This window comes from Branchiostoma belcheri, unplaced genomic scaffold (assembly GCF_001625305.1).
Source record: "Branchiostoma belcheri isolate BF01 breed outbred unplaced genomic scaffold, Haploidv18h27 scaffold20, whole genome shotgun sequence".
Classification (NCBI taxonomy): domain Eukaryota; kingdom Metazoa; phylum Chordata; class Leptocardii; order Amphioxiformes; family Branchiostomatidae; genus Branchiostoma; species Branchiostoma belcheri.
The window spans coordinates 1131415-1200910 of NW_017803491.1; the positions used below are offsets into that span (position 1 = coordinate 1131415).

The following is a 69496-nucleotide window of genomic DNA, read 5'->3' on the forward strand; positions in this document are numbered from 1 at the left end:
GGGGTCCGCGCGGACTACCAAAAAGAAATCAGATATAATTTTTTTTATAAATGGTAGAAACGGAGTTTTCTGCACTGTATTGAGAGACAACTTTGTGGGTGACAATTACCTAAAATTTCAGAAAAAAATCTTTAGAAACAAAAAAGATATTACAGAATATATAGTGCTGGGGTCCGCGCGGACCCCAGGTGTACTGTTTAGGGTTAAACAACATTATATCTCAAGGCATAGTTCATACGTAATAAGTTTTAGTGATTATGTATAGTGGTTTACAGTCATCTTTATTTCGTGACAATTCTACAAATGAGCTTTGTTATATACATATAAAAGTTAACTAAGGACAGCACTTTGAGTGAACGTGCTATTCAGCAGGACGCAAGGCAAAGGTACAATTAACAGCGTGCGCCTGGCAAGGTTTTCCTTTTAAAGTATCAATCCGTTAAACAGACTCAGTTGAGTTGAGGTTCGCTCTTGGTGGTAAGTCTCGTGGGACTTAATTATCTAGCAGAATTATCCTTAAGACGTAAGGCGGTACACAACATGTGCGTTCTGCGATACAGCTGCAGTCTGTCACTATGATAGATACAAATGTAGTAAGACAACAAGGAGCATCATCGGGCGACGTCACAGACTCTAACCATCGTTCCAGTCTCATCAAAAGCCTATTTCACGCCACGAGGCGCCTGAGACATTTCACATCAAACTCTGTCATTACGGTTAATCTCCACCTATTCGTATGTATCAGCTGCCTACTGTTTGATCGAATTAAGATACAGGTCCTCGCGAGGCGAGGGGATTTGTCTTACAGGACAGGAATATCTTTCAAGCGGGTGGCGGATGGCTGCTATGAATAAAATATAAGAAAAGTCTGTCGATTAAAACTGAATCTGACGAAGCGTTTACACGAGGCTGCATTCGTCTGTGTCAGCAATTGTGGTTCAGACAGCGTCATATAAATGTAACTGTAGATAGAAGAATGATGATTTAATAGAGAGAGCTGGGTGAATTACCTGCAAATTAACACTCTTGGAAACATAAACGTTTGTTAATATGTTTACTTATAATGTTGCAATTTTAAAGTAGGAGGGATTTAGACTCCTGTGTTAAATTGAGTAGTAATTAACAGAGCAGACCATATGCGAAGGTAAATATTATACATATTATACATATATGATACACAAACAATATCTTGCTTGTCATGGCTTATGATTATAAACTACCATAGGAGACATCAACACTAACTAGTATGTACAACTGTAACAAAACAATACTTAACCAGTGACAGAAAATTTCGGGATATCACATTGCGTAGACCACCGTGAAAGTCCAGCCATGCATAAATTCTAAAGGCAAGAAGATATTTGAAATGTGTTGGGGACAAAACTTAAATTCAGGATGAAAAATTGTTTCGGATAGTCCAGTACTCTAAAAACATAAAACCTTATATTGGAGGCCTGTCAGGCTAGCTACTTACCAGGACACTGAAGCTCTAAGAAAAGATCCTATATATAAATCACCCTAGTGGGCTTTGGCAACAGTTGGAGTTTTGCCGAGTTTCCAATTGTAAAACTTCAAGGCGCCTTAGGTACGTAATAAATCAAGACATGACTTGCGTTTTTTGTGAACCATACTCGATAATTCATACGAACACATTCCACTATATTTTATGTTATGTAACCAGATGACAAAACAGTTTTGGAGTTGAAATATTGATTTTCCGATAGTGTGACAGGTCGAAACATGCTTCTCCGGCACGTTGATACCTTACGCCCCCCTGTCACACATAGCCAACGATGGCCTCTATGCAAACCATACTTGGGAGTAAGTCGTAAGCAAGGTTATTCACCTGTGGCCGCGAGTTGGTCGGTCTTGTGTGGTACAATCCATCTGTGTTTCTACGAAAATAATGTTGTCTTAGAATCTTGTCAATATCTACATTGAAGTCACTTGAAGTCGCCATCAAGTACCAGAGTTATCAACCAATGATTGAGTTGTTCTAAAATTCATTCTGTCCTATAACTATCACAGAGTGGAACTCGCTGTCATCAAGTACAGTAGGGGCATTAACGCTAGTTAGAGTTAGATGTTCAAGGGTTAGGTGTAACAAGTCGTTCGGTGTAATCCAGTCAGCTGCCGCCGCGCCACGTGCCTTCGAAGCTGGTGTGTTACGCCTTAGGGCGGTTATACCGGCTATACAGATACAGGTACTTAATATGTCGCAGCCTGTTTTAAGACAGCAATACTGCACGACGACCTGAAAAAAATTTGACCGCGAAGTAAGCATTCTGCTCATCAGGTCAAAACATTCATTGATTTTCTCCTAGTTATCCACCAGGACGCTAGAAGTGGTTCTTAGAGATCTCCGAGATATTTGCATCCCGAGTCGTTGATAGCTAATGGTCAGTGAGATCTTGGAGATTTATTTACGACTCTGACCCCAATTTTAGCTGCCCACTCGTTGGATCTAGCGGCGATCGATGGCAATTTTACGGACCCTTTAGAACTTTCGCGCCATGAGGTAATTCAAGAGAAGTGGGACTCCTGGCTAGCTGGCTAAAGGTGTTGGAGATGTACAGCAGTGGACGAGAGGTCAGTAGCAACGAGTTGAATTTTATGTAATTCATTTATCACACAGTCTGCTATGTTCTACACTTCATCACGGGTATGAATGGCAGCCTCTATGGTCATTTCTGCCTCCTTAAAAAGAGGAAAAATCTAAAGATGACATTTTTATACCTGTAGTGATAAAATGTTGTAGAGATGATAGCTTGTCTTATTTTAACCGTCTACCAATCAGAAAAAATTCAGGGCAGAAACACATCACCAATCAGAGAACGTTCTGCCAGAGTCTCGCCCTCCCACCAATCAGAGAACTACATCCCATAAACTCTCATCTGCCAATCAGAGACCTCCGAAACTATCCACCCATTGTCAGACCCTCACCTCCACCAATCATACAACTTCTTATAGGTTACTCACCCTCTTCTACCAATCGGAGAACTCCACTTTCCCAGTGCCTACTTGCGCGAAAGAGGCCCGCTGTGTGGACCCAAAAGTGTCACTAGTGAGTCCCAGGAGTTTTCTCGTCGTGGTTTGACCCAAAAACGTGAGCGACCTCTCATCCCTCAGTCATTTCTCTCGTCTTTAGTAATCGACAATCAGTAATGCGTTCGAGCGTTGGGGGTGAAAATGGAATGAGAATTGATTCAGTTTTGTACGGTGATCTGTCAATGTGATGGATGAATCCAAAGGGCTTTAAATACACGGAAATTGGCGAACAACACAGATCAACAGGACGTAATTTCCTTATTGAGACACAGAAAACTACATTTATGGTCACTACATGATAAAAGTAATTAACATGTTGAGAAGGCAACAAAATTACCCCTAGCTAAGTGTTAATTACCTCCATGTATGAAGATCTTGCGCCAAAAAACAGCGACTGGGTATGATTTTGGAAATGATCCAATTGCTTGAGTAACTTTTTTTGGCGTATCTTATTACCTGGGTGTTTAACCTTCACTGACGTACGGAGATCTTGCTTTCAGAGTGTCTGTTTGTGTATCCTGATGTTTCCGTAGCTATTTCCGCATGCATGCAAGTCGAACACAGTAACAGGAAGTGAGGTCAAAGGTGCAAGAAAATATTATCTCGGTTTTCACCTTTTCAGCTTCACTACTCTCTGGTGCTAATAGAAAATGAAGTACGGAGAAAATGTATGCCCATTGACGGTATTCTGGGCAGACACCTATAATTGCCAATGAAAGTATACCACAAGAGCTAAAAATCTGCCTCATCTTTTGCGAAGAACAACGGTTAATCTATGACTAACTTATTGTCCCAAGAATTCATTAATTGTATTACATTTTCAAAATCATATCATATGTACTAATATGAAATTATAATGATATTTCTATACTGAGCAGCTGCATGTTGTATGTCATTTTAACTAAGAAATAAATCAGTATTGATTATCACACAATCCGATTACATTTGAGAAGATATTTCTTTTCTGCTAAACATCATTAACAGACATTAGAACAGGCCTGTCCTTGGTGCTGAATACAATTGAAACACATTAGAACAGAATAACTTTCGTGCTGAACACAATCCAAACGCATTAGAACAGGCCTGTCCTTGGTGCTTGGCCTGTCCTTGGTGCTAAACACAATTCAAACACATTAGAACAGGCGTAACTTTCGTGCTGAATACAATCCAAACACATGAGAACAGATATGTCACTGTTCCTTTACACCCTCACCACACATGGCAAGCTCTGCCAAGATAGTGTCAATATCTATTGGTACTGTCGACCTCGATACACTACCCAATGCCAATGAACGTCTTGACTCTACTGAATAATAGATAACCGACTGATCAAATTGAAATATCACTTCCTCGGCATCAATACAAAAGCCCAACTGTTACATGATGGGAGACCCAATTATATTTGGAATTGCGATATTCTATTACCAAAACATTACTCATTGAGTATTAAGCTGTCACAGCAAGCGTATTGCCATTGACCTGTCGACATAAGCTTCGACGTTTTCACTCATGCTGAAAAAAAGCGTCAGTGTCTTGTCAAATCTGCCAGGTCGTGAGGATCACTAGACAATATTAAAAGATCTTTTGCACTTCACGTCTACTAGTTGCAGCTTACTGTCTTCTTTAGTTTGATTTGATGTATTATTATTGCAAACATTACAATACTCGTGGGCCACAGGCAGCTGGAGCTGGTGTTGCGGCCCACACACAAGACACTTAGTATAAGCACACAATTACAAACAAGTCACACATTTAGACCCGAACAATGTAAGTACATAAAAATTACAATCTAGAATCAGCATAGATTAGAATGTATCAACCTAATATAGTTTATGAAGGTGATGCCAAAATGGCGTACGCAAATTAGAATTCCATCTGAAGATATGATCCGTGGTTACATATGTTAGAATGCGTGGTCAGTGGAGCGGTAAGCTGCCGGCAACCATGACGTTCCTGTCTGTCATTGTTTTACCTTCACCTACCCTATCACGACTTCCCTCTGACAAGTAATTAATGTAATTATGTTAACACTAAGCCATAGTAATTCCGGCTTAACATGCAACGTGAGAGGAAATCTCTTTTAGTGTGAAATACGAACTCTTACAGACGCAGCATCTATTAAAGTGGAGCCTAGTCATGTATCTTGATGACAGCAATAACGGTTATCTAGTAGACCTAACGATCACTCTTCTTCAGCATACCATTATGCTCTATTATTTTGTCATGTGAATGTTATTATAAAATAAACTGTAGACTACATAATTATTTATTGTACAGGCTAATAAAATAATTCTTTTTTTGTGCTAATGCAAGAAAACAATCCCTACAACAGTCCCTACAATAGGTTTATGTATGGTTGCTGCTACCGCGGAGTAAAGAATGGATATGTTGTAGAACGCTTACCTTCCAAGCTTCTATCCAGGAATATATATCCAGTGTCAATTTGGCCAACGTCGACTGTCATCTAAACCAGAAAACGCGGGTCAAATAGTCAATGTTTAGGAGGCAATGCCCATCGCCAAAGGTGGAACCCGGTTAGATCCGCTTATGGTCGCTTCTCCTCGGCAGGTCTTTGATCTGATGGACCCCAGACGAGGAGCTCTGGATATTGTACACTGCCTGCAGCGAGATTAATGACCGAGAAGACCCGAAACCGCCCGGGATTCAGCGGCTTGGTCTCCCCCGCGGTGCCGCCAACTACGGTCTGCTAACCTCCTGCTCGGCACGTCAGCAGATTCTCTTCTTCCATTTATCACATCTTACTCCCAAAGCATCTGTATGCAAATTTACCCACACGGCTCGATATTAAACTACTTTTTTCAACATTGGACCAATGTGATATCAGGTGCAATTTGGTCCAACATTACATCCAGTAAAGAAATGAAAACAACAATATCGGCGGGTGATCCTACGCGTAAGTAAAATGAGACTCTTTTGCTCAGTGATTCGTGGACAATCGTGGCACGGCACCCAACACCCCGTATCAGGGTGTTTTACGAACAGCGTGCTCGGAATAAAATGCAATCTAGTAGCTATTAAGTGTCCGTGGATAAATGAATTTGACATTGGTAAAAATAGAAATTACTCGTAATATTGATTACTATTTATAAGCAATGATATTATGAGTCATTATTTCATCTAAGTAGTTTAGGCTACAATTTCTTATATCACGATCGAAATGTGTAATGCATTATCTATGTCTGTATCATTTTGAAAAAGCACCGACCACGTTATGCTAAAGTTATAGTCGGAGTTATGGGCCATTTCTAAAGTACATCAAATAACCCAAGAGGCACTAAAACACACCACGCAATATTTACTGATAATGCCAAATCTCCTGGCTCCACATAGGTAAAGGCCCAACGAACCACTACGTCGTAATATGGCAATAAAGATGTACTCTGTAGTGACCTAATGCTGAAAGCCTACGGTATCCAAAGGGAATTGCAAAGGCGTGTCTCTGCCATATTTCATTATTTCCTTAATGTATTCTAAATTATACCTCTAATGTCATCCAAACCGGGTGAACCAGAACATCATTCTATTAGTCTAACCACTGATATCTATGCTCATGTCATCTACCATAAATACAATAAATGCCTGAATACAAAACCGGCATTTCAGGATTGGGATGAAGTAACAACAGTTATCCTATTATAGACACAGAGGCTGGAACGCCTATCAGATTACTATTGAAGATACAGAATTACCATTGGTGCAATCGATTCAGAATGTCACCTGGCTTGCACCCACAACAGAAATCTATAGAAATTGCATCTCAAGCTGCTAATCGTTAAGAGATGTTTACATCATCTGTTTTACATGATCTGCATTAGACTATACACTAGGTCTTTTATAAAGCATCTAACAAGCTCTTGATGCTTATTATATGATATTTTTGCTATTCGCATAACAACAATGTGTCTTATTGATTGATATCTCTCTAATTCGCTAGTATCCATTCGTTAGTGTCCACCACCCATAAGAAAGTCCACTTCAGGCCTTAGTTGATGTTGATGTCAATGTTACTAGAATGGTAACCTCACACGTATCCACAATGCTTGGAGAAAAAGCTTTAGTAAAAAAGGTTACCACGACTTATGCCATTTACTAAATGAACTGCCTACATGAAACATTATGAAAGAACCCACCGCACTCATCGAAAAGCGTAGGGGTCCTCCCCGGTGTGAGTGGTTCAGACCTTACTGTTTGGTCTCGGGGTTGACATCTTGAAGAGGTGATAGTCACCTGTTATGTCAATCCTTCCACAAATGTGGTAAATCGTCATAAAATAAAATAAAAAATCATTCCGAGCCTGTCAGGTCTAGACCTAAAAAAAAATAAAAATACTGAGCAATATCTCTCATGTCTACATCTTAAAACGTATTGGTAACAGTATTTCCTGAGCAACACATAACCACTAGTCTTATCTCCTATTCCGGCATCGCGAATCAGATATTACGAATGCAATTTTATGTTTCATTATACAAACGCGGTGGCAGTATCATTAGTTAAACTGCATTATCAACCATAACATCAATGATGGAAAACTGCATTTCCTCAGGACCAATTTCTTGGCTGGTACAGTTACAGTATTTACTGCAATGTGCACGACAAATTGCAGATGAGAACATCACACTGATCCTTGTTGACGTCCCGTAATTCTCTATCGATCGCTATGATGAAAGTTCTTGACACCAGGTCATCGACTGCTTCTTTGGGGATGACAAAGATTTCATATTTTACAAATAGGAGAATAAGGACTGTGGATTTGGCTTACCGGAAACGATCATACGCAGTGTTGTTATTAATGGTGGGAAGTCAGGTCAAGTTTAATCCAAATTTGCTATAAAGAAAGCATCTAGGTCGAGGGAAAAATATCGAAAATTTGCTAATAAGACAAATTTTATGCAAGTAGAGATAACGAAATGTTAGGAACATTGTTTTTTAAGGTTTTATCAGAGCCATTTGTAAACCCTTCTAGTAGCAGAATACGGTCGGGATTTGCTTATTACATTTTATATTATTACCTTCGCCAAGAAGGTTATGTTTTCAGCGGCGTTCGTGTATGTGTGTGTGTGTGTGTGTGTCTGTCTGTCTGTCTGTCAACACGATAACTTGAAAAGGTCTTGATGGATTGTCTTGATACTTGGTAGGTGAGTAGGTCTTGATGAGACCTCAAAATGATTAGATTTTGGGCCACCTGGCGGCTTGTCATGGTACTGCAGCAGAACTTCCGGTTTTGATATCTCAAGATCCAGACATGCTAGGGTGACGAAATTTAGATGGTAGATAGCTCTTGTGCTGGGGATAAAGTGACATGAGTTTGAGCCCCCTAGTTGCTTGCTTTAGAACTGCAGGGGGGTTTAATGGACAAATGTTTAAAGGGGGATAACTCAAGAACCGATGGATGGATCATCGTGATTTTTGGTGTGTAGGTAGCTTGAGTGATGCTTGACATAATGATATTACAATTATGCAAATATGGATGTAATTTGCATAATTAATGAGAAAATTCTATTTATCAGCTGCATTCCATAATAGGAAGTTCAAGCTTGTGACATATGTTATTAAGAATGAGAGAAACACAGGCAGATATCGATTATGCGAATGAAGACTTAATTTGCATAATTAATGAGAAAATATTATAATTGCATAGTGGTAACTGCCTGGAATTTTATACTTGGGGTGTTTGAAAGTTAAGTTAAGGTGAACATAATTAAACATAACTTATTCAAATAAGCACCTCATTTGCATAATTTATGAGAAAATTTCATCATGGCATTCTTTGTTAAGATAAGACTGTCTTTTGGTGGAGAATATGATCAACAGATATAATTCATGCAAATGAGGATCTTATTTGCATAATTAGGGGGATTAATATATAATTTTTTAATCATAAAAGCTAACATCATTTGGCGAAGGTATGAGATCGTGGAACTCTAGTTATTATTACATTTTGTTTCCTGTTACATGCTGTTTTCATTTATGATGGTCTGCCGTAATAATTATCAATTAGAACTAAAAATTTCATTAGGAAGAAGAGTAAGCAATATACAAAATAGAGGTCATATTTCAAGCACATTTAGTGTCATGTCCTCTTGCGTGTTGGCTGAAGACATTTGCAGATTGCTAGTTGACTTGGAATAGATCAAAGCCACGGTGTATCCCTGCTTTGTCATTACTATTCTATGTGTAAAATATGTACACTATTCCAGGTTGCAAGAGTAGTTACTTTTCACCAGAAGTATAACTAAACTGAACCGAAAGATAGTATTGACTTTAATGTATAGAGCCACAGACATGCTATTTATCGATTTCAAACTTTGTGGCAAGTACTTTCTTTAAAGTATGTCTTCTCACTTTCTTAAGGTTTCAAATTTCTAGAGACACGGTAGAAAGATGTCGCATGGTGGAGTCATGGATTCTCGTCATTCCATTGTGTTTCATTTTAACAAAGGAAGCTTAGTCACTCAGCCCTTAGTTGGAAACCTCCTTAGACATACTGACTTTCGTGATACAGAAAGCTGCACATGTGTGATAAGCGTTCTTTAAAAGTTAATCTTCATCCGTTTTTCAAAGCTATACACCAGATGTAGCATGAATCCCCTTGAATTATCATTCTATGGAGCTTATGTATAATATCTTATGAAAAAAGTGACTGAGTATGATGAATGATGGTAGCAATAGTTATCGTTGCCTTGGGTTGATGTTGGGAGAGTCCATTTGTGGACAGGGGTACGTTTGGGGTGATCCATCTTTGCAAAAGGTTGAAACCGTACAATTTTGCATGACGAGAGAGATTGAGTGAATATGCTGCATTTACTATCAAATGGCATTTCTAGCTGCATTCTAAACTATATAAGTGAATTTGCTGCACATGTTACCCTCTGGGTATGATGTTATCCTATGACAAATTCCAGCAGTGGTTTAAGAAGCAATCATACTATAGGAGTGGTATTTCTCAGCGGTGGCAGCTGCCATGTTTGCCGGCAGTCGGCATCCATAAGGCGGCCCGTGTGCATTAATCCTCGGTAATATCACCAGATCCTTTCTGAATACTGGATAAAATGGCAATATAAAACGTTTGGTTCTAATCTTACGTACACAGCGCGGGTTTCACCATATACATTATGTAGGCCATTCCCCTCGTTTCCACGTACCATAATCTTTCTAAAGGTGGTTGTGGGTTTGTAATAAAAACACGTTTTGTTTAGGTAGACGGTACAGTTTGTAATGGATTTACCCAATTCTGATATATACAATTTCATAAATTTTGAAAATAGAATTCTATTAACTAACGTTAGGACTTAAAATGATGTAAACTGTACCTTTGTTATATGTTTACCTTTAAGTTACCTCTTCCCTTATGACCTCAATGAAAAGCGTCCTGCGGCCGATTTGAGCTTCTTATAAATAAAAATTGTTCAAACAAACATCTATCTATTTCTCCTCGGGTAACAAAAGTAAGGCGTTCCCCTTTGTCCCTTCAGGCCTAGAAATGAATTGATTTTCGTAAAGAGCAAAGTGCCTTTCCAGATCATCTGCAATCGTTGAGCTGATAATACAATTATCTTTTGATTAGCACTCACCAGACTGGGGAACTGGGCCATGATCAGAAGCCCTGTTCACACGGAACCACCGTAACCGCGATTCGGGTAAATCGCATTTGCTCACATCTGGGACACGTGCCACACGTTCCTTTGAAACCGATTTTTTTAGTATGCCTCAAATTTACCAATCCCATTTTCCAATCAATGATTGCTAACAGTACAGTACAAGTTTGAAAATACGCCAAACTTGAGATTGCTGCGTTATTGTCGGACTGATTACTATCGTAACGACTTGAGTTTGTAAACAGGGCTTTTTGTCATTTTCAAATTTACTCTACATCATCAAATCAGTAGAGCCATGCATAAAAAGGTTATTTGCTTAACAGCTTTCAGTATTACTCTACCGAAATGATCCCAGAAATTGAGCCGTAACACTATGCATACAGATGGAATGAGAAAGACATAACAGACGCACTGGTCTAATTTCAGACAGGAAATCGTTTGCAGCCATGCAAGCAATGTACAAAACTTGTGTAACCGTTTTCCCCTAGGCTGCAAAATTTTGGAACTACCTCCCAAACACATGTTTCCTTGCCGAATTAAATCCTCAAGCTTTCAAAACAAACATTCACCGCCATCTTTTGGCATAGTCATATGTCTTTACCTTTAGCTCAGTGCCTAGATGTGGTCATTTAGCTTTGCACTGAGCGACACCGTTAAAAAACGTCTCTGCATAGCTATAGTGTAACAGGTTGAGTCGTGCAATCTCTAGCCGATAATTTATCGTAAGTATTACCTAGAGTGTAGAAAGGTGTAGATAGATGCAGTCTACCAGGGTTATACACCTCACGCCCACAAGGCCACCGGACGTCACCACCCAATTACATGTAACGCCGCACGAGCTGAGTGGATAATTCCGCAAATTGCCCCCGAGAGGGAAAGTAATGGAACGGAATGATTCTGTTTTTCCAGGACTGAGCCTCTAATTGGGGGGAAGATCGCAGATTGATTGCAATGGACACTTCTGCAGGACTGACCCTATCGACGGTAAAGGTTTGCTGGCACGGACTGGTCGGTGGGGTACGATAAAGCAGCCGAGGGAAAATTCACAATCAACTCCGTCGAGCTAGCGTCTGGTACATCTTTACCCAGTATCTGTATCAGTATAGCCGGTGTACCCACCCATCGGCGTAACACACCAGCTTCACAGGCACGCGGCGGCAGCTGGCTATCACACCAAACGACTTGTTACACCTAATCTTTGCACATTTAATTGCAGTTGTTGTTTGATGACGCCCTAACTGTGCTTGATGGCGACGAGTTCCACTCTACTTCTTAGAAAAAACGAGTTTTTGGACACGTCAATTCTCAGTAGAACCATATATGCCTAATCGGACAGCTTACCACATACTAAATTATAGTTTATTTCTTTGGAATATAGTCAATTGCCATAATTTAGTAGGATGCCCTTTCTATATGACCACCATGATAATGTTTTCTTGTCATCCCGTAGATAAAGATAAATAAGTCTAAAGAAAATAGAATCACAGGAGGGAATATGGGGTGCAATCCGAGACTGACAGCAAAGTCGAGTTGGAGGACAAAATTGTTTCCCAGCAAGCTTGGCAAGGAACTGACAGTGGTATATGCACAGGATCAACTGGTGAAAAACTCACAATAATGGATAAAACTTGAAATTCTCAAAAACTTTTAACGGAGGTGTGAAAACTTCAATGTAGTTCCATTAGGTTGGTAAGACACTGAGTAAAGAGACTCTTTTTACACAACCAAGTCAATATCTTCTTCATGAATGTTATTTACTGCCTCCAAGCGCAATCTTGACACCGTCTCCAATTACAAAGCTTTTGAAGTGCCCCCATCGATGTGAACTTCTTTGCAAAACATTTTGTCACGTAAAACACCGTGACAGATTGTCATATCGGATGACAGATTGTTTCTATCTGGCACGACCCTTCTGTGTCTCATAACGGGTACCAGGGGATCTTAAAATCCGATACAATCGAAAATATTCCATGAATTATTGAGATTGTAGACAGGATTCGATCCTTCGAAGAAAATCCAATATGGCTCTCACGTCGGTGGGGATGAAAGCAGCTTATTAGTATTGGAGATTTCAGGCGTTTATCGGGTCAAACAAACGCGACTGTTAACAACTCCTAAAGTACGTGTATACTTAAAGCGATAGTATGTAAGATTTTCAGTATTTTAAACATCGTTGTTTTACACATTTTCTTGCGCTACAAGCATACCTGGGTTCATAGTGACACTTGGGGAATAAATGATCAACGTCGGCACGTCGCAAAAGCGTATTGGAAGCTGCCGAAAATACCCAAACGAAAAACACTGTTTGTTCACATTCTTTTTAGGAGCCTCCTAAAAATACAGCGGGTCAGATGCAACTTATTCTCACGCTGCGCTGAGTCGCCGGAAAGGTGAAATAGTAACGCTAATATGTTGAAAGTTATTGAAAATCTAGATGAGAAAATTTTAATTATCTATATTAACAGTTGAGGTCAGAGGTAAAGATTACACAAAATTAAGTTGTACATGTAGCTAAAAGAATGATTTGCTATCTAGTTTTAAAAAGGAGCTCGTTTTGTCAGCGAGAGGGTAAGAGGAACACGTGGAAGGTTTGAACCGGTGTGTAGAAGAAATATAAGTATGAGGAGCATCTGAAAGGTATCGGTTACGTAAGTACGTAAGGACCAGTACGTTAAGACCATATGAATGCGTCGATGAAAAAATACGAGACCTTCGCTCATTAACTAGAGCGCAGCAAGAGTCTAATCACGTTCCCAGGCAGCTAGATCGATAAATAAACGGCAAAGTCATCGTCAGAGTCCAAGTCAATTTTCACTCTTTGATTCATCGTCGGTCTTGATCCAAGATCTTCTCATAAACCACCGAGTAACGGCTTTCATAAAAACGACTGAGAGATCTTGGCAGTACTTTCAGTGCCTCTGGTAACCCCCTAATACAACCTCTCAACGTCAATGCCGCATTTTCAAGTTTTACTGTGTAAAATTATGGAGCGTGAATGTATTATAAAAATGGAAAAGTAACATTTGCAAAGCAAATGCATAATGTTTACCTTCGCATATGCTCTGTTAATGCTTACTCAAACACATTCACATATATGGTGACAGGAGTCTAAATCCCACCTACTATAATATTGCAACATTATGCAACCCAACACCAGTTACCATGGTGACAGACGGTCTGGTTCATTTCATTGACAAGGTCAGAGGTCACTATTTGGAGAAGAAGAAGAAACTGCGCAAAAACAATATGTTTTCCCTCGGTAAACATAATAAGATTTAACTAAGGGATATCAATGGTTTGGCTCTTCTTCATATTTGGCTGTCTTCTTATCTCGTGTATGAATGAATATATACACACATCTTCTGTGTCGATACTTCCGCATGATTATTCGGCTCATTGGAGGTGGTGGTACAGTTGCATATCGATAAAACACCTCCTGTGTACCACGACCCACACACCACCTGCGATTTCATGGTTCCCCTGGCCGCCATATAACTACTAATGACCAAAAACAGTTGACTTTTTCATCGTTTCGCCCTACTATGGAGGGCTGTAAAACTGCAGAAGAATAATGTAGGCAGCCATAGCTGTTCTCTATACGATACTTTTGGGTCCCATGATGAATAACTGGTTATAACTGGCTTGTGTAGAAAGAGCTGAATACCTCGGTGACTACATATACTATGTGCCTTTTAGGAACTTCCAGTAATTTAGGCTTGCCTCCAGCGTCAAAAGTATCGACTGCCTGTCACGTACCCATTCCCCGGTCGATATGTAACCTTCCATGAACCCATTATTTTTGGGGCGATGCCTTACGAATACCAACAGTTCCTGATCGAATCAAGTGTTTGGAATGCACGGACTGTCATTGGTTAACTAACGAACCCGTGCAGGGACGGGGCAATGTGTTGTGGGGACCGACTGACCTTAATCCTTTAATCCAATTTACTGCGGCGGCGACTGGTCCCGATCTTTGCCCGGGCGGTCACGTCGTACTCTGCAGAGTTTGACGGAGGTCGTAGCCGGGGAATCGATTGTAACTTTCCCTTTGCGTCATCATCGTTCCAATGAATTATATCTAAGTAAAGGGTTTGACATTTCTCTGGAGCTCTGTCAAAAGGACTACTTTCAACGACATTCCTAGTGCTTAATCTCCTAGTGACAAACCATTTAAAACTTATTTTACGTAATTGTAACTATGATATGTAACTACATAACTGAATTTGAGGGTTGGAAGGCAATACACTGCTACGAGTTGGACCAGCCTCCTGTGCAGGCCTCCCGGTGGGTGGGAGTTTTATTACTGCGTTTTGTATAATTTTTAACGCGTTCTTTTGCCGGCCATCCTACAACCAGCCGCCCAGAGAAGGTTTGTACCCGTACCATCCACCAGGAGGCCTGCACAGGAGGCTAGCGTTGGACTGCCATTGTGTGGGGCTCCTTTGTCAAAACCAGGACGACATTACATGCCTGAAACCCTTCCGAATAATCTCCAATGAAGTCATACTGCAGACGACAGATGACACCGCTACTGCCTGTGTCCATCAGGTCAAAACTGCAACCGCTAATTGCGACCTCAGTCATCTACATCTGGTGCAAATTAGATTGACCCTAATGGCCCGTTCGGCTATCAGATCAGGGGACCTGTAACCCGCCCTCCTTGTTGGTCAGGGGACCCATCCGTTATATGGACGCTGCTCGCCATTACGGGAGGGACCTGGTGATGTTTTTGACAACGCAGCTTGGTAACAAACCCATCTAAGTAAGGTGTGCTAAGTTGGCTAAACTTATATATTTACATCATACATGGGTCCTATTCGAATTATAACGTTCATTTACAGTCATACAAATTCGATTTTGGTTTTTCGTTGCTCAACTGTACTCATCTAGTGAAAACTGAGTGAGCGTAACACGCGTCTTGTGACAAAAAAGGCCCCGTTTTACCCGACGTGACGATCGACCCCGTAAAATGGCTGAACGCTTTGCTATCGTTTTTTACCGTAGCCTTTTGCTGCATTTGCCGCCAGATGAAACACTAACCTAGTAAGCACTCTGTAGATTTAGCAAACCAAAAGCAAAGAAAAAAAATCGGAGATCACTATCCTTGTCAGTGATGTGAAAGGCAACACCATACATTCGCACTACTGGAAATATAAAAGGGTAAAAATCCCCTGCGGCAAGAATCAAGATAAGCGGCTTTTAGCGCATTAGTGAAGTCACCTCCGACACCTCTGTGCTCAGATCCCCGGCGGTACAGCTTTCATCCTGTGGCATATTTATCGGAGCTTATCGGATATATCCGGGGAACAAACGGAGTAGATGTAACCCATTCGTCATCGCAGCGGGCTAAAACTTTTGACGCCTTAGACGTTTGCTGAAAAGATTGCAACTCTATCCATGCAGGTTTGAATAAAGTTATAACTACCTTTCATCATGTAGATTTTAGTTATTTTATACTACGTTTCACTGTTCTTTCATGTTTGTAATCTGCAATTAGCCCCCCGGGCATGAATTTGCAATAAACTTCTGTTAATAAAGTTATAAATTCGTTGGCTTGTACGCTGAAAAAGCATATTATTAATGTTGAAAGCCCCATTGTAAGTATTAAAGACTTTACACAACTTAAATCTGGTGTATGATATTCAAAGGGCTGCGTGTAGCCGACATCACATTGGATTTTAAAGAGTAGATGGGAATTAACTAGTATAAGCCACCTTTCCAAATTCTATTCACGGGAATGCCTCCCTCATAAAGTCCCATCAAGAATGATTCAAGCTTATTCCTGGATCCAATAGTATATGCAATGGCTGGACATCTTCAAAGGCACAGATCCTTGTTCTTCTGTTATGAGCTTGGCATACATGGATCCAACCAATCAGCGTTGTAAACAATCTACGTCATAGTCACGCGACTGTAAACAACTTGAGTCAACCAGAGGGATTTACATGGTACAAACTTTAAGATCTACATTTATTCCAATACAAAAAAAAATTGTTCATCAACCTGTGGACTTTCCAACCTCAGTCTTCCTGGGCATTCAAAGGAAACACTGGGTCAAAGGTGCCAGGAAGTTTGCTTCCACCTACACTATGGTAAGTGGTGTACTTTGGCTGCCACTTTCCGATGAACTTATGCGTGTGTGTGAAGTAATTGATGTTCAAACACTATCTCCATTAACACATACAGATTCTGACTGCCAAGATCTCATTTGGGCTAAAGTGCTGGCTGAGTAGTTTGTACCGATGATATTGGCCACGCAACCTTTTAGTACCGGCGCAAAACATATTGAGCTGCCCGTTTACCGCACTCAATATGTCAGTCATAGGGATTACGTGAGATGGTTTCTGGCGCAGGGATTACAGTTTGAAAGCGCAGGGTATGAGTAAAGGTAAGGCGTCTTATACAAGTGCATTTGACACTTTCGTTCGGCAGCTTTGTAGACAAATCCAGTTATTAAGAACCCCCTTCAAAAAGGGACATTCGACATCCAGGCCAGTGTGTTATACGCGGAATGGTACTTATATGGAGAGAGTTAGCACCGGCATCATCCAGCTGAATTACGGTACAATAACTGTTAATGCGTAGATGCAGTGAACAATATAATGTAAAACTAATATATTAATTTACATGTTTGGTGGTGCTCAAAACAATTATTACATATAACGTTACATGTTTCCTAAACATTAACTCGAGCTCATTAAAACTTTAGATCCATGGCCAGCACAATAAAGTTCTCTCACCTAGAGCTTCCGACCAGTTACTCTGGTCTTCCTCAGTAGACTGACCCAGTGAGGTTTGTCACGTGGCTTCTTTGAAGTGTGACATAAACACTTCAACAATTAACTCGTATGAGGTCCCCGAAACTAATTCAATAGACCCAATTTTCCTCACACATGAGATGCGTAGTTTCACTCACTAACCAAAATATCAATTTTGATACATCTTCAACACAGTGAAGTCGATTTTTGTCGCATAATTTTCAGCGATGATATAACAGCGAACTCGTATTTTCCAAGAAGTATCGTAGAGTGGAACTCGTTGCCGCCAAGCACAGTTGGGGCATCATCACTAGAAAGCTTTAAACAACTTCTGCAATCAAATGTGCGAAGATTGAGTGTAACAAGTCGTTCGGTGTGATATAGCTTGCTGTCGCCACAGGGCGGTGTGTTACGCCAAAGGGCGGTTTTACCGGCTATACCGATACAGCATCAACATAGACAAGAAACTTAGTGTTTTCCGTCACACGAAAGTTCTTGTGACACATCGATCCACGGCTGTCCCAAGAGTGTCCTCAATTCGCTGTCGTAAACCCAACGTGACATGAATATGACAGGGCTCTCACAAAACAGGCTGTCCAGTTTTAAACCGGGACGGAAGAAAATATCCATTTTACAACATAACGATCACTACAGGTGTCCAGCCCGCTGATGAACGATTTTGACCTCTGAGGCTAATCTCCGTCTTATTGCTGAGTTTTTATTATCCAGCAACAATGTTGCTCAGGCCTTTAGGCATCTTGAAAAATTCATTGTATCTTCAAAGACCCTTCTGCTAGGCCGAGTCACTGAGGGTGATACAAATCTGCAAATCTTCTTCAACCTTTGTGCATCTTAAAACGCAATGCGGTTCTGAATTTATATTGCTTCATTTCAATTCCGTAGACATTAAAACCTTTTTGTGGTCTCCGTATATATCTTTTCCTGCTCAATTCAATCTAATGGCAACTGAGATCCATCTATTTGCCTTTTACTCAGTTGCAAATATGCGTTTGATTAGGTAATAAGGAGCATGCAATAAAGCTATAAAAAGAGGTTACCGATTTGGCCATAAACATTTTAACAGCTGGGACTCTGACCACAGTCAAGTCCCAGTCCCTTTATGAGTTCAATACAATGGCGTTGTGACCTCCAATAAAAATTGCAAAAGTCACCAGGCGAATACCAAGGGAGTGGGGGGCAAATTGCCAAATAGACGTATTGCACATCCTGCGCAATTAGATACGGATCAGTCTGTACTTCATCATCTGCTTGTCATTACTGAAGAAATCTATATGAAGGCATCGAATTGGTTCAAGTGACCCCCCCCCCTCCACCGAAGTATATAGTTACACATACATATTAGACACATTTTCCTTTGCGTAATGGTTGCCACAATAGAACGGTCTTTCTACATTACCTTGTAGATACGGATCAGTCGGTAGTTCATCATCTATTTGTCATTAGTGAAGAAATTGTATGAAGGCATCGAAGTGGTTCAAATGACCCCCCCCTCCTCCCCGAAGTACATATAGACACGCACAGACACATTTTCCTTTGCGTAATGGTAGCCACAATGGTAGATGGTCTTGGTTTAGTACTGTTTAGAAGATTCCAAGTATATACACACTCCTTTCAGCATGGTTTCGTTACCTTCAGTGCAGAACATTAGTTACAATGTTCGCAACGACCAAGAAAGTGGCATTAAGACCAAGACGGAAATAGGCAAGTACTGGCGACTTAGATAAGATATAACAAGGTCTAACGCCCTCCACAACAATGTGAACAGTCGTTAGAAGTATGGAGATGTATATTTACCTCAGAACATGTTGGCACATTGGGTTACATTATGAAGAGACAAGCCGAGGGAAGGCCGTACCTACCGATGTAAGACGTCTACCGTCTGTGGGGTACCGGCTCCTGCCGCTCCAGCCTGCCGCTGCCACTACTGGCCGGGATCGCTGATCACCAATAAATATATCCTCCCGGCACATTTAGCTCCAGCGAGATAGGGCAGACCGAAGAGTCTTTCATCACAACCCGCTCGATCGATAGCGCGGCTCTGGGGAGAGTTTTCCCCGCGACGTGACAGACAGCAGCCAAGAACTGTTCCCCGATGGCCTCGACTATCACTCTGCGGCAAATGACGCTCTTCCTCTGCAGCACGGCGTCTTCAAACGGCACCGATGGTAAGTAATTATCGGGCGGGCGCGCGGGAGATTTGGCCGACACAGGCCGTATCAAGCCGCATCACCTCTCCTCCTGCCGCCGATGGCCTCTCCAGAGTTGCTGCAAAGAGAAATGGTCGTCATAACGTGTTTCAGAAGCGGGAGAAGATCGATTGAAGGGTGTTTTTTTACGGCCGACGTAACGGCCTGAAACGTTGTAAGGGAGAGATATCGGAACGCAAAAGACCTGCAGCAGGAAATGCTGTAATATCACCTTTAATATAAACATTAGGTATCTTGGCTATTCGTCATGAATCGATATATGTGCCACCGCTCTAGGGTAGTTGATGTCTTTGAACTCGAATTTGCATGAAAGCTAAAGCTAAGTTCTGAGTTTGGCGTACTGGACTCTTTTCAGAGAGAGATAGAGAGCTCGAGAAAGAGAGACAAACAGATAGACAGGAAGAGGGGAAAAGATACATGTAGGTTATAATTACCACCTCCTCTCCCATAAAATATGTTTCTGGCATGCAGCTGCTTTAGCCGATAGCCGGGGAAAAATTACTTTTTTTCCTTTACTTATAATTTTCAGCTTATTTTGTTACCATGAACTTGTAATTAGCCGTTGGGCATGAATTTGCAATAAACTTTAGATATTAGAAATGTAAGCTCTTTATAACAACAGCAACAATAAAAAAACTTTTCAACAATGGATTCACTGAAGTTTTATTGCTCGCTTTCCAATCTGTGGCCAGTTATTCAGACGTTAAACGTAATTGTCGGCGCATAATGGACCATAGCCAACTTCCCGGAGCCCGTATTGCGTTTTCTCCACACGTAAGAGAAGATTTATACCCGGCTCTGACATTGTTTCTCCGCGCTCGCTCCCGCTCAAATGACAACCATTAACTCCCTGCCCCCGACTGTCACAACCTCCCAAATACTGACTTTGACATTCAACTTCGGTACCAGGAAAAACACTGCTGGTTCACGCATGTGAAGAGCGTAGGTGCCCTGAATGTGCCATTTTAGGCCTAGAATGCTATTACATTACTGCCACAAATTCAAGAAATAGAGATGCACTCTATGTTGTCTGTTTCGGCATCTCAACATTACATGTGATGAGTATAGGTGTCCTGAACGTGCCCTTTTAAATATAGAAATCTATTATAAATTACTTTATTTGCAAAATCATGCCAGAAGACTAATTGCTTTTACAGAGTCAAAGATACTATACGGTACAATACAGTAATACGGAACAGACAAACACTGTCTGGAAAATAATTATACTTCTACTACTACGCTAGCTATTATGAGGTTTAACTTCTTCTTTGAAGGCAGTGGATAATGAATAGTCCCACGTTCTGCATAATGAGTGCGTTTTGTGATCTTAGTAGGAACACAGTCTTTTGGTGATCTTTAACTTATATTGCTGCTACCAATTCAAGAAATAGAGATGCACTCTATGTCGTCTGTTCCAATATCTCGACATTACAAGTATGACCTCACGGATGCTCCACCCCACGCCCTAAATCCTTTAAAACACCTTTTTATGCAATGCATTTTCCGCTAGCCCGTTTCATTTTCCAGTCAAAGTCAAGGCCGTGCACTTGGTAATCTGAAGGATATGGTGATTTATGGGGTACCTGTGCTGCCCAAAGCCATTTCATTTACCAACAGTCATGCTGATGTTGCTACGGTATTAGCATAAAAAGCCCCTTAAGCGTGTGCATGTTACCTAAACACGTAACATCGTTGTATGAACAAAAGACCATTACAAGATTATTTCCTTGTCTGGCCCGATGTGTACAAGAGACGGGGGACGGTACAGACTACCAACTATCTTTTACCAGATGTCACACATCTGTAAAGTGACAAACTGAGCAACCGGGTCTTAATTCGGTTATCTCAAAAGCAGACCGAGAGATCGGTGAAAATAAGTGTGTGCTGCAATTTTGTGTTGGAATAAAGTTTAACCGCTGTTCATAATGTTATGCACAAACACAGATGAAATTCTGAATTTCACGTTCTGAAATTTCACGTACTGAAATTCACGCGAAAAAAAAACTAAAAAGTGCCCAACAACTCTGTATCCCACAGGCTAAAACCAGCCGCTATAAAAACAGTCCCATTTCATACTTTAGTCACCTTTTGAATAAATACGCATGTTAAAATCTCCCCATTGATTATTACATCAATTATTAAAGCCTACGTGTAGTATTAAGAACTGTTCTGTATTCTTTACTTTCTTTTAATGTAATTGTGTACATGTTTGAATTAGTTAGCATGTTTAATAATAATGTTAAGATGCCTACAATGTGCAATTCAACGTCTGTGCGGAACAGCATATGACGCTGCCATGTATTTTAGTGTGAAAATGAAGTCAATAAACACCCATATAACAAGATGAACATTCATGTTAACTAATGCCCCGTTATTTCGTAAACACTTAAACTAAATCAGTCTAGGAAGTAACGAAACCCCCACTGGAATTATTAGCGTTAAATATATGACATAGCCGTGCAATCAATTGGTAACCTTGTAGCTAATTTCCTTCCGTTGACAATCTGTCTCCTCTTTAATTCATTACCGCTACGCGTACAGTACCGGTATCATCATGATAGCAACCCTCCCGTTATGTATGTATGGGAACAAGGGCAAAGACGTATTATTGAAATCTGAACCTTGCATTTGTTGGATTGGTATTAACTAATGTTTTAAAATATGTGTTTTGACGTGTAAAATTCGATCTTTTTTCTGTATACCAATTTGTAGCGTATAGGTCAGTCTGGGTGCGACTGTTAATCCCCTTTAGTCTATATGTGGACGATTGCGGAAGCTTCCAACATAAAACGTCAATATTACAATCGAACGATAATTCTATCAAACCAGAGAAGCCACATCAAGCAAAGGAAAAATGCACCCAAAAAATACGGCACTCACCAGAAACTCCTCTGATGACAGTACTTGAAGACGTCTTGTCTCCACCTCCTTGTGTTCCTCTCTGAAAATTCCTTCCAAGTGTCTGCACGCGAAAAGGAATCCCCCTTGCAGGCCCGTGCGCCGTTGAGCTATGGTGTCCTTAGGACTCACTCTTAAGCGCACACACTCGAGTACACTCCACTGAACTCTGTTCGCGTAATGTTGAAACATACATTTCGCCGCGAATATAGTAGTACCAATGCTGATACAGCGATGCCTAGGGCTTTATAAGGAGGGTAAAACGCACTGCAGAATTTCCCTAAAAGAAAAGAATCGATCTGCAGGAACAGATTTATTACCACCAATATACATCGACCCACGCTCTGGTTATAAACATGCCTCGCGAAAAAGACTACCGAAATGAATTAAACCGACCTAAATTAGCGTTACGTCCAAAATAGATGCCAGGCTATGGATTTCCCAACTGGCATCCTGCTAACAGGCAACTTGCATCTGTAGTAACTCTGTAGAGCTTGCCATACATTGTATCTGATAAAATTGTTGTGCAATAAAGTTTGATTTTGTACTGTTGGCTCTGAGCCAGCTTCTGCGACCCAGTTTCCTGTGTCCGACCTTCTGACGAACAATACCTCCGTACACGGAGGTAATTATACTATTTATAGAAAACACCCGTAGTAAAGCAATGACAACCTCAACAAAGACGGGGGCCGATACAGACTACCTTTGAACAGTTGATGACGTCACACTTCCGTTCAGGTCACGTGGCAAAGACTTAGGGTAATTTCAAGACGATCAAAGGCTTGTTGGTAAGCGCTTTAATTTGTGTAAGGAAAATATCGTATAAAATCTTTATATTGTCAATAACACCCACTGATAAACCTTACATTCGAGAAAAGTAATGACAAAACAGATTCCAAAACAGTTTTAGCTAATGCAGCCCTTATCCTCGCAACATAGGTGACATTACATAGTATTTTCTTAAGAAAGTATTTAACAGGAATTTTTAAAATCTGAAATGCAAAAACTACAGATTCTTCGCCAAAAGTATTTGCTTCATATCATGTAAATTCAAAAGACAACAACCTGATTCAATGGTCCTTATTCAGTGTGTCGCCTCTATACCATTTAATTAGACTAAATTATACTCATGTCTACAAAATCACACAAAACACAATGCTAATTTGCTGACGTTTCCTTCAAACGTGTTTTGAATAATTGGACTTCGTCCAGACTTGATATTCCACAAACCTGAGAGATAAGAAAAAAATTGCCATTTTGTGAAAATTGCAACATTCTAACAACTGTCACACAAAAAAAAGTGATATTACTCAGTGGTCTATTCAGATAAAAATATGTGTAGCTATTGTTCACCCAAAACAATCAATCTAAGGAAATATCAAGATACAAATTTGAAGATACCAGAAAAGATGGACCTCATAATTCTGTCTGGTGCCCTAAAACCGGCCATCCACTTCAAATAAGATGACTTGGAAGAGATCCACTAATAGTGCAGCATCTCAAAGCAATAATTAAGAGCTCTGCTGGAAAAGAAAAAAAGAGGCAGACCCAAAACCACTTGGAGAAGAACTGTGACAGATGACCTAGTCTACATGGGATTATCCTGGGGATCAGTACAGTAGGTGGCTGAGGCCCGAGGGCAGACCCAGATGGAAAGAAAAATTCACAAGATGAAGAGAATCAGTATCTAAGTAGTTATCAACAATAATGCACACTTCAGACATATAAAGAATTTGTTATGAGATTTTAGGAGACATTACACAATTATCTTGTTACTTAGGAAACCGTTTGTAAACTGTCTTTTGTCTTGTACACCACTTATATGTTCATACTTTACAACTGTACTACTTCCTTGAAAATGCAATAAAAAAAAAATTCCCCGTGAAAAAAAAATCTGGCAGATGAAACCATTTAAACTTTGCTTAGAAAAAAAAAAGAATTTGTTAGGACTAAAAAACCAGTAACATTGTATACTTTCTATATAGGGGTTACAATTAAGGTGGCCAACAGAATTATGAGAGTTGATGTATGTATTTTATGTAAAAAAAAACAGGAATGAGAACTGGAACTAGAAAACATCATTCATGCTTCATGAGGCAGAACTTTGGATCTAACTGTGGTTTGAAGTCAGGCATCAGCTTGGAAGCATGAGTACCATAGACATCCAGGACTCTTCGGTTCATCATTCCAAATCTAAAAAGAAAAACCAAGGATTAAGTATAGTCACAGCTCCATGAAATATTGATACATGTTAAGTTCTTTTTTTATTCATTATTGCTTATGTCTTGGTGATTCTTTGCATATCCCATTGTCACTTCCTCCTAGTCTGCAGATTTTGACCATCTTGACTTCCAACTTGACCTTCTTGTCAGTCTGGGTTACCACTTTCCCATGATCACTTCCAGTGACTCTACTTCAATCAAATAACAATGGACACTAGGAAACAAAAAGAAATACAAAAAACAATACAGTGCAGTCTGAATACTAATATTAATCTACGAAATAAAAATTAATAGCGAGGAAAAGTACCAACCGTTGTCTGGTGAGCCTCTGTAAGAAGGTCCAATAGGACGGCTTGACATTGTGTGGTTCCATCACTGCCTGTATGCAAAAAAAAAAAGGATTATCATACAGACACACATAAAGTTTAAAAGTAGTACAGTAATCATACACTGGAAATGTATATTCAGTGTCATGAACTAGTAATGAAGAGGTATTCGCAAAAAAAAAAGATTAAGTTTGATAAAACTTACGGCATGCAGAACCACTGCTGTGGACACAGCAAACAGAAGAGAGTCTGCATGGGTGATACAGGGGAGATGGCCTGCTTCTATTCCCTTCATGTACAGCAGCTATAAACATGGTAAACAACAACAAATAAACAAACAGAAGAGAGTCTGCATGGCCATGGGTGATACAGGGGAGATGGCCTGCTTCAATTCCCTTTATGTAAAGAAGCTATGGAAAAAGGAACAACATCTTAAAATTAACAGTCACTTCACAATCGGTTTCTCTGACTTTCTCCTCAGACTACAAAGTCCCTACAGCATCTATAATTGCTTATGATAATAATGAGCACTTTTGAGTCCTGGAAGACTAAAATGTTTGCATTTCCAACAAATAGTTCACTGGAAGCTACATATCTTATTGACAATGTTAGTGATTGGTACAATTGGAATAATGAATAAAGATGTCTTGGCATAGATGCATGGAAGCATTTACAAAAACAGTGGCATAAATTGTTCTGTGTGTTCAATGTGCATTGGCCTTACCTCTCCAAGTTTCAGGGTGAGGTACAGAGCAATGGTCCAACTTGGGTAGAAGAACATACATAGTCCTGCAAGGAAACCTGTCAGCAAAAGAAAGCAACATTTATTACAGGGTCCATAATTGTTTTGTGCAAACAGCTCCTGTTTTAAGATTAGTGTACTAGTACCTTGCAATGTACAGCAAACTTTCAAAAGTACATGCACGTAGGTAACAATTCAAAACTCAAAATACATCTATCTAACCAAGGTAATCATTTCACACATCTTATTCACACCTTTATACTAGTACACATAACTCCCCATACCTGCAGGTAGTGCATGAAGGTCTGAATCTTGATCCCTGAGCCAGCGTAGGAAACAGCTGACAAACTGTGGGGAAACAACATTTACAGTTATGATGTAAGAACAAAGATTGGTTCATGATAATGATCATGATAATGATCATTCTTGCATACTTATTTTCACCTGAGCAAAGTGAGGAAAGTCATGTAAAGTTCCTTTCCCGAGGGCACAAGCTACATGTAAGGTTGGTGTGACTTGGCAGGATTCGAACTCGGCACCTCTTGGTTCTGAGCTAAATGTTCTGCCGTTACGCCACACGACCCCACTGAGGGAACTTAAGATTTCACACCTCTGCGAAGTATTTAGAGTTGTTGTAACAGTTGTATTCCTTGCGTTGAATTTGTTACTGAATCTGCATGTATTATACCACTGTCACTTCCTCTCAGTCTGCTGGGAGACCATTTTGACCTCTAATTCTACCTCACTTCCTCCCACCTTGCAGGAAGACCAATTTGACCTCCAATTGGACCTTGCTGTCAGTCTACAGTTACACCATTTCTCTCTTAGCTTTCTGCAATTTTGTTCTAAAAAGTACATACAAACTTACACCTCTGTATATGTAAGTAAAAGCTCTTACCTTGAAGATACCAACAAAACCACCTAAGAAGGCACCAAGGTTGATGTTGTTCTTGTTGAAGATACAGGACAGTAGGCGGCTGGGTGACTTGATGATGGTTTGGAGTGATGACAGTACTCTGAGGACAGCCTGGGCAGCATAGCCAATACCAAACATCCTGCCAAACCCCTACAGAGACATGCAGACGACCAAGATAAGACATCAGCATGAAAAGAAGAACTTTTCTTTTCTGACAAAGGATAATCTCAACTATATGACCCCAAATACTGTGTATCTCTAAAATATTAGGACGAATGAGAAAAATCCATTTGTCTAAGAATAGTAGTGGTGCACCTTAATTAAAAATTCAGGAGCAGAGAACAATTTTGAGGTGCAAAACATAAGATTAAGTAGAACTTACTGCAGAACTTGAATCTGAAATTATTTAGCTTACTTTGAACTTTTTAATTTTAAAGCTTCTAAACATGTATTTTCTCTTTATTGTTTTACCTGTTCATAAAATCAAGTATTGCAACTTGCTTTTCAGGTGACACTAAGGTTAAAACAATGTTTGTACTGACTTAAACATACTATTTCGGAGGCCTGTATTTCGATAATGATGTTTAGAATAACAATAGTTCATTATGGCTGCAGTTTACCCTGTGTCAAAATGTTGAGGTTTTAAGTATGCTTCCCTGAAACACAGTCATCTTAACTGAAGAAGTAAAATTCATCATCACTGACTTAAAAGTTGACCGACTGTGTGAGTAAACAGTTATACTAACCTTTAGACAGTACATGGCACAGCTGTGTTTGTGCATACACAGGGCATGTCTCTGGACCAGTGCAGCTTTTAACAGTCTCATTATCCTTCAGGGAAATACAATTACATGAAAATGTCATCTAAAAATGTCAACAATACAGTTAAGCTATCTTTAATTTAGTGTAAGAAGTGGTGTATATTTTTTTTAATTTTATTGTAACAGGTTGTCTAGAAAAGACTAGTATAATATAACATGAATGTTTAAAGTTTAAACTTTTGTTCCAACATAAACAATTGTTCTCAACTAGAGATTTTGACCATCTTCTGCAATAGAAGAAGGTCCAACACTCCAAGATCAGGGTGACTGGTCAAAAGATCTAGGTAAAAACAATCCTTTCTGTTGGAACTTTAAGTTTTAACTTAAAACATGTCATTACCAGCACAGATGAATTTTTGTGATAGGACAATATTACTTATCATAAATACGGTTGAACAGTTCACAAAACCTACAAAAAAACAAAACAAAAAGTATGAGAACCTTGAAACTGAGAGGTTTTGTTTCCAGGCACTGTGTTGTGCAGACTGTACTGCAGGTCTGTTAGCCTCACTCTCCAGGCTCCTGGCATCACCTGGTTTGCCTGCCTCCTCAGTACCCAGCAGGAACCTAATGACAACATGTTTCCAGTCTATCATGATGTCCATATACACAAGTTGTCTGACATTGTCAGAATATACTGTAAATTCAGCTAGAGTATTTATTTTCATCTATTTAGAAGAAAAAATGAAGTTGTGTTTTAAGTCCTGCTTGAGACAATTCTGTACTATGATATTAAAACATTGGAGACGTCTACTTTTCATGTGGTGTCATGATTTTGTAGGTAACAGCATTTTGAATCCTTAAATTAGATAAGATTTAAGAGAATTACAAACCTGACGCCTTGTAAGAAAACACCGCTAAGCCCACCAAAACATCTGTAGAAACAAGGATATAAACAATCAGGAAAACTTGCAAATGGATTTAAATCTGTAAGGTCCTTGCAAAGCTCAGTGAGGCCCTCTTTTCTCTGTTTCATAAACTGCAGTTAAATTGAACTGAGACTTACAATGGATTGGTACATTGACATGTTATAGTAACTGCAGTTACTGATAGCTTCAACAGGGGGCACTGCTGCTTAAACAATCTTGAAGTTTATAGACGTAATAAAGAATCTTGTTCTAATTGAATGACTTAGTGATTTAAAGTTTTAAAGGTTTTGAAGGTTTAAACTCCTTGGTCGCTAGATCTTTTTTTCAAATATACGATATTGTATACATTGTATTTGATTGGTCTAAATGTTACTAATTCAAAGAACACTGACCTAAATAGATAGGCATATCCAGCAGCAGTTATACTGAAAAGTAAAACCTGAAAAAAAACAGAAGATGCCAGCTGTAAATACTAACAACATTTTCTTTTTCATTTAATTGATTTTTTTGGCTATGTATATCTAAAGTTCACTTATAAGCAAGTGTTCTTACCTCAATATGTTTGCGTGGTGTTATGAGACCACGAGAGATTGCCATATTACTCAGGGTTTCCAATGCCTGTGGGTAAACAATTGCATATGGCACATTAGGAACAACATACCAATGACAACACTGTTATAAAAATTTGTTCCAACACGTAAAAGTTGTCAACTTTTCTATTATTACATGACTTGTATGATTGTCAAAGATAGCAATAAATGTACCTACCACATTAAACATGTACACTGCTAGCATTCCCCTTCTGCAAAACACAAAAACACAATGATGTAAAAGCTCCATTGTAAGAAGGCACTATGAGAGGGGTTTTCTCAGCAATGATTGCTGTGTGTGTTTAAGGTCTAGGAGTAATGGGAGCAATACTTTAAACATGTACAGCTTTGGTCACAAACAATGCTGTTCATTGTACATGTACAGCAGGGTTAGCTAAGCTGGACTAGTTGCAGGTAAATCACAGGTTGAATTAGTCATTACTGAGCGTTGTACAACAGAATTATTACAGTAGAAACAGTGAACAGCACAGTACACGCATATAATAATATTAATAGAAATTTAAAAGATAGTCAGTAGAAATTCTATGTACAGGTGACTAACTTTATGGTTATTTTCAACACATTAACTTATTAGACTTGCATATATAGTTAGTTAACGGGTTTTATAATTGGTTAAAAAAAATATTGTAGCCATTAGAGATTACTGTGAGACAGATATGATAGAAACAGTAAACAGCACACCCATGATAGATAGGTTTATATTGTTAATTGTTAGTAGAACTTTGTGAGAAACAATATTACCATAGCATAGGGTGGGAAATGCAACATTAAATTCAACTCCATATCTGCAGTAACTGCAGATGACGTGCTGTGAAAACTGACAACTGTGTGACTGTGAATAATCTCACTACATCCTCCACATACACATACCTGTCACTTCTCTCTATAGAAATGGCCAGCAAGGAGCCTGCTGTGCCAGAAACAACACCATTGTGCCAGTAGCAATTCCCTGTCAGTTTGCTGCGCAGCAGATAAGGGGGAGGGAAAAACACAAGTTTACAATATTTTGATAAAAACAAATTGTGTGTTACCAACCTGGGCTTTCTCTCCAAAAGAATGGCAAGCTGGGAAGCCATAGCACCACTGGCCAGGCCAGTACAGTAGGAGAAGCGCTCAAACAGTTGGCTGCTCATCAACAAAGCAGAAATAGATGTGAGGAAGATCTAAAGCAACATAGACTGGAAAGTAATTTTGGTGAGCGAGACAAAGGGAAACTAGTTGACCTACTAGTACTACCGTAACGGTTACTTCTACTAATAACAATCAACTTCTGAATGGAAAACTTGTCAGATATGTATTGCACAGTCTGCAGTACCAAATACTGGAGACAACAAGTGTAAGCTTATACTATGGACAGTGACTAAAAAAGATTGCTCAACAATGATTGATTCAATAATTTATTAACAAGTACAATGTACTAGTAGGCAGGCAAGTCATTTGCCAAGATGATAGAATCATTCTATATATTTATTAGATCCATGTATTTATCAGTGACAAAAATACACCCTTCTTCTGTTACTTAGTATTAGACATTTTATTTTGTTCTGAATCTGAGGTACAGGTACATTGGTAAGTATACCACACCTGTACCTGAATAATTTTATAGGTGACACAGGTACATACATATATACTAGCATTAGTAGCAGCAGGTAAACCCTACTGCTCCTAGTATCTTAGCCTCTACCAGGCTTTTGGAAGCAGCTAGAAAGAGTAAAAGTTGGCCAAATAGACAGATATTGCTAGGGGAGTTGACCGGGCTATATAAGAGAATAGCAGGGACTATGTCCTCTGTGAGGCTCTGTCTATTTCAGTATTTGGCCAATTTCTACTCCTCCCAGCCGCTTCCCGGAGCCTGGTATATAGGCTGCTAATTTGTCAAAAAGAACAGAGTGCCTTGTATCTTACTTGAGGAGACAAAAACTCCCGATGAAGGCCCCAGCATTGCTCCCCAGGAACACGGCAGACTGTAGGAGTTCAGGAACAAACTTGTGCAGCCAGTACCGTTTACTCCTCCTCCTGGCTAGACCTGTGATCTGGTGTTGGGGAGGGTTATGATTTTATTGCTGATAAAATAACATACACACACGTGCTAATGTTAAATGTTCACCATTTCAATACTAAAAAGGCCTGATTACACCTTACGAAAAACAGCATAATGCAGGCCCCTTTTTGGCAAGCCAGCCAGGCCCATTTGTAGTGTACATGCCTGCTACTTTTTTTATACGAGGTTGATTTCAACTACGTGTGTACTTTGCTCCCAAAGGTCAGTTTAGTCATAATTAGAAAGAAAGGATAACAGAATACTTTATGTATAGTGTAAGAACTGGTGCAGGTAAAACACCACCTAAGCTAGTCCGTGGAAAATGGTTTACGAGGCTAGTTCTAGTGTGTGTTAAAAGTGACACTTCGTTCTTGAGTCTTGGTGGCTATGTATAAAGCCTTATTTGGCCCTTCAACCCCCAAATTCTATGGTAACGCCCCCTCCCAGCGCTATAGTCCAGTCGCCGTACACCAATATATTGAAGGTACTCACCACGTAAACTGGCGCGTAGATTTTGACAGACTCCACTATACCCCCCAGCAGTATGTCTAAGATAGCCCTTATGCACGAGGGTTGCCAAGTGTGGCCTATTTCGTAGCAGTTCGCTTTCAAAACTGAACTCGGTTTCAAACTTTTACTGTACGCCGCCATGTTGGACTTTAGAAGTATCCCGCCGCGGGGTGAGTAGTCTCTAACCCTTCACCTCTCGGTCAGGGACCCTCGGTCAGAAGTCCAACAAAGTCCCGCATTTATGTAAGGTAAGAGTACACATGTTTTTATCAAATCTAAAATTCACAGCATGCCGTTGTGTTTCTTCAGCTTAAATAAATGTTTCATGTCAACGTTCTTGGCAGATTGTTAGCTGGCACTATTTTCTTACGTTCAGACCCATTACACCCACACAGAATCAAAACACAGTCAGATTGTACTTCTTGACTGGAGGAAAGTCCGGAGTCCTGAGGAAGCCAATCATGGTAAAGTCTCGGCTAAGCTTACCTGCTTACAAGGGTAACTTGTCATAGGACAATGTAGAGTAATGTCTGACTCAGTTTCTAGTAATATCTCTTTACTGCCCTCAAGTTGAAAGTCAAGGTGAAATTCGAGAAGACCCATTGGCAAGCAGTTGCACTTGCAGGAGCCCATTGGATTTAATAACAGGTTGCGGCTATATAGACTCCCCTTGCCCCACAGAATCATGCTTGAAGATTTTACAGTTGAATACAGTTGCCTGTCCGTTATGATTGAATCATCCTTTGTGTGTATAATAGTATACTATTATAGCAGGCTAGGGTTTGTGGAAATAGCGGTCCAGTCAAGGCAGAAAACACAGTCCAGTCTGGTCAGGGGATGTTGGAGCAAAAACGTTTCTGCATGTAGTTACACCCCCTGGCAGAAAGCGATAGAATTGCAGAGCAAGAAGCCTAGCCTGGTGTCCAGTCCATCGTGGTTAGGGCGGGTTCTCTTCGGAGCTACAGAAGCTGTTCCCTGCCCTACTCAGTTAGCTCCCAACGTGCAAATTAAAGTCTATCACAGGCATAACATTCCCAGAGTGGCCTGTTTAGCTGGATGGAGGATGTATCCCTAACAGTTAATCATGCTGACATGTGTCTCTGTAGTCCCTGTACAGGACTTGGAGGAACTTTTCCAGGGTTGGGAAACCTGTTTTGGTGATGAGCACAAGGAAAATGTCTGTAAGTTGTTCGAATTTGATGTATTATGTCTGAGTGCTTTTGGGACTCACAGATTTTTTAAATGTCCTATTGAAGTCCTTCAAATATGCTTTGTCTAATCATGGAGGTAATATTTGAGAATAATACCTCCATATGATCTCATCACATTCAATTTTCTGCAAATTTTTTACTTCATACCTTCCAGGATGTCTCAAGCAAGACAGAACCAGGTCTTGTGGAGACGGAGAAGAGAGACAGCATTTTTCTCATCGGGATCAACAGGCCTCATGTCCGTAACTGTGTCAACAACCAGACTGCCCTGCAGCTCTTCAAGGCCTTCCAAACTTTTGAAAATGACGAGTCATCATTGGCTGCCGTTTTCTATGGAAAAGGTGGGCTTCGACTGTCATATTTCTCCTATTGCAACCAACTACTATAAAGGCAGTCAAAGGTTATGATGTGACAATTGTTCAGTGTCATTTTTATTCTCACACGTTAATGCACTGCCTGCAGAAGTTGTACATTTTTCAATTTTTAGGTAGATAGTTCAGTATAGCAAAGTTGTCCCACTCAAAAAAAAAGTTTTTCAATTTCTTGAATATATGTGTAAATGTATTGTTTTCCAGGTGGTACCTTCTGTGCAGGTTATGATCTTACAGAAGTAGCATCAGCAGCAAGTGAAATTGAAGGTAAATCATGCAACAAAAAAAGTTTTTTGAATTTTTTGAATGTACGGTATTGTTTTCCAGGTGGTACCTTCTGTGCGGGCCTTGATCTAAAAGAAGTAGCATCTGCAGCAAGTGGAATTGATGGTAAAACATGCTTTTTCTCTTTAAATGTACGATATTTCTTAATGTACCATATGTCAGTCTAAGGGTATCTGCATGGTGGGATGATTAAAAATAAAATGTTTTTCTGCATATTTTCTGCAAACAGTTCACAAATGCTGTTCTGTTTTGACTTCAGAAATGCCCTTTGGAGAGACAGATGTTGGTCCCATGGGCCCCTCACGTATGAGGCTGAGCAAGCCTGTCATTGCAGCTGTGGATGGTTATGCTGTAGCAGGTAAGAGACAGTACTAGTATACCAGTACTTGATTGTCTTCACCGAAGGAAAACATATTGTTTTTGCTACGTTTCCTCTTCTACTTCTACTTCTACTTCTTCTTCTTCTCCTTTTTCTTCTTCCTCTTCTTCTCCAAACAGTGACCTCAAGCAGTCTGTCTGTTACCATGGTAACTAGTGGTGCATACCGGTTCACTGGACTTGGATCTGGACTTGTAAAAATGTTTAGGTTCAAGTCCAAAAAAACCTAAAAGTCAAGAACCGAGTCCGGACTTATTACCATAAAAGACCATTTCACATACCCCTTTTCTTTTTAAACCACCTAAATCCTTCCATAGATTCCAAGATCTTTGCTGCAAAATGAAGAAAACATTGCCATCGGGCATCGTCAAGTACCAGCCTCCATGTTATGTGGCCAAAGTTTCACCCAGGCAACATTGCAAGGTTGCCAACATGCAATTTTGTATATGCCATGGGTTTAGGTCCGGACTTAAGTCCGGACCTGAACCTAAACCTCTGGACTTGAATCCGGACCTGAACCTGAAATTGGGTTTAGGTATGCATCACTAATGGTAACTAGTGTTGGGTTACATCATGTTGCAATATTTATAGCAGGAGAGATTTAGACTCTTGTCTGACCATATATATGAATGTGTTTAAGAAAGAATTAACAGAGCAGACCATGTGCAAAGGTAAAAATTATGCATTTGCTTTCCAAATGTTACCTTTCTATTGTACATTTGTATGTGTACATTGTAGGCTCAAAATATACCCCTAGCATAAATGCAGGTGCAGGTAAAATAAGAGTTGTGCAACTATTTCTATTTTTCTATAGGTGGTATGGAGCTAACCCTGTTGGCTGACATGAGAGTGATGGAGGAGGACGCCATCATGGGGGTCTTCTGTCGTCGCTTTGGCGTTCCTCTTATCGACGGAGGCACTGTCCGACTACCCCAGCTCATCGGCCTATCAAGAGCCCTGGATCTCATTCTCACAGGCCGTCCTATTGGTGCTCAAGAGGCTCTGGAGTTCGGATTAGCCAATAGGGTTGTGCGAAAGGGAATGGCACTGGAAGCAGCTATGGCATTAGCCAATCAAATTGCAGCATTTCCACAAGAGTGTATGAGGGCTGATAGGCGTTCCGCATATTATGGGATGTTTGATTCTCCATCTTTTGTAGAGTCGATGAAGTTTGAGTACAACAATGGGAAGGGTGTGGTCGCAAAGGAGTCCGTGAAAGGGGCTACACGTTTCACAGAGGGGGTCGGGAGGGGGGGCTCATTTGATGCGTTTAAGCCAAAACTGTAACTTTAATACTCTAAAGTAGTGTGGGTATTCCAGTGGTTAGTGACCCTGCCTCTGGACCAAGAAGTCATGAATTATGTAATTCAAGCTTTGTCACTCAGCTATTGGAAAGGGTCACAGTCCTAATAGGACGGGACATTAAGCCATGGTCCACTGTTCATTGTCCTCCTTGATTGTACTTGAAATACAATGAAACTGTAGATACTGTACATGTATACAGCATCTGTGTCTCCATCTATCTTAACCAGTGAAATACTGTATTTTGTAATGGTCAGAAATAATTCCTTCGTAATCGATCGTATCATCATGGAGTTAAAAGGTTGATGGTATCTTTCTATTAAAGTGAGCACAAAGTTTATGGTAGTACAATATTCCATTATTTACCATATTATGTGCCTTCCATCTGCCATCAAAAAATTCTAGCTGGCTATGATTATAATCAATTATTATCAATTTATCCAATAAAGACATCTATCTCCTCCATTATACTTGAAAGGTGTTGTGTCATTGCATTGGCTCCAAGCAGATCCTGAAGCTACTCTCCAAGCAGAGGTTGTGGGGAATTATCGTTACCTTTTTATATATGGCCGTTTTTTTTGTTCTGATCCCGTCGGTGGCTATTGGAGCTTCTCTGGCTAATGGATACTGCCTGGCCAATTTGATACTGTCTTTTTTGCCACCGATAGGGATCTGCTTTGAGATTACCTGAAGCAGGTGTCAGAAAATGTTGGTTAAGAGCGCCACCTACCAGTTTTTCTCTAAAGTACAAAAGAGATCAAGTGACCCCAGGAAGTTTGACGGATGTACTGAGTACTAGAAGCGCTAGGAAGAAAATTATTCTTATAAAGGTCAGATTTCTATAATATATAATAACGGTTGACACTATGTTTAGCTGAAAACTTGTTTGGTCTGTCATGTCTGTGCAAATCTTGGTCTAGCACAACTTTACCACCCCCTCCTCTCATTGGGATATTCCAAATCAATTGTTTTCACATCGATTATAAAGAAGGAATTTGAGCTCTTTCAAGACTGCCTCTTTTTAATCAGCTTAGATTTTACCACATACTTCCATCGAGATGAGAAGATAACCTAGTTTCTGCTCACTTTATCAGGAAAGATTTAAAGGGTAGATATTTGGAGCATGATTGACAGCAAACTGGGCTATTGTCTGTTCAAAGTTTGAATTCTCCCAAAGATGGAATTTCCCAGCATGCTTTGTACCTGCATGGGTTCAAAGGAAGACTGGGGAATGTCGGACGACAAAATACGACACTACCAAAACTGACAACTTTTCAGACCCAATATTCCTTCTCCTGAGTAACTTCAGCACAGATTACTTGAAGAAAAGGGTGAGGATGATGACGGAATTGACTAAGCAGGCGGTGTGAGGACTGTTAGGCGACGGGACGATGTTGAATTCGGGCCCGGCATGCGGGGAGGGTTGACGTCCGCGTCCATCTTGCCTCGGGTTCCATCGCTAAGGTCTGTCGTGAAGTAGTCGCACAGTTTGCAACTTTTACCCAAGATTGCGGTGCTGACTGACACGGGTACGTTTCTGTAGTTGTGTAGGAAGGAAAGTTTCATATAGGACTTGTAAGGGGACGGATTTATCCACCATTCCAGGGCTTTAACCTTGCGTTATCGACCAAGCATTCCAAACCCGCAGAGTATTCAACCCCGCGTAGCCCGTCAGAAGATGCGGACCCAGAGAACAGCATAGCCGTGACAAAATGCGCTAAAACGACGAACCTTTCTTTCATTCCATGTCCAAATCTATGTCTGGGTAGTTGGATTTTTCTGTTTGCCACATGAAGCGGAAAGAGGTGGATAGGAAAATGCGCCCGAAAACTTTTCCTTCCGGTAGTACGGCGTATCAGGGGAACAGTCGACAGATGATGCAGGAGATCAGGGAGAGTCTACGGAATCTGCAGAGGCAGAACCAGAACGACGCCTCGTCTTCCCGGAACGAGCCGTACAAAGCTACGGGACCTGCACAGGATGCACAACAACAGCAAGGGTCCTCCCGGGGCGCCAGGTTCGGAGCACAACACCAGGAGAAACTACAGAAGATAGCGGCGTCACTTCTGCCGTTCGAGATGGGGTCTGGTGCTGGAGGGGTGGGAGGGGGGCGGGCCTCAGCTGCAGGTGACGGTGTCAACAAACAAATGCTTCAACAACTCGTGCAAGAAGCAGGGATTGACGAGGTACGTAGACAGGATTGATATATCTTTGTTGTCCGTGATCAACTGTCAGTCATGATTCCTTTGTTTTTCATATTTGTTTGCTTTTGTTATAATTATGTTGACACGTGACCCTTTAAATCAAGTTGCGTATATGATATCACTTGAATTCATTCACGAGTCACATAAAAAAACGCTATTATCTGTTTGATTTTTCTTTGTATATGGTTGTTACCGTGACATGTTCAGTTTTTGGACCACTATTCAAGCAATACATATACACGAATTAACAATAAGATATGTCATGAATATTCTTCAACAGTAATGTAGGCTGTCAAGAGAATAATAAAAGTAATGTCAATCACTTGGGATGGGGTTTTGTGCGCGTGAAAAATTTGCGCATGGGAAAATCTGTGCATGAAAATATGCAAATTAGCCAATTCCCAAGAGACTTAAAAACTTTTTGCTGTTTTAAGCTTAATAGTTGGAAAAAAGACATAAAACAGAATTGTCGTTGAATATCATTTTGTTGCATTCTAGACTACATAGACTACATTTTGTCAACATTTCAGTGATTTTAAGTGATTTTCAAAAGTTAAGTTTTCACGCACAAAAAAGGTTGAAATTTGCACCTGAAAGAATTTGTTTGCTAAAATATGAAAGCAAGCTTTTAGAATGGAGAAAAGCTTCAGATTGTTACATTTTACCATCCTAAACCTTATGCTAGTAACATTTCCATGTATTTCTCACAAATTCAAGTTATTTTCAGATGTTAAGATTTCATGAAAAATATGAAAATTAACCTATTCCCAAGGGAATTCTGAGTTACAGATGGAAAATTATACCACAAAATCACATTTTACTACTTTGGTACTGCATATTTTCTGACATATTTCAGGGACTTTGAATTTGCACGCTCAAATTTTACACGCGCGCACAAATTTTGCACGCGCAGAAAATCCGTTCCCAATCACGTTATATTGAATTAGAACAAAAAGGAATGCAGTGTTATTGGCACACTTGTTTTACTGGTTATCAAAAATTGCATATTGCTCCATGTATACATGTATAACTCACAGTAACAGTGGCATTACATAATTATTCATCAAAAATTTATCATTAGTCCCTTTAAAAAGTCTTAAAACTTTCAAAAAAAGTTTAAGGCACAAGAGTACTGCCTCAACAATTGCATAGATGCGTACTGAATCATTATGAATGAATTTTGTTGTTTGTTGCACACCTTGTATGTTTTTGCTCTATTGGCAAATTCAAAAATGTATAATGATTTTCAAGACAAAAGATGCAATAAGGCCTGTTTGCCATTGCAAGTAGCATTCCCTCCCATGATGGTATTTTAAACTCAACCAAATAAATAAAACATACATTTGTATGTACAAACACATTTTTTGGCACACAAATGAATGAGGCATTAAATCAGGCTTTTAGCTAGGATTTTTTTGTTGGGTGTCCATTTTTTTTATTGTATGCTATGCGCAGCAAAGATGCGTGGTGCACAAGCTTTTTAGGGGGTCTTTTTTTAATTTCATAATGCTCTGGCACACTACTTTTTGCATTTTGAGATGCAAATTTTGAGGATTTTTAGTTTCTTCCTTTAGTAAACCATCATTTTTGTATTCATAGTAATTCTGAAGGGAGGCATGTGTGCATGGCAGGCAGGCTTTTAGCTAGGATTTTTTTGGTGGGCGTCCATTTTTTTTATTGTATGCTATGCACAGTGAAGACATGCTGAGTGCAAGATTTTAGGGGGGCTTTTTTGAAATTCATAATGCTCTCAAACACTACTTTCTGCATTTTCAGGTGTAAATTTGAGTTTTTTCCTTCAGTAAACCATCATTTTTGTATTTATAGTAAGGCTGAAGGGAGGCATGTGTGCATGGCAGGGGTTGGGAGTGGAAAAAATAGGGCGTCTTTAGGGTGTCCTACAAAAAAGTAGGGCGTCCAATTTCTTATTATTTTCAGTACAGGGCGTCCAAAAGACACCCTGGACACCCCCTGGCTAAAAGCCTGCATTAAATAGATTAACTGTTTGAACTCCAGATGTGTAATAACTAAGTTACACGTATTCAAGCTTGGAGTTTGTAGTATGGGAACCAATTTTGTTGTTTTCATGACACCTTAAAGTTAAACATTGCATTTACATGTACTGAAAGATTATCTGTGTTTTGTATTCATGGATATTCTGTAATACACACTGTCCAACTGTAGTGTGTCTGTTGTTAATACAACTTTGTTATATCCATTAGGAGATGGCGCGTCGGGCTTTGAAGCTGACCAACAGCAAAAGTATCCAGGCTGCACTTGAGCTTATGGGGAAAATGGCATACCAGGACGGCACCAGAGCAGAACAGATAGCAACAACCAAAAAAGTCATCACACAAGGTTAGAATGTCGTTTTTAATCATTAGATGAGATATTGGAAAATCTGTAGATAATATTGATGTTGACATTGTTGATGATATATACATCATAATGTAGAGATTGCAGTATGGCAGAATCACTAATTCTGGTTGCAGCAATTGTTTGTTTTTTTTTTGTTCATTTTTATTTGCTGTCACATTCTGGTATGCATAATGCTCACTGTGTTTGAACGGAACTTAATGTAGTTTTTTTTAACTTCCTCACAGGTGGTGTTAACAGAAGTGGCCAGTCGGTCAATCGCAATCCAAGCTTCCAGGGTTCCAAGGAATCATTGGTGAACATTCCCCCTCGTACCAGTCCTACCTTTGTAACAGGCATGAGATCGGACAGTCCCTTACAAGGTGAGGTATCTGCCTTAAGCCAAGGTGTACCTCCGAGAGGGCAAACCCCACCCCCTCGCGGACAAACCCCTCCCCCTAGGGGTCAGACGCCGCCACCTGGGAACTTCAGGCCGGTGCAGCAGCTGGGATATTCACCTGGTCACGTGCAGCAGATGATCAAAAGGATGTCACCCGTCCCTCAAAATGGGCGTGGGCCTCTGTTGGCACCACAGGCTCAGGACACACAACGGACTAGTCCCATCCCAGCATGGGCCGCGTTAGGTGGGACGGGCAGCTCTTCTAGTTCACAGAACAGTGCCGGCCCTGGTAGGTACTCCATGACTCCACCCCCCTCCTCTACAGTTGTACAGCCCGCACGGCAAAGTCCTGCTGCGTCGCAGCTTGTCCGAGGACAAAGCTGTGAAGACATCTCCCACCTCTCCTCGTATAAGATTACTCAGAAAGAACAAGCCGTCAGCATTCTAACCAGAGCATTAGGTAGTAGAGCAGCGATGGGGGCATTGTACAAGTCTCCTTCAACAGACCTTCTGTCAAGTAAACCTGTTATCACACAGACCACTGCACAGAGGAGGGGATCAGTCAGTAGTAGCCACAGCAATAGTTCTGTCTTCAGTTCCAACAGCGAATCTTACTCAACATCTGCCCAGGCAAACAATAACTCCCTTGCCCTGCACCAGAACCACCTATCCCCTTTCAGCAGCAGTAGCAGTCACACCGACAGCTCACAGATGAACTTTTCTTCAGGACAGAGCACACCGAGTCAACCCGTCACTAGTAAAGATCCACCCAGCTACGACACAGCCATGACATACCTACAGCTTGCCCACTCCTCCAGACAAGGGGGTACATCACCTAACCCCTACAAGAGCCATAAGGTTGCAGATCAAAACATGCCACTTTCTGTAAACGTTGATCCTTCTCCGGTTCATTATCCTCCCAACCCCTCAGCCTTGCCCCCACCGCCACCATATCCCCACTCCGCAGCCTCTCAGCTGCCTGTCTCCACCACAAAGATGACAAACCCTGTTGTTCTACACTCTGCGAAAAGTAAAGAAGTGCAGAAACCTGTTTTACAGACAGCACATGCTCCCGTTCACCCGCCTCTGACGAACCAGCCAAAGACTGTGGCTATTTCACCCAGCATAGAAACAGCCTCCACTGCCAACACAACATCCCCGTCCTCTTCCCCACCTGAAACCAGGAGTAGTACCCCTAGTTCACTCACATCTACAACAAGCCCGAGTGAAGACAACTACCCACCCCCTCCCCCATACAGACCCCCACAGACAGTAGAGGTACGTGCTTCACCACGATCAGACACTACCCAAGAAGGAGACGAGAGTGACATTCAATTGCAATCCTCACCGAAACCTGAGAGAAGAAGGAGATTCAAGGGCCGAGACCCAGAAAGGAGGGGGTCCAAAATCAAGAACTTCTCTCCCCAGGCATTCAAATTCTTCATGGAACAACATGTGGAGAATGTGCTGAAGTCCCACCAACAGAGAGTCCACAGACGTGTGCAACTGGAGAACGAAATGTCCAAGGTTGGTCTCTCCGAAGAAGCACAATCACAAATGCGAAAGATGCTGTGTCAGAAGGAATCCAACTACATCAGACTGAAACGTGCCAAGTTGGACAAGTCCATGTTTGTGAAAATCAAGACTCTGGGCGTGGGTGCATTTGGAGAGGTTGCACTAGCAAGGAAAGTAGATACTCAGACACTGCACGCAATGAAGACCCTCCGGAAGTCGGACGTTTTGAAACGCAATCAAGTAGCACACGTGAAGGCAGAGAGAGACATTCTATCAGAAGCGGACAATGAGTGGGTGGTGAGGTTGTACTATTCCTTCCAGGACGACGAGAATCTGTACTTTGTAATGGACTACATCCCTGGAGGGGACCTTATGAGCCTTCTCATCAAGAAAGGCATCTTTGAGCAGGGTCTGGCACAGTTCTATACAGCAGAACTGGTGTGTGCCATTGAGAGTGTCCACAAGATGGGCTTCATTCACAGGGACATCAAGCCAGACAATATCCTGATCGACAAAGATGGACACATAAAACTCACAGACTTTGGCCTTTGTACTGGATTCCGCTGGACACATGACTCAAAGTATTACCAGCCCAAAGGTACTTGTCCTTATCTTTTTGTTTCATTTCCTCTTCCTATAGCCTTCCAGTGCATTTCTTTGTAGATATATAATGGAGAAATGTTGTCAATACAAATTTAAGAAGAGTTAAGATTTGGCATAGTCATATCAACTTTTAAGCCTTGTTGCAAAATGAATAGTAAAACAGTAATATATCAATCAAAAGTCATGTTGTTATACTCTGCAATGATTTTCTGGCATGTATGATGTACATGTATGACTTAGTTTAAAAAATTACCATATTCCCAATGTATGATAAAACCCAGTGCTCCTGATGTAAGGTATCCCATAACAATTCTATCATTCAATAAAGATAGCAGCTTATCAACAAGCTTTCAGTGAGTCCTCTAATTCTAAAGTTAAAATGATCAGATAAAGTACTTCTGTTGCTAAGCATTTTTTTCATTTTTGACACTTTTTTTATTTCCCACAGATGGCCACATCCGTCAGGACAGCATGGAGCCACCAGAAGGCTGGAGTCTGGAGAACTGTCAGTGTTCCTACAAGGGTCTGAAGCCCCTGGAGCGGAGACAGGCACGTCAACACCAGCGCTGTCAGGCTCACAGCCTGGTGGGAACTCCTAACTACATCGCACCTGAGGTGCTCCTCAGAAGAGGTAAGCAGCTGACTGAACTTTTAAAACTCCTAATAACACATCAGCTGTAAGCAGATAAAAACTTTTCTACTGTAAATCACATTTTCTTCGTGATAGCAAAAGTTCATGGTCTGAGAAAAATGGACATGTTTGCGGAACTATGCGTTTGCCGTGGTGGCAGATGCAGCAAAAAGAAAGTAGGCAAATTATTTCTTCACAGTAATCATAAGTTGCATAACAGAAGTGCCCACAAAAACTGCAAGTATAAAAGTACCACCAAAAATGTGATTTACAATAACAAGTCCATCATTCATCATGTTAACATTTATTACATGTTTACTATTTTTGATTGTTTGCAACACAGTATGTTTGATGATTATGATTTTTTGAGGTATCTATGAGTTGCTTTATGCAAACTTGTACATGTCTCTTTTCCAGGGTACACCCAGTTATGTGACTGGTGGAGTGTGGGGGTGATCCTGTATGAGATGTTAGTGGGACAGCCTCCTTTCCTGGCCACTACACCAGCAGAAACACAGATGAAGGTTTGTTTGTTTGTTTGAACCATTCTTACGTCATGAGAAACTCAGATTGGTCTGCGGGCTGCTTTTCAGTGAGCTTATGTTGGAAGAGAATCAGACGAAATATTTCAAAAAGATAAAGTTTGAAGTCCTAATAAATCTATACACAGATTAGGTGGATGGACCAGAAAAATTTTACAAGGTGTTTCCAACATGGTGTTCTAATCGCTCCTAAGCCAGGCATCATCTTGCTTGTTTTGTGGAAGCTGTACCATGTTGACATTAATGGTTGTAAGTTGCATCAGTAACATGAAGTAAACTCTAGCATCAGCCTCTGTGGAAATCTAAAAGCATTCTTGAAAGTGCTTGAATCATAATGTCCTAGTTCACTTTTTCTGACATAGTGTACTTTATCTTTTCAGGTGATCAACTGGGACCATTACCTAACCATCCCACGACAGGCCCGCCTGTCTCCAGCAGCCTCAGACATCATCCTGAAGTTCTGCTGTGACGCAGAAAACAGACTGGGCAAGAAGGGGGTACAGGAGATCAAGGCTCATCCGTTTTTCAATCACATTCCCTGGGAAAAGGGCCTGCGTAAGACCAAGGCTCCGTACGCCCCCTCCATTCGCTACCCGACAGACACTTCCAACTTCGACCCCGTGGACCCGGAGAGGGTGCGGAGCTCGGATTCCGAGGAGCCAGAGAGGGTTGATGCGACGTCCCCGTCCAACGGCATGCTCCCAGAGCACGCCTTTTACGAGTTCACCTTCCGCAGGTTCTTCGACGAAGGCGGCCCGTCAGCGCCGGAACCCTACAGCGATGCCGACAGCACAGAAGACGGCGCTGAAGGGAGCCAAGAGAGCAGCTCAGAAGCAACTGCTGAGGACGGGACAGGGGCGGTGCTCCAGAAACATGAACCTGTCTTTGTCTGACACCCTGCTTACCATAAAATATTAGGAAATTTCCACTTGCTTTATGTCAGTCCATACACCAAACCTGCACTCACAATTTCTATTAGACATCTGTCTCATTACCATGCCCCAAAGGCACTGTGTCATCATATCAATAGTACAAGAAACTTGACTGCATACTTACTGCTTGTGTCAACATTTATAATGATATTTTATAAGACTCAATAGCCTAGCCTCTGAAGTCCAATCTCTGTGTGTTAAGGACATCAGCTGGAGTAGGAGAAATTATGTCCACTAGAATTGTATTGTCCGAGACATTTTCTCAAAGCATATTTATTCCAAAACATTACACTAGTAATTGTAATCTGTAGCATGTGTGATGATTTGTAATCCAGTATCAATTTGGAAATGCAAAATTGCTGGTTACATGCTAGAGGTTTACTCTGTGTTTTATTTTTCTCTTTAAAATCCTCAATACATTGGCCTAGTAGGGAGAATATGATGTGCAAGTACAGTAGCAGTAAGTTTGATAATTCTGTGCAAGAGACAGTGTATCTGTATAGCTTGTATCCTTTGCCAGTTTCAGTAAAGTTCAAAGGGCAAAAGTATCATGCACTTTGTAGACCATGTGCCCCCAGATGCAATTTCATATCCTCATATTTCAACAGGGAACCAGATTTCATGCATACTTGCATTCTATAATAAGGAGATAGGACTGTGATATATATATGATAATAATAAAAATGCTGCAGATCTGCTCTTGCAATGTACCTGTCTTGGTACACTTGTCAAAGGTAATGTTAAACTTGAAAGCATTGACTTGTAAGGTGTGTAGATAGGCTACCATATTACCACCCGACTCCTATGCAGAATAGCCATGGCTTGCTAATGTATCTTTTCCCATGCAGCCTTTTGAAAACTGTAGTAAACATGCAAGTATGGTAGAAGAATTGGATCAGGTTAAATTGTCTTTCTGCAAGTTTATGTGCAAAGTTGAAACCAAATCTAGGTCTTCTTATAAAAAAAAACACTGACCCCCTCTTTGTTATCTGACATATAAAATGTAGCATCATTTAATTGTACATTAAATATGATATACATGGATCGGTTGATATTCTTCAAGAAGGTAAAGATACAGTTTAAAATTTAGCACATGGACTTTGTTGAAAGGACAGTTTAACTTTGACAATGTCACCATTAGAAAGCATTCAACCTCAGTGGCAAGCTGTACAGCAGGCCTGTGCAGTTCTAATAGTGCAAACCAAATACGTATGCATCTTAGAAATGTAAGAAATGAGTCTGTGCCTTAGAAGTTCTGCACAAGCAAAGTCATGTCCACAAAGAATTGGTCTGGAAACTCAAGCTGCGATAGTGTAGGCATAGTGTAAAGGGTGGGGAATTTTGTATGTGGCAGGGAGATGCTTTGTATAGTAGAAATGGCCTTGTAAAATCCTATCAGTTTTGTTCATGAGAGGAAGCAGATTTCCTTCTTACTGCTACCAAAGAGTCCCCCTTTCCTCTGATATTGGTTGCATGTAAGGTATATGGCAGGTGCATTGTATTCTAATCTTCAGACACATTCTGATTGTGCAACTTGTATCATCTTTTTTTATAACTTGTGTACAGGGCATATAGCTTATATATATTATATCATATATGTATACATATAAATATATCTGTACATGTGTACGAGTGTATTTGTCTTTCCAATAAATATGATACTTCTGATACCTTTGTCATCATTCTTTTTCACACACTAGTAATGCTCATAATCAGAGCAGCATAGAGGACCTTCTTTAGATAATGATCAATAAGGTTATTTTATTGTTCTGTTTTGGGAGCCTTGAAATATCTTAGCTCCGCATTATAATTTATAAAGCTTGTCTCAAAAGATTGTTTTTGAAAGGTTTGGATGAACATTACAAAATGTAAAACTAACAGTACATTTAATGGAAATGCCTTGACTTCCTATATGTGCTATAACGTTATTGGGGTATACGCTTGATATTATGATCTTAATGCACGCAGATTGTGACCCATATATGCTACAGAACGATCCTATCTGAGTGGCGTTGCCAAAAAATATCTTTCATGCTAATGAGGTCACCACCTAGCGTCCTGCGCGCAGAACTGCAGGTCGGTAAAAACGGAAGAGCAACAAGTGATGTGGCGTAACTGGGACAAGTCGTAATTTATACTGTTCATGTCTGATTCAAGTCCAACGAGCCCGCTTCTTGGAACCATGGACAAGTTGAGGAAACAGCTAAGTGGGGAGGGAGATGATGAGAAGGGTTTGGTCACACAGGTAACGTTTACTTCTACTTATATATCGCTGTTAGAAAATTATGTCCGCCCCCCTCCCACCCCTATGATATTTAGTCACCTGCATGTGACTCAAGTTATTGACAACAGAATACAATGGATTTTCTCGTTTTTGTGCTGGATAGCCTACTACTTTCCACGCTCTTCAAGGAGGATTTTTTGGTCTTCCCTGACCGAATTCTTTGGAAAATCCTGTCCAAATATTAACTTGGCGCTGGTCTGTGGAATGTCGTGTGACAACAAGGCTAGCCGTTCTCCAATATCACGGACGGGTCTATAACAGAAATGGGATTTTTTTCTGAGACAAAATATACCTGATTTTAGTGAACTAGACCAGACACAGTCAAATAGATCATCTAAAATGAACCACAAATAGAACTCTTTAGTAGTACTAAAAACAGCACATATTTGTACTATTCAACACCATTGTAAAGGAAATGCACAGTACTTAATTGCCCCAGGTGTAGCCATAGGACTCTAACTAGTCTTGGGTTATGAACCAAGAAGGATCCTAGCCTTTTGTATTTATATACTGGCTACTGAGTATATACATACAAAAAGCTTACCGAGTCGCCATGAGAAGGATCCATACCCTTTTCTATAGTGAGTGTGGTTGGTTCTTCAACATACTTGAGGATTTTGCACATATAATTACTAGTACTCTCCAAGCAGAGGTTGATGGTGGAAGATCGTGTTTTTTTTTGGTGGTGGTATAGACAAAAAAAGGACCATATACATGTATAAAAAGCAAACGATCTTCCACCACCATAAACCTCTGCTTGGAGAGTACATAAAATGACGTTGTGCCTTTGGGAAAGGGAACTACAGATGTTTACTGTTATTAGAGGCCAGTGCCCTTCGGCAATTATACCCCCCCCCCCGGACTACTGTTATTATGTGTGTTAACAGTAGTATCCTGTTTGTTTGTTTGTTTGTTTGTTTTGCTGTTGTCATCACTGCTGGAATAAAATCACCATCCTCCCATGTTGCAGATTGCAGACGGCTCCACCTTGAGTTGGTCCACACGTATCAAAGGCTTTGCCATCTGCTTCATTTTGGGGGTTGTTTTTTCTTTCTTGGTAAGTTTTTTCCTCTAATTTTTTTCTAATTGTTGTATTCTAACCCCAGTCTAATTAGGTGAAGCTTTGCCTCTTTTTTGGCAACACCTGAGGGGTGGAGGCATGTATTTAGTTGGATATAGTTCTGATCATTTGGACACAAAGCTAATACCCCTGGTACTGACGTTCATAATACATATGAAAACCTTACCTCGCATTTAGTATCAAGACTTGTCTTAATTCTACAAATTACATGTACTCTAAATACTAGAAGGAACAAAAATGCTACTTAGGTGTTGGATTAAAGTATTGATTAAAATGATTAAAAACTGTTGGTAACTGTCTTTTCTAGGGTACGTTCCTGTTGTTCACCAAAAATGGGCTGACTGTGTTCGCTGTCTGTTACACATTTGGCAACTTGCTAGCCCTCGGGAGGTAAGGCCCACGTGTTTAATAGGTATATAACAGGGAATACCTGCATTATTCTAAATGATTATTTGTCTAGATCAGTTAGCCTCTACCAGGCTTGGGGAGGCGGCTGGAAAGAGTAGAAATCGGCCAACTAGAGGGATAAGCATGCCAAGGGAGTTTGTCCGTTGAGAGAACAGTTCAACGAATGACTACAATGTATTTCATTACTTCTGACCTTACCCACAATTGACAATTCCCTGTTTCTGCAGCACTTGTTTCCTGATGGGCCCCATTAACCAGCTGAAGAGGATGTTCAAGGAGACCAGGATCATCGCTACCATAGTCGTGTTGGTCAGTTCACTTCTGTTGTCCATTCATTTATTCATTCATCTACCCATATATGTCTTAAATAATTCATTCATTACTTATTAGCTGTTTGAGATCTTTCTCTTATAAAGTACTGCTTCTTTAAAACCACATTTGTGTCATTTTGGTGTCCTTGTGTTAAAATTACTATAATTGTGATATTAACTTCCTGTTTCGTTCTTTCCCAGATTTGCCTAGCACTGACATTGTGTGCTGTATTCTGGGTAAGTGAAATCTAATTACTGCTATGTGTATTGATGTTTTGTTTTCGATGTGTCTGTGTGTTTACATGACTGTGTTTCTATATTTATTTTGACATGGTTGTCACATCTGAACACTGACAGGAAGTTAGATCAAAGGTCCCATGAAAGGTTATTTTGTTTCCTGTCTTCAGTTTCCTGCTATATGTGGGAGCTAGTATGAAAAAACATAGAATCAGCGAGAAATTCGGTATGATAGATAGAACAATTGCAACAACTTTACTTATCATATTAGATACACAATATACTTGCCGTATGACACCTTGGATGTCTTGACTCTAACCCTGCGTGGTTTCCTCTGACAGTGGAACAACAAGGGGCTGGCCATCCTGTTCTGTATTCTCCAGTTCCTGGCCATGACGTGGTACTCCCTGTCCTACATCCCTTTTGCCAGGTAAGAGAGAAGTAGAAAGGCAGTTTTGTGGTGTTTTAAGTATGTTCTTAAGAGTACATGTATGTTTTTAAAGAACTGCAGTGTGAGTTTTTTAGCTAGTAGCTACATTCACTATGACTGCAGTGTGATGATTGGATAACCTTGCAACAAAACACTTGGACTGAACTGTGAATTCTATCATGATGGTAGCAGAAGATAAGTACAATACACAAAAAATAAAAGATTTCAGATGTGCATAAAGCACAAATTGTATTTAGAATTGTTGTGATTTTCTGCTTTTCTTCACCATACCATTTACTTTTTCCTAGCCTACTGGGGGCCATTTTAACCTCCAATGTGACCTACCTGTCAATCTGTGGTTTATTGTTTATTGTTTGTTTATTGTCAGTTTGCACATAAAAAAGTAACAGTATAAAATGAAATTATATACAAGCAAATATATGCTAGAGAGCCCAAGAAACCTGAAGGTTTGTCTAGTGGACGCTCCCAAATCCTATTAATTTTACGATCTCTTATTTACATACATTTATTACATTTACATTTAACTTGCAATGTATTAAGGGACAAGCAAACAAATTAACTCAAAATAGGTACAAGATAATATAAAGTTACACCTCTGCTCCCTTCCAGATACTGTGACTCTTTTCATATAACTATATGTACTATGGGCACACAATGAAACAAACATGCTGAAAACAAAAACTCAAAGATTTGTTACATGACATTGTCCCCAAAAGAGAAATGAATTACAGCATTTGACAGTCCCTCTGTCTCCTCTGTATTTTGTAGGGATGCTGTCAAGAAGTGTTTTGCAGGCTGCCTTGGATAAGAAGGACTTCTTCCTGCAATGAAGAAAAACACATGCAGAAATACCATGCTTTGATTTGCATTGGATAAATGTTGTGCCTAACTTCTTTTGTTATTGTGTAGTTTGTCATCAGTAAATGTATTGAATATATAGGTATGTAAATGTATGGTCAGATGAGTATCATATTCGGCCCTCTTGTACTGATACTAGGAATTAAAGTTATATCTAAAGGTGAAGTTTTTGTACTCGTAATGCAGGAAAACTTTTCAGTTTTGGCAACTACTAAGTAGTCATGACAACACAAACATGTGTCTTCAATGTATTTCTACAGTTACTGTACTACAAATTCAACCACGAAAATTCGCTTTGCCCGACTATTGCAGAATTAAGTCCTTGCAAAAATAAATGAATTTAAACAGTAGTAAAGACATTCCATTGTACTGGTCTACAGAAATGTTGTCCTTTGAGTGTTTTGTAAAAGATGGTAAAAAAAGTGCTGTTAAACCATGCCCATGCCTTAAATTTGGTATAAAGCATACACAGTTTACATGTAAATAAATGTTGTATGGGAAAAAGCTATTTGTATATTCTACATCATGTGACTACAGTTATGTTTATATAAAACAAACAATTTTGAGATGTGCTTGTATGGAATATATTTTCATCCAGTTGTATTAGCAAACCACATAGCATTTACACAGATTGTTCTTCAGAAAATGTGATAGTTTTTCGATATTTGGAATAGACATTTGATAGCAAGAAATATAATATTTTCCTGGTGATATTATTCACAAATTTTCTGAGTATTCATGACTTAGATGAAATGTATAACGTTTTTTGGAGAGAAGAAAAGAGAGTGTAATTTTTCTGCTTAATGGATGTCAGCATCTCTTACTACTGTTTCAGTGCTGTCAATATTAAAATTGGTGGCAAGTTGGACAACTGTATTTTGCGTCATACTTTGTGGTGTGTTTTTTTAATTGTCTTTGGGGTAACTGATATGCCATGGTACATTTGTGCAACATCTGATTGTTAAATATTAAGTATAATGATTCTAAAACCAGTAATCATGTATTGGCAAATGGCAATTGTTTGGGCCATTTTGGCAAATGGCAATTGTTTTGGCCATGTAAATGTAATGTTTCAGTGTTTGTGTGTTTATATTGACAAATTATTTCATTCTGAGAAAAAAATCCGTTATCTTGGTAAACAAAAACCTCAAAACGGTAGTGTGAGCACATATAGGCATTGTTTTTTTCAATGTTTTTTAAAAAAACTTTTAATAAAATACTACATACGTGTCCAATATCTGCAGGTCTTTGAAACTTGCGTCTCTGTTGTAAACATCTTTGAAGTTCCACCCAATCTTTTGGCAGTGACGCAGCCAGACAATATGAGCTGTGTAGTAGAACAGAGAAACAAATGATAGGACTGAACATGTACCTAGAAGAACATTCGTGGATAAATAAATAGGTTATGTAATGCGTAAAGTTGTACGTGTTTGTACGAAACAAACATTAAAAATTGTGATGTGCCTGTACCTGTACAGGTATATTTTCAGTCTAAAAAAACGTTACCTTGGAACCAGACTACACAAAAGCTCAAAAAAGGTAGTGTGGGCACATCGACATTTTGTTTAAATGTTATTGAAACAGTTTTTAAAGGCGACGCATTGCTTGATCTGACATCAGAAAAACGTGTCCAATATCTACAGTTCTTTGAAACGCGTCACCGTTTGAACCACAGTGATTGTAAAAAACCTTTTGAGTTTTACCCAATCTTTGAGTAGAGACGTAGCCAGACAATTAATATGAGACCAGGAAAACAGCCAGTAAGACTGAGCAGACATAGAAGGAACATTCGTGGGTAAATCAGCAGGGTGTGGACGGGTTGCCAGAAGCTCGTATGTCCCAAAACGTCTACCAGCAACCTTGCCCGGTCTCGCCGTCGAAGATGCCGGGCACCAGGCTGAGAGCCCCCGACCGTAACGCCGCTAGAGGAGCGCCGCCGGCCGCGGAGGTTGTCAACCTGGACACCAACGCAAGGGGACAGCCAGGTGGGATATTTTATACTTTCACCTGTATTCTAAAACCATGTAACAGTAAGAAGACCACCTAGTATTGTGTTTACGTGTACTGAATGCATTTTACGACCTTTGGTTGATAATTTGGCTTGGTAAATGCTAAAGAAATATTGGTTATGCTTAGGTCACATTTCCCGACCGGGCTGTTTGTATGAACCAAAAATTACCAATTCAAATAAAAGAATATACAGAAATGGTTCCCATGATCATTAAAAAAAACACTCTGTGTCTTTTATATCATACTTTTCGTTCCCAAAATCTGCCCGGCCGGGCCCGTGTTAGAATTGTGACCTCAGCATTATTTGGCCAAGTAACAATGATATTTCACATTCGTCGCAGGCCTGTATGATTTTGAATGTAAGATTTTTAACTAGTCTGTGACAGAAACAACGGCTGGTAATGATATTATAAGGCAGCCCTTTTTGTAAGAAGGCAGCTCGCTGGGTGTTATGCAACGTATGCAGGGCTATAATTTTGATCCCAAGAATGCTCTCTCGGGGTGATCGTCTTGTTCGTCCCTCGTGGTCGAAGATGACCAATGTCCTTGGTTCATCCCTGTCTCGGTTGACGTAGGTTGATGAGGCCAATCCAGGCCAGGAAGCCTCGCCCACACGTTGAGCACCAGTGAGTGGGTGTGTTGCTAGTAGGCCTGGCCTTACGGGTTGCACGCTTGTCAACTTCGGCGTTGAGGATCTTTTTCTTTTCGGCTTTGTCAGCACCAGTATGGTGCTGAGCGATTTTGAGCTAACAGTTCCCATAAAAGTTGACTTCTATCCTCATGTCCTTCAAGGATGTTTTAAAGCAGTCTTTGAACCTCTTTTTTTGCCCTCCGACTGCGCTTTCCCCTGCTGACTTCTCCGTAGAACAGTTGCTTTGGGATACGCTGGTCAGACAAGCGGCTGACATGCGAGCCGATAGTAGCTCGCGTAGAATAGTAGTTATAGCATCTTGAACCATGACTTAAGTCAACTAACGAAGTCGAAAACCAAGCATTACCTGAGTTGCGCCCTGAGTTGTGCCCCCAAAGACAGTCGCATTGTCTTCATTGATATGGAAATGACATCACGTATACGTAGTATGGCGTGACTTCTATGTGAGCTGCTCAGAGAATTCCTTGTGAGTCGGTCTGTGTGTTCGCTTGCTTGCTTGGCAATGTTTTTTTTTCAGTTTTTTTAATACAGTAGAAGCTGAAGGGAAAATTGTGTAACCACAGACTGTCAGGTATATTGTAGGTTGAATTTGAGGTCAAAATTGTCTTCCGTATGCTGTGATGAAGTAAAGAGTACTTTGGGAAAACGCAGGAGCCCAAGGATAGCATATGCGTGACAGTTGAATGTGCATTACGCGAAATATACATTGTAATGACGACGTGCCCCGTGCGCATGTTTTCCATAGAGACCTCTACTGATGACACTGTACATGGCAACATCCCAGGGGCAGGGGCCCGGCGCGGTAAGAAAAAGTCCGGCAAGTCCGGTTGCTGCAAAAAGGCCTGCTGGGTGCTGTCCTTGGTACTGAACTGCTGCCTGCTGGGCGCTGTTGCCTTTCTGAGTGAGTCTTCTTATGATTTCAAATAGAGCTTTATACCAATATTATTTATTAGCTGTATACTAATATTAATTAGCGTTACTTTATAATTATTTGTTGTTATCTAATAATGACAATCATTATATGTTGTTAAATATCATTAGTACTATTTGATCAATTACTGTTGTAATAATGTGTCATACAATTAATGTTGTCTGGGAAAGATCGCAGACAGGCCATAATGGCTTTTTATCTTCCCTTGCATATCTTTTGTTATGTTATGTTTATTTTATTACTTTGATTACATGCTAATAAACAAACAAACCTTTGGGCTACAGGTACACTATGGGTACCGGTACAGGCCTTGACAAGTTTGGCCAATCATCTGTAAATTCAACATTTAGCAAACTGAATTTTTAGTGGTAAATGTTGTCTTTGCAAGAGGGTTTACACATTTCTAATCTAATAATAAAAGTTTTCCTAATTTTCAAGAGCTAAATTGTCATTTTTTCATCTTTGATATTTCTAAATATCAAATATAGTGCTGATCAATTTTAGTGCTGATGTCCACCTGTGTTTCATTTTATTCAGATACACTTAGAGGTACATTAGATGACAAGATGTGCTATTAGAGACCTAATTTTAAACGACGTTATTTCCCTTTTCTGTATCATGTCCTTTTCTTGATGCAGCGTTTACAATGTTGGACCTGAAGCTATCGGTCAGTCAGCTAAACGAAAAGATGGATGTGACCACTGGTAAACTGACCAACATCTCTGGCTGGATGGACAAGGTAGCATCACTAACGTTTTTCAAAATTTCACTCTGACGAATATTATTTTTTTTATTTACTTCATGTTTACCACAAAACAAGGCTCATGGGAGCCACTCAAATGTTTTGGGTTACTATACAGACAGTGAGGACAGATGTTTGTTGACCTTAGACTTAAAAGGTTTTATCTTATATATAATTGATATGTATTATAATCTTAATATATATCTTATACACGTATATGTTTCAGGTCTCTATATTGTCTGACATACGTGTTTTCTTGAATTTCCTTTGCTTTGATCTTTTCTATTACTATAATTAAAACATATGTTTTTTTAATATACTGGCGACGGGGAATGTAAGATAAAAGGCCGTTCAGTGTAATAACATTGCTGCTGCCGCGCCACGTACATGAGAAGCTGGTGTTTAAAACCGAACGGCGGTTTTACCTTGCCTGGAGTCCAGCCTTGTTAGCTTTAGTCCGCTCCCCAAGATCCGCCTCACGGGGTATACGGATCTTGGGGAGCGGACTAAAGCTAACAAAGCTGGACTCCAGGCTAGGTTTTACCGGCTATATAGAAGCGATACAGGACCTGGAAGAGAGGCGTGATGGATATGAGAATACCATGGATACTACTCTGGGAGCCACTAGTATCGGGCCGTTAGCCGTTTTCCTTCGGCAGCCAAAAGCCCTTCGCTCGCCTATCTAAATTACCGCTACGTACGGAGGAATTGAGCCCGAGGGTTGGCCGGCCGGCCCTGCTGCCGGGCTCTTGATGAAGGGCTCTTGGCTGCCGAAGGAAAACGGCTAACGGCCCGATACTAGTCTGGCTCCCAAGTTACATGGATACTTTCGCAATCGTTGTGACACAAGTTTTGTCCAAAGGTGATGGGGAACATGGAAGAAGAGGAGTTTGAAGAGTACGAATTCGAAGTGCCGCTGCCCAAGACTACGTCCGCACTGACCCGACTGACGAACCCTGCCCCGCCGCGTGCCATCGAGAATGGGACGATGAAGGCTGAGATACTGACTCGAGTGGAGAAGCTGAAAGGTAAGGTTCCGAATGTTTAGAACGAATGGGAACAAATGTGTGTTGCAGCTTAAACTATCATGTAAGTGGTGTCGGATGGTGTAACGGCAGAGCATCCGGCTCAGAACCAAGAGGTTCCGGGTTCGAATCCTCCCAAGTCACTGACCTTGAGCCATTAGAAAAAGCACTTTACACAACTTTCCTCACTTCGCTTAGATAAACATGAGTAGGTCAGAATGATCATTACATGATCGTGGGCATTATACTAGGAAAACCAAACCAAACCCGTATAGTGGTTGTTAAAGTCTTTGACTAAGGACATAGGCTTGAATACTGAATTTGTGAGGGGAACTAAACAATTTTCTGTTTTCTATTGTCTGTGGTACCTCCCAACCAAAAGGTGAATGACCCAACGATATTTCTTTGGCAACATGAGGTCCGACCGATTTTCTGAATATACCTGAATTATGTGAGGTGATGGTCCAACAGCCATGGGAATTATGGTCATTACTTACTTGTCATTATGAACCATAAACAATGGCTGCTGGTGGGCCATTGATGTTATTGCCTCATAATCAATATCAAATTTGTGCTCCTGATCGGTTAATTTATTAGTTTCCGTAAGCATAGTTCTACATTGCAAAGCGAGTATTGTGATATACTATAACAAGATCTCGGTTTCAATGTGTAATTAATTGTTTTCTCATCACACGACAGTAACTGTGCTACCGATGGCCCAGAACATGTCCGCCAGCCAGCCGACCAACAAGACCAACATGACCACTGCCCATCCGGAAAGCGTCGATGGAAAGCTTGAACAGGTATCAGAAAATCATAATCTATGAAATATTGCATACAACATTATTTGTAATTGTAATGCAACATACCATGCTACAAATCATTTGTATTCATTTGTAGTTTACGTGTGCAATGTGAATATCTATTCAAAGAGAAAACAAACTTTAAAAGTATAGCTTCAGGATACGTAGAAGTTGTACAAGTTGATTTTAGTATTTCTTTATTAAAAATAACTGTATAGTCACCATTGTTAAATTTTATAGAAATATTGTATATCAATGTACCTACTAACACCTCAACTGACATTAAAATAATAGAACAAAAATTTAAAACTCACCTATTTTCTATTAACATACACATGCCACAATTTATGATATAATAAAGACAGATTCCCAAAGACGTTCTGACAACGAGAATCCTCTGTTTAACAGCCTGTACTGTACAATGTCACTACCGAAATGGCCAATCTGTCTGCCGCTGTGGTGCCGAGTACCGTGAAGAATGAAGAGATGGTACGCAATGTGACAGTGGCGGTGAAGCTGGAAGGTAAGATTAAAAATGATGCCTGCATTGTAACGTACAAACATATTATTGTCCAGCTTTCTTTCATTCATTCATCACCATAAAGTTGTCCATGTCATTCAAAACATTTTTTAAACTCCTTCTCCCTTCCTACCACTCTACTAAATTCAGTTACCTGACAACACTTGTCAAATAGGCACAGGCATATAATTAATATTTGGTAACATAAATTAATTGAATATAATATAATTGAATTGAATTGATACTTGGTAAGTTTCAATGAGGAGGACATTGTACAAGCCTTGCAGGCTTCTTTCCTCCTCCTGCTCAATGTTTTTATTTCTTTGTTTTGCATTTGTTGATTATTTTTATTTATGCAAATAAATAAATGAAATATACACCGAAAAATTACATGGCAGGAATTGTATTACATCGTGAGCTCAGTTGTCATCTTCTGATCCGTATGTGTGTGTTTTTTTCAGCTTCATGCCCTGACGGTTACCAGAAGTACCGAGACGTTTGCTACAAAGCATTCGTCACGAAGAAAACGTTCTCCGCCTCGGCTGCGACCTGCCAGGCTGACGGCGGCACCCTCGCCATGCCCCGCGATGCCGGCATCAACGGATTCCTCCTCACTCTCATCAAGCGCGGGGATGCCGATGTCTGGTTCGGCTTGCATGATCAGAAGAATGAGGGGCAGTGGAAGTGGATAGACGGCACCGCACTGGGGACTGGCTACACCGCCTGGGCACCAGGAGAACCCAACAACAAACGAGGCGTTCAGGACTGCGCTGTGTACTGGGCGGAAAAGAACTTCCAGTGGGATGATGAAAAGTGTGACAAGCAGCGTGGCTTCATCTGCCAGTTCAAACCATCAGGTTAGTATTTCAAGCATATGTATCATGTTTTAGATTATAATTATAGGTTTTGGAAACCACAAAACCTTAGATTTGCAATGATGATGTAGGGTATATGCAAAGTATGCAAATTTCAGCTGTATCAAATGAAACATTAGCCTTACAGTAGCTACCTAAAGTACCTATAATACCATGAAATGTTTTTATGTCGGTGTACAATTAACACAAGAAAAAATAGTGTCTTCATTGCATATAACTTTTTGTTTCATTTGCTTCCTCTGTGCTGTGTGGTAAAAAAATTCAATGATCAAACTGTTTGATTTGCTTTTTTTTCCAGGCGCTGAGGGAAATTGAACGTCCTAAAATGAAAATGGCAAAGTCGTGACGTCAAGACTTGGTCGTGGTATCGATGGGAAAACAACAGTTTTGAGAAAAAGACCAGGAGTCCGTACCGAGTCAGCTTATATGTGAGTTTCTAGACCATTCATGGCTCCAGGCTCTTTAGATGTCCTGGAATAGTGAGACACAAAACTAACAATGTGATCATGCATCTGATAACTATATACAGCATTTAGTCACGTAGAAAACATTTATCTACCTATTGTATTAGAAGGAATTGGACAGATGATAAGATGTGGTAACAGCAAGAAGAATACCACAAAAATGAAAGAGTAGAGTTTTCTGGTAGTAGTTGGCAGTTCCTGTAAGGTGAAAAGGGTAACAAAAGGTAACGAAACATGATTGTGACTGTGCATTGGAATTGTGAAACAGTGTTTGTAGCATGAAAGCTTACGCTAACACATGGAAGGAACTCCTAGGCACCTGACCTAAGATTTAGTAGGTTTATTCATGGGATTTATACATGTCACTTTGATGAATTTGTGAACCAAAGTTCTTGATATTGAATAACAACAGTGCCTTTTTTGTAAACAGTAGTTTTGTTTTTGTTGCCTGGCTGTAATCTATGTTATTCAATATCCAAGACAGTTTGCTTGATGTAGTTTGACTTATTCTAAAAATTTATGTGTTAAACCAATACTTTAGAAAGTATACAAAAATGTTAACAGACTGATAAGTACTGTTATTAATCGATACATCACTTTACCTGTCTTGGAATATTCGTAGCATTATTACATATAGAATATACAAAATACAATATCATCATGATGATCATTAGGGATCTGTAACCAAAACTCTACAGTATTTCATTATTTAATTAAATAAGGTCAATGACCAGAACCAGACGTCTGTCACCATGGTAACTAGGGTTGGGTTACATCATGTTGCAATTTTATAGCAGGAGGGATAAATTTAGACTCCTGTCACTATATATATGAATGTGTTTGAGTAAGAATTAACAGAGCAGACCATATGAGAAGGTTAACATTATACATCAAGTTGCTTGGAAAGTTTTACCATTCTACTTGTTAGCTGTCCTTGAAGGTTTTATTGTTTTGTATCTGAGTGTAGAACCAAAACATGTTTTATAAAATCTTATTAGAGAATTATTTAACTAACATAATTTGAGGCAGACTTTTGAAGTGCTGATTACTACTTGAATGTAAAAAGGGAAGCATGCATGTAGACAAAACTATACGATGTAGCAACGGCGTATTGTATGGATATCTTACACGTTACAATCTTATTCATTATTTTCTTGCATGCTCAAATATTAGAACATTTCCCGTTTACAAGTCAAAATAAATTTGCAGTACCACATACATGAGTACTATGGTTGTACTGTTTATCATTTTATATACAGAGTTTTTTTCAACATTTAACGGTTAGATCTACATTTTGTTCCTTTCTGGACTAATCCGCTTTAAAAGATTTCGCCAGAAACTCCGCTGCAGTTCCAAAACAAGCTGCTTGGGGGGGGGGAGGGGCAAAACCCACCCCACATATTCCTGACAGGAATATCTATCTGTCACCAAGAAGTCAAGACCATAGCATGTTCAGGACAAAAGATACAAAAAAAGTTCTGCTGGAGTACCAAGGTCAGCTACCAGGAGGCCCAAATTTGACCTTGACCTTTATCTTCCTAAGACTTGTGACCAGTCCTCTCCGCACAGAGAAGGTTGACGGTACAACACACAAATGAACACGGTGAACATACAACTCGTACATATAGATTCCACCAATATGGCAGCACACTTATCAAACAGAACCGTCCTTTAGCCAGAGGAATCTCGTGTCGTTCAAAAGCGCCGCAAGTCGCCGATTGTGTGGTCGGTAAAACTCGTCCAGAATTTGCCGAGTCTTCGGCAACATCGGGCCCAGTCGGACGTCCTGCGATCTCCGGGCGTGTCCCTTCTTCGAGGTAAAGATGGCTTTCTGAGATTTGCCTTGAACAGGTCCTGTAAAATATTTTGTTTTAAAAAGAGTGGTAGTAATAAACCCAAGCACCCAGACTCGATAACAAATGGCTTATATGAATTATGGCCATTATTACGATATATCATCGATGAAAACTTGCAATATGAATATTAAGACAAGACAGTCCAGAAACTGACATATTTACCAAACTGATTTCAAATTTCAGTGAAACACGTAGAAGTTGTGCGTTACCATGTAAAACACGTTCATTAGATTGGTCAGCACTAGTACGTATGGCACTTAGTTATCTATTTATCCACATACAGTACATGAGTGATGAATGGCATAGTGGAACAGGTGTTCATGTTAGGACACCTTTTCAAAGCCACCATACCAAATATGATAACATTTACTGGAATGTGTCAAAATGTATAACATTTACTATAGTCAACATTTACATGTATATGTAAATAAATAGACAAATGTAATCTTTAAGTACTAACCCAGCCGTAGGAACTCGAAGACCCTGGTCATTGTCACTCGCGGGTTCTTAGAGTGGTCTTCCAGCCGCTGAACCAGGATCTGTTCCGGGGGGAACACAGAGAACCAGTCCCGCAGGTACACCTCATACAGCCCCAGCTGTAGTCTCACCTGGGAACGAGATCAACACACGTGACCATTGCTAAGTATTCTAAGTCGAAGATCAAGGGGGTTTTGTGTATCAAACAAAGTAAAGTTGCAAGCCTTGTGGAGCATGCAATTTGATTTGGACGTAGATTTATGTTTCTATGATTTCTGTACCTATGTTCATGTTCATGTTTATGTTCTGGTGTCTTAAGCCCATATGGGCTGGGCGACAAAAGTCGCAAGACAGGTACGCAAATAAAAATTCATTTATTCATATTGAAAGAAAATGCCTATAGTTGTAATAACTAAGAAAATTTGTTTATGTTCGTACCTAGTTTGTCAATGTCTTTTGTTTGTTTAGCTCACCTTATTGTTTAATTGTTTTTAAACCTGTGTACGTAATTCAGCGGTTTTATACGCTGCCATGTACAAGGAGTGTTGTCAATAAACTATTATTATTATTAAAATGCAAGTGTTCACATCTGTTTGACTAAAGGAAGAAATAAAAACAAAAACTGAGATATTGGGAAAAAAAGAAAATAATAATGACAAGGATGATAATCGTAACGGAAGTAGAATGTAGGGGGAGAGTTTACTTGAAAAAGCCAATAGGTGACAAAGTAAGGGACAACAGAAAGAAAAGAAACTATTTCTATGACCTTCATTATCATACGTTAAAAGTTATATAAATAAGACAATTTCACTCGCCCCCGCAAGGTGTCGCTGTTAAATCACAATGAATTCAAGTTAATCTCCAGTCAGATACTGTGGGGCAGGGCGAGTCTGTATTGGCCTTGTGTAACCATCTTGGGGGGAGGGGGCTATATAGACTCCCATTGTCCCACAGAATCTGCTTGGAGATAAATTAACGATATATGACCAGGATTAACATCACATATCCTTAAACACCACTTAAAGAGTAGACTTAAAATAACACCAAAGACCTAGAAAAAAGTGCTTACGCTTCGCGTTTTCACAAGGTTGGGTTGGTAAGTGCACGAGCGGACGGAATCGTTCTTGAGGCAGGCGTTGAAACCATCAACAGCGATGATGACGTCCTCGTGAAACTTTGCCGCTGACTTCTTACCTTGGGTGAAGTACAGATATTCCGAGTACAATCTGCCAGGGAAAATCAGCACAGTCTGTTTATCCAGACATATTTATAGCAGGTGACTATCACCTTTTGAAGATGTTAACCCGTAGACCGATTCTTTTGGTCCTGAGGCAGAGTTAATTCTATAATTCTAACTGACCACTCAGGGCTACTCATGCTTTACAAAAATGTATTGAAGGAATCCAACGCAATTTCCGGATGGATGCAATTTCTAGATGGATGCAATTTCAGGGCTGCAAAACTGGAAATATTCTGAATAAGGCAATCTGTATGATTTTGAGACATACTTTCCCACATTGTAGAAACAAACCCAATGATAAGTGCCCTATGGCTCAATGGGTATATTACCCTAAAAATCTCCCAGGGTCCTTTCAGTAACCGTTTTTTGTCAGAAGTTTTGGTATTTTTGCTCCATGAGTGCCGATATACATTGGAACAGTGTTGTTTCAGCTTAGATACTTGACTAGAATATTGACTTTCAAAGCAAAGCCCTAAAAACTACATTGGATGCCACTGAAAGGCTACATCATCACCTTTCCGCAGGGTCCCTGATCGTGAGGATAAACTTGGCGTGCGGCTGGACGGCCCGCAGCAGGTTCACCACCAGGACGGCGGGCTCGTTTGTAGAGACGTCCCACGACTCTGGTCCCCATCGCCGGTTATCATACAGGGTGGACACGCTGGCTTCACCTGACAGTGTATGAATACAGAATTCCATTAAAAAAAGAAACTTTCAGGGAGGGATTTAGAACTGTAGTGCATTTTCACGTCATCCGCTAGATGGGATCAAGCATAACAAGACTGGCAATGAAAACATACATTATAGGGTTATTGCCATGATTACATGATTTTGAGGAAGCCTTGGTACCCTCCCTTCCCCTGAGTGTATAGTGAACGAGCCCCAGGGTCACAGAAAGGGCATCTGGTGCAACCGGGGCAGGCATATTTTCCCAAGGGTTCCAGGAATGTGGACATGTCAACAAAAAACAGAGCTGGGAGACATTCCTGTGGACATTCCATGCCTGTGGACAAAATTCCTGTACCATTCCTAGAATTCTTGCGAACTGCACACAATACAGTACCATTAGGCTCCTCCCTGAGACGTCGCCAAAAACTGAATAACGTGTTGAAACCTTGATAACTGTATTTGTAACAGCTCTCAATTAACGTTACACCATTGGGCGAAGTTCAAATTCACTAAATTTAAAGTTGTCCTATATATTTCAGAGATATTAATGATACTTAGATACCGTTTAATTAATCTACAAATGTATAATGGACTCTTCAAATAAGGGATAATCTTTCATTAATTTCTCAAGAACGCGTCACTAAGTCGTTTCCTATTTTTGTAGTCGCAGTATCACGTGGACAGACTCGACACTGATTGGTCCAGACTGTGTGATCACGTGTCGATCTCACATACCTGTGATGACGTCATGATTGACAACCTCCTGCCCCGAAGATGTCAGACGTTTGTTGACCCTGGACTGGATGCTCCACGCCGCTCCGTCAAACAGATCCAGATAGTCTTGGACAGGGACTGTGACGCTTGGAATAACTCCTGAGATAGAACATATTATCTTGTAACTAGAAAAGTAATATTTGCAAAGCAAATGCATAATGTTTACCTTCGCATATAGTATGCTTACTCAAACACATTCATATACTAGTATATGGTGACAGGAGTCTAAATCCCTTCTACTATAAAATTGTAACATTATGTAACCCAACACCAGTTACCATGGTGAGAGACAGTCTGGTTCAGTCAGGTCAGAGGTCACTGTTTGGAGAGGGAGAAGAAGAAGAAGAAGAAAAGAAAAGAAGAAGAAGAAGAAACGAAGCAAAAACAACAGGCTACCTTTGAAAAAAAAACGTATGTGTGCGATGTTGATAACGGTTACGCTAGTAAAGAACTGAATTGAAGTTGTCTTGGAACTTAAATGTTCTAGACTTGAATCCCTGGCAGACTCTAGGCCCCAAATGTTCTGCCACCTTCTGGCTCTCTTGATTAGGTGAAAATGAGAAACTAGCTCCATCAGTTGAAACGTTGAATGGGCGTAAAGCAAGAGTTTTCGTGTGTATGTGGTGTATCACAATGAATGAAAATGAATGAATGAATGAAAATTAATGAAAATTAATGAAAATTAATGAAAATTAATGAAAATTAATGAAAATTAATGAAAATTAATGAAAATTAATGAAAATTAATGAAAATTAATGAAAATTAATGAATGAATGACACAACATTGGTTTAGGTCAGAGGTCACTGTTTGGAGAAGAAGAAGAGGAAGAGGAAACTGAGCAAAAACAATATGTTTTCCTTCGGTAAGCATAATAGATCCTACCGGTCATTTGGTTGTAAAAGCACTTTCTGGTCCAATAATGGGGCTCTTTCTTCAACCCGCCGACAACAGCCGGGTGCTGAGTCAGCCGATAGTAGAGGTCAGAGGTCCCACACTTGGGCATGCCGATGATGTAGAAGTACGGCAAACATCTGCAGGGAGCGAAAATCACGGGGGTTGGACTTGGCAATGAAGGCTTCGGTTATGCTATACATAGGAGCATAATTCCGAGCCAGGACGGACTGTTTGTGCGAAGAAAAAAAACGCACATCAAGTATCTGATACCAGCCCAGAAAAGAACAAGAAACAGTCATGCCTTCCAATATCAGAGTTTTGCGACCAAGAATTGAGGTGTTGAAAACTAGTGTTGTTCAAGAACCGTGATCGTAGATCTAGAGTTGACACCAAGCACCAAGCATCATCACTAGAAAGCTTTAAACAGCTCCTGCAATTAAATGTGCAAAGATTGGGTGTAACAAGCCGTTCGGAGCTTAGGCTGCCGCCGCGCCGCGTGCCTGTGAAGCTGGTGTGTTACGCCGAAGGGTGGTTATACCGGCTATACCGATAACGTTACTGACGTTACAGATACAGAATCAAGAATAGATGCAAAGTGTGCTCAAAACTACTCAAGAGAATGTTGGACATCCTACATGATTATCATGTTGATTGGTGCATTTGTGTCAACATGTACCAATCATTGTCAGACTGAGAACTACCTGTTGCCATGATGTTATAGAGGCTGTGATGACTAGTTTCCATGGTGACAGAGAATCCAGAGCTCCAATTGGTAGTTGCCATTTCCAATCAGCTGTCACCTGGTTTACAGGTTAACGGCCACAAACTCTCGGGGCAGGGATTTAATCAGCCCATGACAGCAAGTAACGTTATAAAACAAGCTAGCTCTCCTGATGCTCAATAGATAGTTTATGTCAAAACGCTCACCTCAATCGAAAATACCCTGTCTCGTTGTGTTTGAGTCGGTCCCGGAAGTGTTTGGATAGCCCATTCAGGGTCTTCATCGTTTTTCCGCCGGAGTTGCAGTATTTGCCTGTTTTGTACGGATTTGAGTCCAGTTTTGTTTCTGGGACCTTCTCATACCAACACGGGTTCTTGAAATCAGGTAGAGTCTCACGTGGGATTTCCGCAAAGATCTGCAATTAATAAATTAAGGAGATTTTTGTGAATTTTATACATAGTGAATTTCTGTACATTCGTCAAACAGGTATTGGGGAATTCTTTACACCGACGTGATGTTACATCAACTTTGAAAACACACAAACACGCGCACACACACACGCACACACACACGTGCACTCACAAACAAACACGCACACACACGTACACCCATACACGTGCACTCACACATAAACATGCACACACACACACACAAACAAACACTCACACACTGACACACGTGCACTCACACACAAACAAACAAACACGCACACACACGCTAAATCAGCAAGAACAATGCTTACCTCTGGTTCCAGCCTCACCATGTGTCTGTTATCTGTGGTGCCCCGCGTCTTCTCTCCTGAGTTGGAAGTGTTTAGAGATGATGCCGATGTATCGTATGTTTCCACTGCCCATCGCTGACCCACGCTCCATTTCCAGCCGTAAGCACACAGCAGTGCTAACGATAGAAACGCTACCAAAGCCGGGCGATGTCCCGAGAAGAGGCGGGGTCGGGGCTTGAGGCCCAGCCTGGGTGAACTGTCGGGGGTGTTCGCAGACGTCATCTGCCCTGACCGTCAACGGGATACGCTCAGAATATTTCTCCTCGTCGATTCTATATGCAATGTAACGGAAATTCGAAGACTATTGTTTTGTACTATTGGGGTGAAAACATTTCTATTCTGCAGTCGAAGGGCTAAGCATCAAATGTTCGGTTCCACTTCCGGGGTTACCTCTGACAACATTCAGACATAAATGGCTCGTTGATCAGCCTGAGAAGTAATTAAAAAAAAAACCTGTTGAGCAAGTAGCCAGTGTGTCCGATTGTAACCCTCGGGACCTATTTAGGTCGCCAAATGTCCAACTCACTAACAGAGAGTCCAGCGTATTTTTACCTGAACTAAGGACATCTTTGCCTGAACAATGCTCTGTCATAGCATGAAAGTTCATCTGTGTTGGAACAATACATGTCATTATGAAAAAAAGACTAAACAGCAGACTTAACTGCCAACACTACAATGAATTGGGACTTACCCTAAATTTTCTGCTGACTCCGTCAACCTTGTTTGCCGACTGGACCCGTCTAGCAAATCGGCAGAACGTACTGCACCTGCGCGAAATCCATAAAGTATTGTACATAGCACTTCGGCAGAACTTCTCATATAAGGTGGTATTTGCGCATTACATACTCCGTCTGTAGTTTTCAAATATAATGTTGTGTCCGAAACGATTTTCTCATGCGCAGTTGAAAGTTTAGTTTTTTATTTCCTAATGCTCTGTCAGATTGGGTGTTCAGTGGCCTGCGAACATCGGTCACAGAACGGACGTCCAGGCTTTACAAATTGCACAGCGATGGAGAGAGCTATTTTCCTGCTGCGTAACAGACCACCTGTTTCCTTTGAACTAAGTATAACTCTTACCATGCTACACCGTCATGATGCAATTTAAAGTAAAGTCGCTAGATGGTGATGATGACCAATGTCCACCACAGAACAAGAGCTGAGCCTCGGTACCATCCGGATTTTTGCTCCCCAAAGTCAGAAAAAAATACTCTAGCGGAGCAAAATCCGGATTCTATCGGAGCAAAATCCGGATGGTACTCAGGCTACGAAAGCTGTACGTTCAAGAATTACGGTGAAAGAAAAAAATGAATGTTTAAGCCCAAGTAATGTTGAATACTTTCCGCTGGATTTTTTTCTAGTCCACTTTATGGCAAAATATAGCATCTTCGATGATGATGATCATACTTCAGCGTACTAGTGATCGGTAAAACGGAAAAGTGTCTTGAACTTTCTTTTTAATTCTGAAATATCCACCTGTGGACAACATTGAAACGTTTTTCGGCGTTCTCGTTGTGTTAAATATTCTCCCTGTTGTTTAGACAATATTTTAATACCATGTACAGATGTGATTTGTTTCATGTTTCAGAGGGTCTTTAACTTTGACGCAATACCCACAATGCATCACACTGCGCATGCTTGTGGCAACTACCAGTACACCCCCCCCCCTTGCCTCAATCCTATCTCCCCCTGATGTGCTTTTGATGGACTATTGAAATGGAGAAGTAAATCAACACATCATTGTTCCTGTTTAACGTCCATTCCCGACTGTTTGCCTTCCTCTTCAATGCTGAGTGCTGTTGTGATATTGAGAACTCATAGCTCTCTGACTCACGACCATTAAAAAATGGGTGGCCTCTTTCCTCCTTTTCTGTTGTGTACCAAGTGTCGAGGCGTGGCAGGCGATCTGTAGATTACCTTTTCACCGGTTATCGCACCTTTACTTAAAGGGTCAGCCTAATCCATCACCTATTGCGTTTTCAATTATCCGTCACGTGGCGCTATGATAAACAAGGTGACAGGTAATAATTGTTTTGCCGTGTTCGCTTGGCACTCTGTCCACCACGCCGTGCTAACAGCGGTTGACACCAGGATTGCGCGAGTCAAGCTTATTTTGTCACCCTGCGATTATCGGGGCATTGTTGGCGGCATTACCGGCGGTACACACCGACACGCACCCCCGTGTGGATCGGGGTTTCTCCTCGCACCTGTTCGGTATGATCGTCCGGCGCAGGTGAGACAAAGAGGAACAACATCAGGACCCCAGAACTTCAGGTGAGAAACTTTATACATAAACTTACTGAAAAATAACAAAAATACACCCCACGGAAATACCTTGCCAGAAAATTTCAGTCGTAACCTACATCTGCATATTTTCCTAGAAATACACTATGCTATACTGCACTATTTGTAAAAGTGGTATATATAAGAATAAATTGTTGTATGCCCATTGATTTTTGCGGGTTACCGGGGCTGTTTGTGTGTGTGGAGCCTGTTGGGGGCGGGCTTATCTCCGAGTGTTGTCGACCCTAGATTCCGGCTAAGTGGTGCCACGCTGATACGATAGCACGCCAGAAGTGATTGCTGCTCAATACTTGGACCCTAGCTAGTTGGCTAACTTTAACAGCCGTGCTGTCTGATTTACTTTGCCATGTGGTCGGGGAAAATCTGTTCAACATTTTTCAAAATCATTTTGATCAAATTGGACGAGTAGCGCAAATATAACGTGCAGATTTAGTTAAAGAAGCCATGATGATATTTACCATGATCGGCTTTAGCTGAAGTTAAGTATACGTAGGTTTGAAACTTCACATCATAACATTCATTTTACATTCTGCTGTTTGCCCGATCTAGAAAGGTATTTTCCTGAAGATTTCTGGGGATTTTACATTTATATATTATGTCACACAGGATCATATGTGTAACGTAGTCCAATAGTGCGCATTATATATTAATTAAGAGGAGCTCGAGACTATTCTAATATAGCTGCGTTTACGTAATTCTATAACGTATAAACACGGTGGTAAAATCTGGGCTGCAAAGTTCCCACATGTCTTAGAACCCGAACTGTGTTCGATCGTGTTCGATTTGGGCAATTCGAATCGAACCCGCGTTCTATTTCGGGGTCACCTGCGGTCATTTACAACAAAGCGGCAAAAGAAGCCCTTTTGCCTGGGTGCTTCGCAACAGATAAAAAACAACAATTTTCTATAGATACAAACAGTTTCCTGGACAGTACATGTCCGCTATAATTTTTGGTGGGTATGTAACATGTAGCGAAGCTACTGTCGTATCCTTTGGTGACCTTGAATACTGTAATGATTCTTTACGCCTGTATGAATAACACAATGCACACTTTCTGGCGATATGACATGTCTGCAAAACTCGTTCAAACCTGGAAACATGGAGAGTCAAGCATACCCCATTTACGGCTCAAAATGACCGTTACGGTTGTCCCGAAAATCGTGTTTTAGGGATTTTTGAAAAATGGCCTCAATTTTGAATTATGGGTAATTTAGTGAGAAAAATGTAAAAAAAATGCAATTTTTTCACCAATATGTCGACAAAAACTAGACTTAAAATCAGAAATTAAAAAATCCCTAAAACACGATTTTTATCTTATCCCTAGTCAGCGAAAAATATAAAAATCGAGGATCTGGTGCAATATACGTAGCCAGGTTTGAACAATGTTTGCCTAAAAACGTGACATGACGTGTGCTCGGAAACCCGAAAATAATCGTCTTTCTGAGCGAAATTTTAAAAAATCAGTGATTTCACATAAAAAGCTAACATTTACAGGATGTTAAGACGATATTTTGATTTTAATTTGACGAAATTTACCACTAAATATTATTTGTTTATTTTCAAATATTTTACGGGTAGTCCAAAACAGGCCAAAATAGCGTCTTGTAACCCGATCCTTTTTAGAACGCGCCTAGCAATGGGAAAGAATGCCGTAGTGACAGACCGCCGTGAAAGGTTTGGCGTAACAAAATTCGGATATAAGAATTATGTAATCTAGGGCCTTTGACTCATTCTGCAGGGAATTTGCGATCACCAAAATTTATGTAGAAAATATTTATCTGGCTCACCTAAGAAT

The 69496-nt window shown here is 40.4% G+C and overlaps 7 protein-coding genes across 7 annotated transcripts in view; 5 read left to right on the forward strand and 2 right to left on the reverse strand.

Moving 5' to 3' along the window:
- Window positions 1–24506: 24506 nt before the first annotated feature.
- LOC109469346 (transmembrane protein 135-like) lies at window positions 24507–31779 on the reverse strand. The gene is made up of 15 exons (XM_019767854.1): window positions 31589–31779; window positions 30961–31088; window positions 30091–30180; window positions 29213–29246; window positions 28997–29062; window positions 28837–28883; window positions 28409–28450; window positions 28017–28142; window positions 27501–27585; window positions 26737–26904; window positions 26123–26186; window positions 25821–25897; window positions 25302–25400; window positions 25082–25149; window positions 24507–24741 (listed from the first exon to the last, which is right to left on the reverse strand). Exons 1-15 carry the CDS (start codon window positions 31745–31747, stop codon window positions 24627–24629), a joined length of 1368 nt encoding a protein of 455 aa, XP_019623413.1. The 5' UTR covers window positions 31748–31779; the 3' UTR covers window positions 24507–24626.
- Window positions 31780–31985: 206 nt separating this feature from the next.
- On the forward strand, window positions 31986–35636 carry LOC109469317 (carnitinyl-CoA dehydratase-like). The gene is made up of 6 exons (XM_019767823.1): window positions 31986–32070; window positions 32713–32787; window positions 32972–33158; window positions 33393–33455; window positions 33733–33831; window positions 34666–35636. The coding sequence occupies exons 1-6, from the start codon at window positions 32068–32070 to the stop codon at window positions 35136–35138; spliced, it is 900 nt and encodes a 299-aa protein (XP_019623382.1). The 5' UTR covers window positions 31986–32067; the 3' UTR covers window positions 35139–35636.
- Window positions 35637–36085: 449 nt separating this feature from the next.
- LOC109469233 (serine/threonine-protein kinase LATS1-like) lies at window positions 36086–44732 on the forward strand. The gene is made up of 6 exons (XM_019767695.1): window positions 36086–37339; window positions 39580–39715; window positions 39961–42225; window positions 42679–42861; window positions 43279–43385; window positions 43784–44732. The coding sequence occupies exons 1-6, from the start codon at window positions 36944–36946 to the stop codon at window positions 44294–44296; spliced, it is 3600 nt and encodes a 1199-aa protein (XP_019623254.1). The 5' UTR covers window positions 36086–36943; the 3' UTR covers window positions 44297–44732.
- Window positions 44733–46388: 1656 nt separating this feature from the next.
- Window positions 46389–50416, forward strand: LOC109469305 (vesicle transport protein SFT2A-like). The gene is made up of 7 exons (XM_019767811.1): window positions 46389–46580; window positions 47590–47676; window positions 48008–48090; window positions 48336–48417; window positions 48621–48656; window positions 48998–49086; window positions 49876–50416. The coding sequence occupies exons 1-7, from the start codon at window positions 46479–46481 to the stop codon at window positions 49913–49915; spliced, it is 519 nt and encodes a 172-aa protein (XP_019623370.1). The 5' UTR covers window positions 46389–46478; the 3' UTR covers window positions 49916–50416.
- Window positions 50417–57225: 6809 nt separating this feature from the next.
- Window positions 57226–57838, forward strand: LOC109469068 (C-type lectin 1-like). The gene is made up of 2 exons (XM_019767454.1): window positions 57226–57505; window positions 57822–57838. Exons 1-2 carry the CDS (start codon window positions 57226–57228, stop codon window positions 57836–57838), a joined length of 297 nt encoding a protein of 98 aa, XP_019623013.1.
- A 1791-nt stretch (window positions 57839–59629) lies between these two features.
- LOC109469316 (carbohydrate sulfotransferase 15-like) lies at window positions 59630–65817 on the reverse strand. The gene is made up of 8 exons (XM_019767822.1): window positions 65362–65817; window positions 64826–65034; window positions 63887–64035; window positions 62965–63102; window positions 62075–62231; window positions 61390–61546; window positions 60304–60451; window positions 59630–59841 (listed from the first exon to the last, which is right to left on the reverse strand). Exons 1-8 carry the CDS (start codon window positions 65620–65622, stop codon window positions 59642–59644), a joined length of 1419 nt encoding a protein of 472 aa, XP_019623381.1. The 5' UTR covers window positions 65623–65817; the 3' UTR covers window positions 59630–59641.
- Window positions 65818–67446: 1629 nt separating this feature from the next.
- The window catches only part of LOC109469314, a 14651-nt gene continuing 12601 nt past the window's right edge, over window positions 67447–69496 (forward strand). The window contains exon 1 of the mRNA XM_019767821.1: window positions 67447–67671. The gene's annotated coding sequence lies outside the window, so the exon portion shown is untranslated. The remainder of the gene's footprint in view (window positions 67672–69496) is intronic.

Excerpts from the sequence above, each read along its gene's own strand:
- LOC109469346 (XM_019767854.1), bottom strand. The coding sequence starts at position 31,747 with ATGGCGGCGTACAGTAAAAGTTTGAAACCGAGTTCAGTTTTGAAAGCG. Across the intron at positions 30,181-30,960 it reads GGGAGTTTTTGTCTCCTCAA|CCAACTGTTTGAGCGCTTCT; the intron begins GTAAGATACAAG and ends GTTGATGAGCAG. Across the intron at positions 26,187-26,736 it reads GTTTTGTTGGTATCTTCAAG|TTTGTCAGCTGTTTCCTACG; the intron begins GTAAGAGCTTTT and ends GTTTCCCCACAG.
- LOC109469317 (XM_019767823.1), top strand. Across the intron at positions 33,159-33,392 it reads TGCCGTTTTCTATGGAAAAG|GTGGTACCTTCTGTGCAGGT; the intron begins GTGGGCTTCGAC and ends ATTGTTTTCCAG. Across the intron at positions 33,832-34,665 it reads GGATGGTTATGCTGTAGCAG|GTGGTATGGAGCTAACCCTG; the intron begins GTAAGAGACAGT and ends ATTTTTCTATAG.
- LOC109469233 (XM_019767695.1), top strand. The coding sequence starts at position 36,944 with ATGAAGCGGAAAGAGGTGGATAGGAAAATGCGCCCGAAAACTTTTCCT. Across the intron at positions 42,862-43,278 it reads TGAGGTGCTCCTCAGAAGAG|GGTACACCCAGTTATGTGAC; the intron begins GTAAGCAGCTGA and ends TCTCTTTTCCAG. Across the intron at positions 43,386-43,783 it reads CAGCAGAAACACAGATGAAG|GTGATCAACTGGGACCATTA; the intron begins GTTTGTTTGTTT and ends TTATCTTTTCAG.
- LOC109469068 (XM_019767454.1), top strand. The coding sequence starts at position 57,226 with ATGCCCCGCGATGCCGGCATCAACGGATTCCTCCTCACTCTCATCAAG.
- LOC109469316 (XM_019767822.1), bottom strand. The coding sequence starts at position 65,622 with ATGACGTCTGCGAACACCCCCGACAGTTCACCCAGGCTGGGCCTCAAG. Across the intron at positions 60,452-61,389 it reads ACCTTGTGAAAACGCGAAGC|GTGAGACTACAGCTGGGGCT; the intron begins GTAAGCACTTTT and ends TCTCGTTCCCAG. Across the intron at positions 59,842-60,303 it reads CTTCGAGTTCCTACGGCTGG|GACCTGTTCAAGGCAAATCT; the intron begins GTTAGTACTTAA and ends AATATTTTACAG.
- LOC109469305 (XM_019767811.1), top strand. The coding sequence starts at position 46,479 with ATGTCTGATTCAAGTCCAACGAGCCCGCTTCTTGGAACCATGGACAAG. Across the intron at positions 47,677-48,007 it reads GGGTTGTTTTTTCTTTCTTG|GGTACGTTCCTGTTGTTCAC; the intron begins GTAAGTTTTTTC and ends TGTCTTTTCTAG. Across the intron at positions 49,087-49,875 it reads TCCTACATCCCTTTTGCCAG|GGATGCTGTCAAGAAGTGTT; the intron begins GTAAGAGAGAAG and ends TGTATTTTGTAG.